This window comes from Juglans microcarpa x Juglans regia, chromosome 1S (assembly GCF_004785595.1).
Source record: "Juglans microcarpa x Juglans regia isolate MS1-56 chromosome 1S, Jm3101_v1.0, whole genome shotgun sequence".
In the NCBI taxonomy this organism is placed as follows: domain Eukaryota; kingdom Viridiplantae; phylum Streptophyta; class Magnoliopsida; order Fagales; family Juglandaceae; genus Juglans; species Juglans microcarpa x Juglans regia.
In genome coordinates this window covers 15,141,984-15,209,820 of record NC_054595.1, presented here as the reverse complement: position 1 = coordinate 15,209,820, position 67,837 = coordinate 15,141,984, and the positions used below count along the sequence as shown (strand labels likewise).

The window sequence follows — 67,837 nt, the reverse complement described above, 5'->3', positions numbered from 1 at the left end:
GAGTATTAATATTGGACTTAAAAAATTTTGATTAAGAAATTCACTTTTATAAATTTATCTAATCATTTTTTAACAACATCAAATAATAGGCTCAAGAAATCTTTTACTATTCTATTAAAATATTGATTTTGAACTGTTTATTTATTTTAATTTTAATTCTAATTGTAATTTATTCTTGTAAACTTTTTATTTTAATTCTAGTGGATATTTTTTATTTATTTTACTTATAAATTTTTGTTACTTAGAAAACTAATAGGAGTTTAACCTTTGGCGTATATTCTATTGTATTCGACAAGCTAGCAAATGTTGCAAAACTGGGAATCGTAGTTAAGATTTTAATATATAGATATATATATATATATATATATATAATATAGAGAAATTATCTTGAAAGTTCATATTCAAAAAGTCATCACGGTGGCCTGGGGGAGAAGCAAGCAGCGGAAAACAATGTATTTCTACTTGTGCAGGAAAGAAGCAAGTAGCGAAAACATAATATTTTAGTCTAAAAATAATATTTGGCCAGCTTATTTGGCTCAACAAATTTAGCTAGTGATATAATCTGAAGTTAAAGTTACTGTTCATTTGTTGAGCCCATTGTTGCACTTTAGCTAATCTTTGGCTAAAATATAACTTTGTTGAGCCTACTACTAGTGCTCTTATATATAATTTTAAATATAATAATATTTTTTTATTATATTTAAATATATCAAATAAAAAATTAAATTTAAAATAAAATTATTTTATTACATAATTGTATACAAATTGTTATTTAGTAGTAATTATCATTTTCCAATAGTAAATTGTACAAATTTCCCGTAAGAATAAAGCTACAGCCGCGAATAACATGGCGTGGATCCGACTGACATAGTTGCCATTGTCGACTCCATCCCAAGCTTTATTCACTAAGCCACTGTTGCCACCATCGCCACCGTCCTTCGGATTCATGCAACACCCATTTGTAAATTTGACTCGAGACAATTTGGCATCAAATTTTTACTGTCTATTCTAAAGTGTCATAATTTGCAGAAATGTCCAATGAAATTTCTGGGGTTTAGGAAGTCTGTGTTCTTCATAAGAGGTTAACAAAAGCTTAGATTTCCTGTTGGGTAAATAACAAAATTTGTGTGATTGAATGATACGTGCCGGTGCTGTGATCAGAAGGAAAATCTATCGTTTGAAAGATGGTGTAGGAAGAAGGATCTCCGCTGTCAATCGGAGTGGATGCCGGTGCGGGACGGAGGGAGAGCTTGGGACTAGAGGCGATGATATATGCTTAGGACTACTGCTAATGCAGTGGTGGTATATGCTCCTTTAGATCAAGTTCTATTTCCTTTTCTTTCGTTTCTAGTTTTTTTTTTAATAAAATGGCATGTCATGTAGATTAGCCTTGAGAGATTTACTTGGTGGTCGTAGAACTATTCTTTCGCATAATACTCATCTAAAATCTACTATTAAAAAATAAAATCTTTTTCATATAAATTTTAAATTTAATCATTTTTTTAAATGAGTATACCAAATTTTCATCCTGTAAGACTGTAAATATCATCTTTCAACTCCATGTACATGTCAAAAGTTTTTTCATATTATTCCTAAGGTCCTTCGGATGCCTACTTTTACCATCTTTTCGCTTACAATTTTTTTTAAAAAAATAATAGTAAAAAAATTATTTGTAAGTCGGTATATAAAACTATTTTCTATATTACTAACATGACAAAACTTAATTTATAATTCAAATATCTTATAAATTAAATAATATTTATGTCAACAATATAAATAATCTACCAGCCAACTTATAAGTAAAAGTACCTGTAATGGTATTATGGTCTCGTTTGGATAGTGAAAATGTTTCATTTTATTTCGTCTAATCATTACAATTTTTTTAAATTTTCACACAAAATATAATAAACAATTCAAATTTTTTAAGTCTTAAAACAATAATAATATTAAAAAAATAATATTCTAATAATATGTTATTTAACTTTTGACTTTTATATAAAACCAACTCATTTTATCTCACTATCCAAATCCCACCAAGCAAAAAAGTCTGGGACTTCTTCTCACCTGTAGATATATAAGTTGTGGACTTTTTTTTGGCAAATATACGTATTTTTATGAGACTAAAGAAGGTAAATTAAATATAAAAGTGGGAGAGACTCTCATATAAAAAAAACATGCAAGTTCAACGTGGAAGTGTTCAGAGTGAAGGGGAGGTCCAAGTTGAAGACATATTAGAGTCATGCAGAGTTGAGGAGGGAATGAGAAGGTAGATGGATGCTGAGAATATTAAGGCACAGGATGTGATGATTGGGAAGGAAACAGATGTTCTTTTTAATGTAGAAGTGGAGGTACAAGGTGCGATTCAGGAAATAATTGGCTTTGAACATGAAAAAAGTAGAGAGGGAATAGAAATGGAGTTGGACCAAGAAGTAGAGGTGCCAGTTGTGAAGTTGAAAAAGAAGAAAAGAGGTGTTAATGTTCTTTCGAGTATGATTACTCTGTCATCCAAACATGATTAAGATGTTAGAAAATATATTGGTGTGGAATGTTTGAGGGGTGGGTAGTTCGTTTCTTCAATTACAGAAGCATATCTATGAGACACATCCTGATGTGTTAGCTGTTTTGGAACCATTTATTGAGGAGTGACGTATACAGAAATGGGCAAGGAAGTTGAAATTCGCAAGTTTTATGACCAATCAAAAGCAGGAAGGAAAAATATGGGTGTTTTGGCAGAAGAATGTATCTATGCAATTGGTTTCTAGTACAAAGCAACATATTTCCGATATATATAAGAAAGGTGAGAAGGAGATGTTATTATCGTTTATATATGCGAGTTGTTTTCAAGCTGGGAGGGTTCATCTTTGGCGAGAAGTGGAGTCGATTCAAAGACAAGATATTCCTTGGGTGGTTGGAGGGGATTTTAATGTCATCCGTGATGATCATGAAAAAATTAAAGGACTCTTAAAATCACAGGGTGTTAAAGATGATTTCAATCACTATATATTAAATTGTGGGCTCATGGAACCGCAAGAAGAAGGTTCTAAATATTTGTGGTGTAATAGGCAAGAAGGGCGTGGACGTATATGGGCAAAGTTAGATCGGATTCTGGTAAATCAGGAGTTTTTACGGGTTTTTCTGTTTGCGAAAGTGTTTACGTTGGCAAGAAGCACTTCAGACCATTGTCCGCTGCATCTCAAGACTTCGATTCCTCGTCAGTTTTATGGTCCAAGGCCTTTCTTTTTCCAACGTATGTGGACTACACATATTCAGTTTCAAGAGGTAGTGGCCAAGAGCTGGGAGATGCCGACAAATTTTAATAGACTTCAGAAGTTGGCTACTAAGTTGAAACGTTTGAAGCAATCGTTGAAGGTGTGGAATCGCACTTCCTTTGGGAATATTTTTGCTAATATTTCACGATAGGAAGACCAGATTATTCGACTGGAAGGGAAGATTCTTGAGAATGGAAAAGCAGAGGATGAGATTCTTTTACAGGAAGCTTGGAAGGGGTTGCATGAGTGGCTTTATAGAGAAGAAATTTTCATGGCTCAAAAGGCTAAAGCGAAATGGATAAAAGAGGGTGATGCGAATACTAAATTTTTTCATGGTGTTTTCAGAGATCATAGACGGAAGGCATGGGTAGGACATATGGAGATGCAGGATGGCCAGGTGCTTCGGACTCCAATTGACGTGCATGACGGTGCAGTGGATTATTTTTCCAAGCTATTGCAGTCTAAGGAGCATTCCAGGGCGAAAGAAGACATACGGAGGTTGGTTGATCCGACTGTATCTGAGGAGGAGAACGTCAATCTTGTTAAGGTACCTTCTATGGAGGAAACTTTAGAAGCAATGAAATCAATTCCGGAGGATAGTAGCCCGGGGCTTGACGGTTTTGGGGCCAGTTTTTTCATTTCTTGTTGGGACATTGTGGGATCAGATGTGCTTGAAGCAGCCATGGAATTTTTTTCAAGAGCGATGTTGGGTCCATATTATACTTCTACTTTTTTGGTGCTTATCCCTAAAACAAAATGCCCAAACAGCTTTGCTAAATTCCGTGCAATAAGTTTGTGTTCGGTTATTTATAAGTGTTTCTCAAAAATTTTAGTTGGAAGAATTCGGCCTTTATTACCTAGTATTATTTCAGAAGAACAGGGTGCGTTTGTTAAAGGCCGTAGCATTTTTGAGAATGCTTTGTTGGCACAGGAATTATTGCGTAGTTTCAACAGAAAGACTAAAGGTGGGAATATTATGTTAAAACTGGATATGATGAAGGCATACGATAGGTTGGAATGGAGTTTTCTATGGGAGGCTTTATATGCTTATGGTTTTTCTGATAAGCTTATTGGCCTTCTAAAAAATTGTGTTCAGAATTCCAGTTTTTCAGTGATGCTTAATGGAACATATCGAGGGTATTTCCAGTCTTCTAGAGGAGCTCGGCAGGGGGATCCACTCTCACCATATTTGTTTATTCTAGCTGAGGAAGTTTTCACGAGGATGGTTAAACAGGCAGTGGATCTTCGGAGGATTAAGCCTCTTGTAATTCCTAGAGTGAGTACGCAGGTGTCTCATTTAATCTATGCTGATGATGTCGTTTTCTTTCTTAAAGCAGATCAAAAATCGGTGAAAGGGCTCATGGAAATAATTGAACTTTATTCCAAGTGGTCGGGACAAAAGGTAAATACATATAAGTCAGCAATGTATTTTTCAAAAAATATTGATCATTCAAGGAAAAAGACTACAAAGAATAATTGGTTATGGACTTGGAAAATTTCCTTGTACATATCTGGGTATCCCGATAGCTCCTTCAGTGATTGGAGTACGTTGTTTTGAAGGTTTGTTGAAGAAAGTACGGGTTAAGCTAGATGGATGGAAAGGTATGTTATTATCGGCTGGAGGACGTATTATTATGCTTCGGCATGTGTTATCTAGCTTACCTGTTCATCTTATGTCAGTGATGGATGTTCTGAAGATGGTTATTAGGAAGCTTAATTCCATTTTTGCTGGGTTCTTATGGGGAGGAATGGAAGAACATCGCAGAAAGCATTGGGTGTCTTGGCAAAGGGTTGCTAAACCAGTGTGTGAGGGGGGTTTAGGCATCCGTGAGTTAGGGGAGTTTCAGAAGGCAGTTAGAGTGAAGCTAGGTTCGAGTGCTCTTTATGGATGTTCTTTATGGGCGAAAGTTGTGAGAGAAAAATATTGTAAAAAGCATCATCCTTTTCAAGGAAGGGTTCAGAGGTATGCATCTCCTGTATGGAAGTCAATATCTTCTTGTTTTTCGGTCATTATTGAGCAATCAAGGTGGCAGATTAATAAAGAGCATATTCATTTCTGGTGGGAAAACTGGTCTGGTCTTGGTTTTCTAGGATTGCAGATAAGTAATTTTGATCAATCTAATTTGATGTTACGGGAGGTGATTAATGGTGTAGAGTGGAAGGAAGATGTAATTGCAGAATTGATAGGAAGGGATAAGGCTCGATATATTAACTTGAATGTGAAGCTGGGTGGGATGGAGATAGATGATAGGGTGTATTGGAAGCTGTTGAAGGGAGCTAAGGTAACTGTGAAATCTGCATGGGAGGTGTGTCGGTCAAAGAATGAGGAAGTAAAGTGGGCAAAGTTTGTTTGGGATCCTGTTCTTCCACTTAGATTGTCTTTTATATGCTGGAAAGGGTTACAAAGGGCATTGAGTGTGGACTCAAATGTCCAGCGGATGGGAATATTTCTCTGTTCTGCGTGTGTCTGTTGTGAGCAGCCTAAGGTTGAAACAATAGATCATTTGTTGGGAGAAGGGGATTTTGCGCAGAAGCTGTGGAGGAAGGCTTCAGAGATGTTGGGGTTTAGTATGATCAGCAGCAAAACTGGAGGGATAGATTGTGGAGCTGGGCCTCTAAAGGAAAACGCTCATCCCAATTGGAACACATATGGGGGATTACACCTGTTTTAATTGTATGGTCACTATGGATGCGTCGATGTAGACGAAGAATGGAGGATAAGGACATGTCGCTTCAAGCTTGTTGGGAGCAGATTAATTTTTGGTTCAGAAATATAGCTTTTAAAATGAAGAGGAGGAAAAGACTCACTTGCAGGCAGATTGATATTTTACAAAGATGCCAGATACCAGTAGTAGATGTATATAGTAAGAGGCTTGGATAGATTTTGTTAATTTTTTTTATAGCTCTATTCGTTTCTTTTGAGAAGAAATAAGTTTATATGGTATTCCTTCGCCATAATTAAGGTTTGTTTATGAATAAAATTGGGGAGGGGTCACTATTGTACATGTGGCCCTAACTTTTTCTTAAAAAAAGAAAAAAAAAAAAAGAAAGAAGGAAGAGACTCTCATATATAAAATATATATATATATATATAAGAAAAAAAATCTATTTATAATCTCCTTTTTGAAAATAAAAGTAACAAACCAAAAGTACAAAAGATCTTCCTACATCTATATATAAACGTTGTTCTTTCTAGTCGGGCCTCTCTGTCCGTTATTATACCCCGAGAAGTGGAAAGAACTGCTTGGGAGCCCTCAGGTACTGGTTTATTCAATGTTTGTTCAATTACTCTTTTACCCGCAAAGGCAATGTAGGCATTGGGTTCAGCAATAATGATATTCCCCAACATACCAAAACTAGCTGTCACCCCACCAGTAGTAGGAGATGTAAGGATTGATACATAGAGTTGCATCTTCTTCGGCGGTGGCTAGTACCAATCCTTCATCCTCGGCTTGGAGATAGACAGAGATGAAGTTAGCGAGAGGGGGGTGCCATGCGAGAGCCTCTATGTTGTGAGAGGAGACGAAGCCGTGTGAACTCCAGCTGTGCGAGAGGTGGGTGTCGTGGGGGGTGCGAGCTACAGCCATGTTAAAGGGAAGAGAAGGGGGTGCGAAAGGTGCGGAAGGTGTGAGAGCCTCTGTGTGGAAGGGCTTACATGTTTCTGAAATACACAATAATTAGATGTAGTGCAACCGCATAATAGCTGTGGTGGAAAGTCTAGGTGTCAGTTGTTTAGTGGTGGGCTGCTCTAAGGCTATTAGAAGTCCGACCGTTTCTAAGATTTTCTCTTTCTTTTATAGTAATATAAAACACTCATATACTGAACGATATATGTGTAAAGAGAGATTATATATACAAGTAAGGCCAAAGAATTTTCGATCCGGACTAGAAAAATTGATCGGACCGGATCGAAAATTCTTGTGGTCAGTTTTGGTCTATCATTTGTGGGATCGAAGGGGTACGGTCTGATCGTAGGGTTTGTGATTTTTGGACTGAACCGGACCGAATTAATATATGTATTTTAAAAATATTTTTTTATATAGTAGTTTTATAAGTTAATTATATAATTGTCATCTAATCAATTTTCATTGACCATATAAAATATTAAATAATATATGTTATCAATTAATAATGTATCATAAATCATATGATAATATATGTAGATACATAATACGCTCATACATACTCTATTATTAAAATAATCTATGTACAATGAAATTATTTGATATTCATTAACCATATATAAAATTTTAGAATTTTATTTTTTAATATAGGACATTATTAATAATTATGCATAATACTAAAGTCTAAGTTAGTAAGTAGTAACTATCAACATCATAAATATAATTATAATTAAATATTTTTTAACAAGTCAGTTACATAATCCACTTTAATAATTCACTTAATTTTAATTTTAATAATTTTAATACTTTATTTTATTAATTTATTTGCAAAAAAAAGAAGACGAAAAAAAATTGGGTCGAACCGATAGCTATTGGTCCAGTCCAGGGTGGGAAAATCTGGAACCGAAGGGGTTCAGTCCAGTTCCAAAAATCCCCTCTAGACCGAAATGAATTTATCCCTATAGGCTATATACAAGTCTCAAATGCATAAGTTTGGTGCAAATTCTTTATAAAATAGTATAATTCACTATAAAAAAATGTGAAAAATTCATTTTTTCTTAATGGGATCATATTTTTATAAAAAGCTTATACATTTAAAATATAGCATCACTCATGTTAAAAATGGGATGAAACGGCAGCACAAGCGATAGGGAGCATGAATTTGGGACATGTGGTGGCCAACAATGCTGGATCGTAAAAATAAAACCTTTAAAACTCTTGAACTATAAACATTAAGTTAAAAGTTATATTACCCGTGGCAATCTCAAACATACATATAGTCGGCACATCACGTACGTAGATACTACGGTATCTGTTCAAATTTAATATTTTCCTACAAATCCACACCAATAGAAATTGATTAATTTGTATGTCTGTACGCAGTAAAGTTTCGAAAAAAATACATGACCTTATGTGAATAACTTTTAAGCATTTAATTGGAACAGTTTGGCTTTTATATTTAATTTAAGATATATTGGTTCTAATAATAATAATAATAATATAACTTCCATTAAGATTTATAAGTTGCAAAATACGCATTATATATAGTACTTCAATAGTTTACGGATATATTATCTGGTGACTTCAATGGCATAGTCAGCCGGATTGAAGTGCATGGACATTTAATTTTACTATCATGATTCTTCATTCTGGATATTGTAACTCCTAATATGGGTGGCAATTCTTGTTTGTGGATTGTATTTGTGTCGTATCAAGTACTCATGAATACTAGATTATATAAGTCAATCCGAACACGACACATTTGATGAAACGGATTAAATGCTAGAACCTTAACATGGCCTATATAAATAACAGATGACTCAACACAACCCACATAACTCCTTTAACAATTAAATTTTATTTAGCTAACCTGAACACGATGCGTGTAACCCATTTAACCAGTTTCAAGTAAATGGATTGATCTAATCGATATATTTATTTTAATCCAATTAATATAATTTTATATATAATACAAGGATAACTATTTAAATTAGTCATAATTACAACTAGATTCATGATAAATATTTTATGATCAAAATTCAAACCAATAATAAATAAGAAAATTAATATTTTCATAAAATAAAATTACATATTAATAATAAAAGTTTGATAGTTTGAGATCTTAAGTAATCAAATACTAATTATATTAATATTACACCACAACAATAATAAAGACATATAAAACTAAACAATTATAGAATTTAATCTTATTATACAAGTTGATGCGGGTTGACTCACAATTGATTTAATCTCTTTATATATCAAATTCACTTATTTCGTATCGTGTTAATGTCGGGTTCACTGATTATGTCATATATTGTCACCTTTAATTTCTTAATCACACCATCTGATATAACATATTTTAAGCGACTTTATTTTTTAACAATTTAAATAAATATATATATATTTTTTAAGTTACTGAAAAAGGTATCACAACAATTTATGTTATTGGGGATGACAAATACATGAATTAAAAATAGCACTGCTTAAATATCTAGCAAGAATTAATTATAGTTTAGCTTTGGAGATATTATATATTTTATAGTGTTTATTCCATGATATTATTAAATTTTGGAATCGGTATATAACAAAATGTCCTGACAATCTCTTTAATTAGCTTAATGAGGTAAAGGAAGAGAAAACCCATGGACGGATTCCTTTGGCTTCAACCCCACATCCAATATTGTCCAACCAAAGAGTCGTCAAAAACAAAAATGTAAAGTGAAACGATAGATTTACACATAAATTTTATACAGAAAAGTTTGCATACTGATATGGCCTAATATGATAAATATGTCAGATATCTTTTATAATAATAAAAGATATTTTAAAATCTGATGGATTACATTACTAGCCCTCAGTACTTAAGGTGAATACTGTTAACAATATGACACGTTGCGATTACGTATTTAAAAAGTCCAAACTAAGGTATAAAAAGAAGTAAAATAAAGCTATCAAACTATGATATGTATACACCTTAGATATCCAGAACTTGTGTCATTCTGTCAACCCTCCCAAAACACTCCCTATTCTATGTTTTAAGGATAAGAGCTTCACTCTCTTTAATTTAGCTGCTAATTTATAGAGACCCCTGATTTGTACTTGCTAAGACCAACTATCATGCACTACCTTCTTGAAATCATGACGTTGGCATCGCATTCTCTGAAACCAGCTGAAAGATTGCAGGCCATGAATGACATGATCCTGCCCTGAGGAGATGAACATAGGGCTTTGGTACGAGCATACCCCCTAGCTATGTTTCAAGAAGCTTTGGAGAAACTAGAACTCTGTCTACTCTATAGTCTCCCCCAATATTCTAGACACGCCCTCTCATCCCTTGCACCATGTCAATTTAGATTGCTCAAAGGAAAGGCTCATTGACATTTTTTATTGCCGAACTAACATAGTTTGAAAGAAGAGATGATTTTGATATACTAACCTAATCACATCGATCTCGTTAGATTTTTTTCAACTCTCAAGATCAGCTTGAAAAAGATACAACCCAAGGAACTTGAACAAGGAAATTTTCCAAAGCTCACTCACTTTCTAATGCAAATGTGTGTATGTAAAGAAATGGGTTTTCTTGTTATCCATTTCCTTGCAAATTAAGATCTGGGCATTTGACGGAAGGAGACATGCAGTGTTTTTGGCTAAAGGGTTTGTCAATGTAATGGCCTAATGGGATTGTAATTTATATAGAATCTCAAGATACACACGGTTTCAATGGAAAAACCACCACACTTTTCATTAAATATTGAATGAAATATATACAAGGACATAACCTATTTTAGGTAACTACTACATATGTACGTTTGCTGTAATTTTGGAAGAGTATAATTTACAATGAATGAAAAGATTCATAAAAGCTAGAATGTTAAACTTGGATAGAAATCTGTTGACTGGGTAAAATTGATAGTAGGTAGATTTTGTGCAAGATTTTATGCAGTCTTCCGTAATACGCCCCCGCAAGATGGGACTTCCATCGGTAAGGCCAATCTTGGATCTAAGAATTTCAATACGCTGCCTAGACAAAGGCTTGGTCAGCAAGTCTGCAAGTTGGTCCTGGGTATGAACATGTTTGACATTAAGAGTGCCCTTTTGAACCAAGTCACGTACAAAATGAAGATCAATTTGAATGTGCTTCATTAGAGAGTGATAAACCGGATTGAAGTTAAGATGAGTGGCTCCAAGATTGTCACAGAGCAGTGAAGGTGGAGCTATGAGTGGGAATCCGAGTTCATTGAGAAGACTTAATAACCACATTGTTTCCAAGGCTGCATTAGCTAATGATCTGTATTCAGCCTCTGTAGATGAGAGTGCAACAACCCGTTGTTTCTCGAAACTCCAGGAAATGAGATTGTGGCCTAGGAAGCTGATATAAGCTGAAGTAGAAGTACAATCATCAACATTCCCAGCCCAATCAGCATCAGAATACATCGTGAGATGCCAAGTGGTATCCTTTTGAAGCTGAATACCGTGGAATATAGTCTGCTTCAGATAACGAAGTAGTCTTTTGACTGCTGTCCAGTGTGTATTGGTGGGCTTGTGCATAAATTGAGACAACTTGTTAACAGCAAAAGAAATATCAGGACGAGTAAGTGAAAGGTATTGAAGACTCCCAATGACACGACGAAATTCAGTACTATCAACAGAAGCAGTACCATCAACTAGTTTTAAGGATGTACTAGTAGATAAAGGAGTTGAGACATCCTTAGCACCAACCATGTTTGTTTTGGACAGCAAATCACGAACATATTTATGTTGTGACAAGAATAAACCTACACGAGTTGGGATAACTTCCACTCCAAAAAAATAGTGAAGATTGCCCATATCTTTCAATGAAAATTTAGCACCAAGTTGCTGAATAACAGATTGCACAAAGCTTGAATTGTTCCCAGTGAGCACAAGATCATCCACATATACCAAAAAATAGCATATAAGTGAACCACTTCGATAAATGAACAGTGAGGAGTCAGCCTTAGAGTTATGAAAGCCAAGATGAATAAGAGCATCCTTAAGAGTAGAATACCATGCCCGAGGAGCTTGTTCAAGCCCATAATGGCTTTACGTAACTTGCACACATGATTGGGTTTTGACTGATCCTAAACCCTGGTGGTTGGCTCATATAAACATCCACAGTAAGCTCACCATGCAAAAATGCATTGTTAACATCCATTTGCCTTAAAATCCAACCTTGCATGACAGCAACAGTAAGCACAGACCGAATGGTTGCTAGTTTTACAACAGGACTAAAGGTTTCTGTATAATCAATCCCAGGTCTTTGATGATACCCTTTGGCAACAAGTTAGGCTTTAAAGCGATCGATTGAGCCATTAGCTTTTCTCTTAACACGAAAAACCCACTTACAACTCACGGGATTACAACCGGCTGGGGGTGGAACTAAGTCACAAATTCCATGTCTCATAAGAGCAGTGAGCTCATCAGACATGGCTTCACGCCATTGTGGCATGGATAAGGCCTGGGTCACACACGTTGGTTCTAGACTTTGAGGAAGAGGATGTTTGGTGACAATATTGAGTTTTTTGGGTTTGAAAATATTATTCATGGATCGGTAGTCATAGAGTGTGGTCGGCGATTTGGGGATGGTGGTATGACTATCGGACCTAAGGGAGAATCAGAGAGAGATGAAGGAGACAATTGTGCATTTATCGGACCTAACTGTGAAGCAGGTTGAGGTGAATGAGCAGATTCACAATTATTTTCAATCACACATGGGGCCGACAGAGATGAAGTAGTGAAATGATTCGAAGGATTTGAAAAAATCGGAGTGAAGGAGGAAGAAGGATTACTTGGAGGAGATGGGTCCACAACATTAGCAGGTTCCGAAACCACTGGTGCAGTAGGAGATGGATCCACTGGAGCAGAAGCGGGCTGGGCAACGTTCGAAGAAGATGATGCAGATGGAGAGGATGAGCTATGGAGGCTAGGGTTTTTTCTTCATCAAAAAGCACATGCCGAGAGAGATAGACTCTATTTGTTATGGGCTTGAGACAACGGTAAGCATTTTGGGTTAAAGAATACCCAATGAAGACACACGGAATGGACTTGGGCTGGATTTTGTGTGTGTTGTAAGGCTTGGTTAAGGGATAACAAATACACCCAAAAGTTTTTAATTTGAGATAATTGGGCTTTTGTCCAAAAAGAGCCTCAAAGGGTGATTTGTTTTGAAGAAGAAGAGTGGGTTGACGGTTAATTAGATACGTGGCAGTATGAAAAGCATGTGGCCAATATGAGAGAGGGAGATTAGCATCGTGAAGAAGGGTGAGACCAGTCTCAACTAAGTGACGATGGCAACGTTCAGAGACACCATTTTGTTGAGGTGTGTGAAGGGCAGTTGTGTAATGACTAATCCCATGAAGAGAGAGAAACGGTTTGAGACTGATATATTTGCCACCATTGTCAGAGTAAAGACTTTTTATTTTTGCTTGAAACCATTTCTCAACAAGATTTTTGAATTGAGGAAAAATGCTCTTAACACATGATTTTGCATTAATGGGATAAAACCACATATATTTTGTGTAATGGTCAATGAAAATTAAATAATAGCGAGAACCATCTAGACCAACACAGTGAGCGGGTCCCCATACATCAGTATAAATAATATCAAGAGGAGCATGACTTTGAAAACTCGTGGGCCGAAAAGGAAGTTGATGGGCTTTATTAATAGAACAAGATGAACATAGAGAAGACATTTTATTGTTCATAATAGGAAGAGAAAAGTGATTAACAAGATTTTGAAGGACAGATGTCCAAGACGCTTGTGCCACCCATCAAACGAGATTCGTTCATGCACATTTGCAACAATTTTAGAGGAGGAGCCCACCAGTGAGTTCGGAAAATGATAAACGCCGCTTTCACATGCACCTCTTAGTAAGGTTGCCCCTGTAGTTCGATCATTCACAAGAAAATGAGAGGGGTGAAACTCAAGAAAAACATTATTTTGAGATGTGAAATGATGAACAGAAATTAAATTTTTGCAAATATTGGGAACACAAAGAGTATCACGAAGAATGTCCGTGTTGGTGATTTTAAAGTCAAAGAACCAATATGTGAGACTGCCAAACTTGACCCATCACCGATAACAACTTCATCAGTGCCATCATACTCATAATGAATAGATAAATTCGTCAAGTCACCAGTGATATTATGAGAAGTAGCAAAATCAAGAAGCCATTTTTTATCTTGTTGACTGGAAGTAGTTGCAAAGTTAGCCATGGCCTCTGATGAATGGAACTGTGGGCAAGACTTGGTTGTATATCCTATTTGAGCACAAAGTTGACATTTCGGTTGATAACACTTTTGGGTGGGCCGATTTGTAGAAAACTTGCGGTTGTCTTTGGATGGGCCTTGAGAAGGTTTATTTTGGCCTGGAGATCGAGAAGACCCATTAGTCTTATAGGAGCCCTTCGAATGAAACCCACCATAAGGACCAGCATCCTGCTTGTGATGATGAGAGTAATTTGTAGAGGCCACAAGCTGCTGGGTCGAAGACTTGAGATGCCGCAGGTAACTTTCATGCCCCACAAGGATGTCGTGAAGCTCTTCAAAGGCCAGAGATGTTTCCCATGCTCGAATTGGTGCAGCAATTTCCCTGAAATCAGAACCCAATCGGTTAAAAATATAAAGGGTAAGATCATCATCAGATATTGGATGATCGATGAGTGCGATCTCATCAGCAAGGGCTTTCACCGCATGTAAATAGTCAGGAATAGAGTGATTTCCTCGCTGAATCAAGGTAAGTTCTTCCTTGAGTTGCATGGCTCGGGTTCTAGATTTACTGGCATACGTGTGATAAAGTTTTTTCCAAGCCTCGTGAGAGGTTTTGGCAGTGGCGATGAAGGGAGTAATGGTGGTTGAGGTGGAAGCCAGTATGGCGCTCAGGATTAATTTATCCTGACAAATCCAATGAGTTTTATTCAACTCGGTTTGAGGTGTGCCAGCAGGGGAGGGGCACTAGGAAATTCCATGAACATAGTCAAGGAGGTTGTATCCTATAAGGAGAGCTTCAAATTGTGCTCTCCGTTGAGGAAAGATGGATGGCGTTAGTTTCTCATTGATTTGTGTAGTGATGTTGAGAGCAATGAGGGCATTGTCGGTGGAAGAGATGGGATGAGTGTTTGGGTGGGGTTCAGAGGTTTGATCTGCAGAAGACAACATTTTAGAGGGGAGGATCTGTTTACTCGTAGGAGAAAGGCTCTACTAATACCATATAGAATCTCAAGATACAAACGGTTTCAATGGAAAAACCACCACACTTTTCATTAACTATTGAATGAAATATATACAAGGACAGAACCTATTTTAGGTAACTACTACATTTGTACGTTTGCTATAATTTTGGAAGAATATAATTTAAATGAATGAAAAGATTCGTAACAGCTAGAATGCTAAACTTGGATAGAAATCTGTTGACTGGGCAGAATTGATGGTAGGCAGATTTTGTGCAGGATTTTATGCAGTCTTCCGTAATAATTTAATCTCTTTTATTTTTATTGTGGATTTAGGTGCTGCAAATTTGAGCTTTCACTACAACTTATTGTGGGTTTGGACCCCTGTAGATTCAGCTTCGAGGGGCTTCGATGGTCAAGACAACAGAAGAATGAGTCTTCAGAGAGAGGGTCACAACAATGGAAGAACAGGTCGTCAAAGAACAATGGGTTTGAGGGTTTTGAAGGAGATGAAATATGAAAATGAAAATGACCTTTGTTGAAGGAGACCAAGATGAGTTTGAGAGGGAGAGCTTCGGAGAGGAGGGAAGAGAGAAGAGAGAGTAGAATGGATGTGATTTTACCATAATTCCAATAAATCTATTACGTGTTACAACTTTACTGGTAGATGTAAAAGTTGAATCCACACTCGATCGGTTTGAAGTTTTTTCCAAAATTAAAACCACTTTTACATATACTAAAAAAAAATACTTTTAAATTAGATATTCAAACATCTTTTTAATTTCATTAATCCATTCACAAAACTCAATATAGAACTCATTTTCAAAATAAATAAATAAATAAAATTTGCTCTCCTTTTTCAAAACCCAATAAACAATAAATCTCAAAAAATATTTCAAACATTCTCAAAAGTTTTATAACCACTCATGGCCAAAATTTAAGTTAAAGATAGTAATTTAGTGGTACAAATTGTAATAGAACATTTTATTTACAGGAATTATATTTCCTACCTGAAAATTTGGGTCCCCTCAGATTAAGAATATTAGGAGACGGAAAATGAATCAATGCCACTACTTTCTTTTCCTCTATTTTACATTTCTTGTAAATAAGGGTTGTATGTTACAAATCAAAATTGTGGCCGGGTTGTAGAGACCACATCTAGTTTCCCTTACATTCTGATTAGACAACTTCTAAGCTCAGCTCTTACGTAAATATAATAAAATTGCACGAGCTTATACATCTCCTTTCTCAAATCCAAAGCAACCTTCCGCAGTTGCCTTGTATGAAATTTGCCATTTTGAATGAGTTAATGATCTGATGCCATGAGGAAAAAATCCCCCCTCCAATCTAGTCCCAATGCTGCACTCGAGCATGCAAACGTTCAATGAACCGAGTCGAAGAACCAAGGCATGCACTGACCCACATGACCCTGTGGAACAGCGTGCAATACAAAAGAATGCATCAAGAAAATCCGAAAATCCAACTCCAAGGGCCAGATGCTGCTGTACCTTCTCTTGTTGGGTTCCTGATGAAGGGTTTCTTTCCCAGCTCAACAGCAGGAGGGTGAAGCATGCCCATTTTCAATGATTAGTGCCCATTTGTATCATTAAAATCAGTAGGGAATAACATACGGCAGGGCACAAACATCAGCAGACTCTATTCTCAGAGCTTCATCCCATACCTGTGGTGTGTCCTCAACCCCTAAAGATTCCACCTTGGACTTCTCTGATTGAAAATCACGGCTGCTAAACAACCATTCTTGGTCATCATAATCCGACCATTCGCCCATTTTCGGTACCATATACACCTCGCTTAGATATTTAGAATCTGGGTGGAGTGGCTTGGCAGAGACTTGAGCAATCTGATCAGCTTGTGCAGAGACAAACGTAGACTTCTTTGAGTCAGAAGATGACTGATCTATAATGCCATTTATCTTGCGTTCCTTATCATCCGCCTTTGGATTACTGGCTGCACCATGCCTATTTGAAGCATTCAGGACAGAAGTTTGACAAGGTTTCAATATCCTTCCATTTTCCGAAATTTGATGGGAGGAAGACGTGGTTCTTGCCAACTTATAGGGCCTAAGATCACCGGCTGTAAGAAAATTCAGAAATGAAGTATCATTTGTCAGCAAAAGGAAATTATCAGAGTTCAAAACCGCTTGACAAAATTAATTTAATGTGATTTTAAGAATCACTGGCAATTAATTTGGAGCAAATTTTAACCCACAAAAACGAAAGGAGAAGAAAATCACGTGACCTACCAAAGTCTTAAAAAGGATAATAGTTACAACAATCCTAGAAAGGGTAAAAGGCTATGTAACTTGAAAGCAAAGGTTGGGCAGCAACAATTCATGATTCATTGTGAAAATAACTCACCATGTAAAACCCCGTTTGTCTCAACTTCCTTCCGTTTCTTGAGATTTTTCTCAGAAGCAGCACTATTGTTGCTGTCCTTGGGAAGTTGTAAGCTTTTAGCATTATGGCTACTGATAAGATCACTCTTGTTGACATCTTTTAATTTATCGTGTTCTGTACTCTTATGGTCAATTTTCCCCTTTGTTTTCTCCTTCTTTTTCTTCTCTTTGTCCCTGTCCTTATCCTTCCCATGGCTCTTTTTCTCTCGATCTTTATCCTTGCGTTTATCCCCCCATTTATCATCACCTTCCTTTTCTTTGGCCTTTTCCGTCTCTTCAACACTTCTCTCAACATTTTTCTCAAACGGTCTAGAAATCCCTCCAATTCTAGTTTGAAAAACCACAGCAGGACTCGGGACCATTGAATTTCCACTAAATCTTCCCTCACCTTTAATTCCTTGACCATCCACCTTTCTATCATCAACCCTCTTGTTCTTCTCCTTACCTTCAGCCCAAATGCCAGTACCTTTAGCCACCAATTTGGCTGTCCCCTCATCCTTTCTTTGATCCATTTTTGCAAACTTCTCAACCAACTTGCTCTCAGTTGCTCTGTCATCATCTTTAATCCTCCTGCCCAACTCCTCCACAAATTTAGAATCCTTCTTCTCCTCTGCCATATGGTGGCTCTCGCTGAGTTTCTTTGCATTGTAACCTGCAAACTGCCCAGAAAATCTTTTGTCATCAGAAATATTATTTTTAATTTTGTTTTTATCCTTTTGAACGAGTTTTTCTCCAGTTTGACCCGGAAGTCTCTTCTCATCTGGGGTACTGTTTTTCTCCTTATCTTTATCTCTGTCCTTCTCCTTATCCTTCTTTTTATCTCTATGCTTGTCCTTCTTGTCTTTCTTTTCTCTATGCTTACCATCACTTTTATCAGTCTCTCTTTTCTCTCTGTCCCTTTTCTCCTTTTTATGCTTCTTCTCTCTCTGTTTTTCCTGTGAAGCATGAGAAAGCAATAGTAAGAAAATGCTTTTCTAAAATACGAGTAGAATATATTACGGAATTACAAAGAATCCATCAAGGCTGCAGAAAGTAACAGATAGTTTTTCATTATATGATCTATTTTTCCCCAAGAAAGTAAATATATCATCAGCAACAATTTATACAAGGTTCTAGATAAAATGAACGCTGAGAAGATTCCAAACTGCAGTATAGCGACAAACAACAGCAAAGGAAGACATGGCAAACAATAACCACCACAACATATGAAGGCTGGAGAGAACTCTTCTGGCCAATACATAACATTGTCCTACAATGCCCTCTAGTTTATTTGAGACAAGGATATCCATACATTTAAACCAATTAATAATTATCTATACTATGGAAAGGCCCATAAAGCATTAAAGTGAAGAACAAATCTAATTGTAAGCCTATAGTTATTGACACACCAAACATAATTTTGATGCGGAATCCTTCCACTTTATCTAGCATAAAAAAGTATCGGTGTTTTGATCTTTTCTATAACTCTAATAGATCCCACAACAAGTGGTGTGTTTACACACCGGCTTGAAGATAGCACAACTCTAACCTGAGAGCTTCTATTGTTTGGCTTCCACATTGGAACCATGAACTGCTAGGCATTAATGACATCTATGTTGAAAATATACAAGTAAAGCCCCATAAAGGGGAACACTCAGGTTTTACAAAAGAAATGAAGAAAAGAAAGGAAAAGAAAAAGAAGCCTTAAAATAGGAAATGAAAGCCAATTGGAAGTAGACCAATACGATATGCAAATCCTCCTAAACAACAATCATCTTCAATTTGCTGGCAAGTTAGAACATTCCTGAATACCATATTTCAATAAACGAAACTGTAACCTATCATCTCGAACTAAGGAAGATGCTGTTGTCAAATGCCTCTGAAATGCTGATCCATCAATATATATAGCCAATGCCTTCCCTAAATCTTGAAATTATACCCTTTCTAGCTCCTAACTTTGTACCTAGGTGTATACTGGTTGTATACCTCCTGTGTACTTGGGCTATGCCTATTTACTACTTTCAATAAAATGTTATTTCTCTTATCAAAAAATAAAATCTTGAAATTATACCCAAAAGAAAAACATGGAGATCATAATGATATACCAATTCCAGTAGTCTTTGGAAGGACATTTCGCATGAGAGTTCTCTCATTCATACAAGCTAAATGTTTTAGATTTTGGTCAACTTCTGCATCATAAAAATTACCCACCATGCTTGATCGTGCTGATTAACTTTTCTCAGAGGCATTGTTATCCCTCCATATGGGCTATAAAAAGAAACAAGCAGCGACATTAAAAACCCCTCTTAAGTGGGGATGAAAAGATTTCCACATAATCTAGTGCTCCTTCCTACTGGAGGGTAAATTTCGTAATTCACTCGGCATGCCCAATTAAGACGAGTTGTGGAAGTAAAAACACTATCTTCTATCACAAAAAACTATCCAACAAGAACATAAATAGAACTCCACCTATACCGGAAGCTGTATTTCATTCTAACTAGGAAAAAACTAGAAAATGTCAACAATTAAAATGGTCCAGAAATCAAGTCTCTTGGCCGTCAAAAGACACAAAACAAAGAAAAGAATGAGGAATCCAAGAAAGTATAGCTTTTGAGATGGGAACGATTGAAAAAATTGCAAGATCGCGCCTAATATTTTCAATTTTAATGAAAATATTGTGGACCATCTAGCCGATAAAATTCTCTTCTGCCATCAAAAGATCTTCTCAAAAGTAGCAGTTCTGCACAACCGGTGGGCATCTTATACTTGTTCTTCGGCTACAAAGCAGTTAACAATCTAAAGGACCTTTGACTCCTTCAACCATCAAAACAGACTATCCCACTTGGCTAGTTGTATCCCAGCTTTTTTAGTTAATGATTGTCTCCTGGTCCTATATTTCTCAGAAACTCCTTGTACGGAACCCGACAAATTATATTTCCCCTGAAAGTTATTACAGACTTCCATAACATAAACAAGATATTATCTCAGAGGTTTTGTTTTACAATTATATCTCACAGATAAAAATGTTACGGTACAAAAGCTGAAAATGCTATCAGTCCTGTAGAATGAAGCCACTTCCCACGAACCTATATGTATCCTACTGCTCCACAGTAAATCACATCCTACAAAAACAAAAAAATAAGGGATATAAATCGGTTGCATAGAAAACAACCACTGAATCTTGGTTATAGCATCATTTCATGGTTATAGCATCAGTTCATTGCAACCTCACGGGATGGTAATAGAAGTTACATCTCTTAAAGATGTTCCAATGCTCAAGGTCGATGTATGGCGCTAGTGGAATATGGTGGTGGTGGCAGATGGAACTTTGTTTTCATACCTGAAGAAATGGAGGGGGGAAAGGATGGAAAAGATGGTGGTTGCACTGTAGGAAGCTTATGGCAGCTTGGAAAAGGGGAGAAAAGTTGGTTTGTCAAGGTTTCAAAACACAACCCAGAAAGTGCCGATCTTGATGAAAGCTGAGCCTAAGTCCTTAACGCAGAGGTGGTTCGGTCACCGGGTCTTGTTGCCAGCAGTGATGAACTAGAAATAAGTGGCCTGGGATTTGCAGCAGCACCAGTACTAAGGGTGAAGGGCAATTCTGGGTTTTCGAAGGCAGAGGAGGTAGTTGTGGAGAAAGCATGGAGACACGCGCCACCTGCTCAAGCCTGCAGAAGTAATATCAAAATGGTAAGAGGCTCCTTGACCAAGAGAGGAGACGCAGAGAAGGCTGAAGATCTTTCCTTTCATAAACAAGACTTGTTAAAGTTAAGACGGTCGGTTAATTCCATGATCCAGCAGGTGGATAAGGCAATGGGCTTGGGCTTGGGTCCGAAATCTTCAGGCTTGGGCAAAAGCGGGCCGAATAAAGATACAATATAAAACTGGGCCAGCAAAGGAGATATACTCGGGCCGAGAAAGGTAAATCAACAGCCCAGCCCATGAAAACTTGTTCGACCCAAAGCTAGCAGGTCAAACTGTTGGAAAGTTTCCAAATTTATCCAGTCAACTCTCCCTGGATTATAGGAGAAATTTCTGTAATTATGCAAAAATTCTTAGGAGAGATTCTAGGAGATTTGTTAGCAATTGTCATTCTTTCCTTTAATTATTCTTTCCTTTTAGCTTATCCTTGTAGTCTATAAGACATACAGATTGTACCTTATTTTAAAAAAATAAGAAATAAAAAATAAGAAATACTATTACAACTCTTCTCCACTTCTAGATGGTATCAAGAGCCTGGTTTTCTTGTCCTTTCGGCAGTCATAGCCTCTAAACCTAGGCCTTATTGCCTTAACCCTGTTCAGCCTCCACTATGGCCAGACCTGAACCAGTGGTCAACACCAAAACTGAAACCAAAGTAGCCCATACCAAACCCCATTCAGTCCAAATCACAAATATACGTCTCAATGAAGCCAACTTCTTGATATGGTCTCACTCAGTTCGAATGCATATCCGTGGGAGAGGTACGATTGGGTACCTTACTGGTGAAACTAAGGCCCCTGACAGAGCAGACCCGTCATATGCTATATGGGATGCTGAAAATTCCATGATTATGGCTTGGCTTATGAATGCAATGGATGAAGATATTAGCGCTAATTACATGTGCTATCCTACTGCAAAAGAACTCTGGTATAATGTTAGTCAGATGTATTCTGACCTTGGAAATTATTCTCAGATTTATGAATTGCAGCAAAAAATCGGCAAGACCCAACAAGGGGAAGACAGTGTGACTAAGTATTTTAATGTCCTTAAGGGACTGTGGCAGGACTTGGATCTATTAAATGATTATGAATGGAAGAGGCCTGATGATTGCAACTACAACAAGAAGATGGTGGAAAATGCAAGAATTTTTAAATTCTTGGTTGGACTCGATGATGAGTTTGATGAAGTCAGGGGGAGGATTCTGGTAGACAACCTCTGCCTCCAATCGGAGAGGTATTTTCTGAAGTGAGACATGAAGATTATCGTCGGAATGTTATGCTAAAGAAAAAAGGGGCTGAAGGAACAGTGGAGAACTCGGCTTTGGTTGCTGCTATTCTTACTGTATTGGCTGCTGCTAATGCCTCTGTACAGCGGTCATATCCCAATAAAAATCTTAAATATGGTGTGACTATTGTAATAAGCCACGCCATACCCGAGAAATCTGCTGGAAACTACATGGAAAACCAGCAAATTGGAAGAGCAGCAAACCTGGACCTGGAAACAACCAAGATATTCCTAGAGCAAATGAAGCCCAGACCAATGTTCTAAGTTCAGAGCAGATGGATCAACTTCCTCACCCAAGCCACCTGAAATGGGTCCTGTATATGCTAACGGCAAAGACATGCTGATGTCATCTAATCATCAGCTGGGGACCACATAGAACCCATCGCCAGGAGTAGGCAATCTGGTGGGTGGGGGACCCTAGTCAAATGGGCTGCCAGAGTTGAGGCCGTCAATGGAGTTTTTTTTTTTTTATAAGTAAAAAACAGCCGTCAATGGAGTTAGAAGCCGAGAATGGCTGTTCGGATGTAAGAGGGTTCTCGGGCAGTGGAAAAGGGCCAAAATGAGCTGGGGAGCATCTCTGCCACAATTGAAAGTCATACAGCTGCTGTGTCTGGACGAGATGAACTTGAAATGGATACTGAGATGCCGATGGTGGACAGTATTGAGACACTGGGTGCAAGGGACATCCAAATCAATGCTGGTACCTTGATAATTTTCATGCCCATAGCCTCTTAACACAATAAGGCTGTGGAGGTAGCCACATGGTATGGACATTGGTGTTGATGATCCCTGGGATGAGCCTACCCCTTTGAATTCATTGCTCCCGCTGAATGATCGGATACTAGCACCAGATTGGGTATTACTTAAAGCCAAGGAGATTCAACTGTGTAGGACACCCCTGTATTGGTTTTGAAGATCAATTCCTGGCCTTACTTGCAGCTATTGAAGCTGGACATTCCAATTCAAACATGGAAAGCCATTCAGCCAAGAAAAGGGAAAGGGAATTAAAGAGACTTACTTGTCTGGTGAATTGTGAAGGAAGTGCGACTCGTGGTAGGATGGCAGGGCAACATTGGTGGTAGGAGTGTAATTGGTCCAGTTCGATCGGTCTTGGGAGGAAAATTTTGGACGTGACCGATTTTTTTGGTCCACCAAAAATCCGGACAGGACCGATGAGGACTTTGGACTAGACCAGACCGCTTTGGTTCGGTTAGGTAGGTCTTATCTGGGTATTTCGGTCCGGGTCATTCTTTCTTTTCAAGTTTTTGAACAATAAACTATATATAATGATAAAAAAAATCAAGTGAATGATATAATCTTAGTTATCTAAACTAAGTATATACTTAACTAAATAAGTACTTTCATTAAGTATAATAAATTAATAACGCTAATAGTATGTGTACTATCAATAATTAATAATTAATACTTTGTCTTAAAATTCTTGACCTTTAATTTTTATATAATCTAAGCATAAATAATTAGGTTAGAAGAGAATTCAATAATTACTTAAAATTAGTAAGAAAAAAATTACATAATTACTTGATTTTAAATTATATAACTGCTTAAAAATTTATAAATATCATATAAAAAATTATTTAAAAATTTATATATTAAATTTGGTCCGGTTTGGGGTGAAAAAACCCTAACCCGAGACCGGACCGAAAATTCAAATTCTTTATTTTCTTGGACCGAGACCGACCAATCTCTTAATTGGTCCGATTGGTTTTCTCGGTCTGAAAGAAAATTTTTCACCCCTAATCTGTGGTTTTATGAAGCTCAAGATTGTCTCGTGTAATGTAAGGGGCCTGAACGAGTCAGAGAAGTGCACCAAGTAAGAAATCAGCTTTGTGGCTGGAAAATAGATGTTGTATGTTTACAAGAGACAATATTGGAGCTCATCTCCCCTACCATAATACGGAGTTTGTGGAATTGTTGTCAAGTGGGGGTGGTTGTATTTGCCGACTAAAGGAGCTTTGGGAGGCATCTTGGTTATGTGAGATAAAAGGGAGGTGGAAAAGACGGATGAGTGTGTTGGGGAATACGCAGGGGCCATTTCTTTCAAGAATGTGGAAGATAGTTATCAATGGCCCTTTGCCAGTGTTTATGGTCCTAGTTCTAATATTGCAAGAAAAGGCTTGTGGGATGAATTGGCTGGTCATTGTAACTTATGGAGCCTTGGTGTATTGAGGGTGATTTTAATGTCAACCGCTTCCCAAGCGAATGATTAGGAGGTCCTAGCTCTAGTTCAGCAATGGTGGATTTTTCTGAATTTATTTATGAGCAAGATCTTCAGGACATTCCTCAAGTTAGTAGCACTTTCATGTGATCTAGTAATAGATAGCATCCAACTTGGTCAAGACTTGATAGATTCCTCATCTTGCACGATTGGGAAGCACATTTTCCAGATCTAATCCAGAATCAACTTCCAAGGTTGTGCTCGAATCACTTCCCCATTCTCATTTATTGTGGAGGCATCCAGGGAGGTAAAAGATATTTTAAGTTTGAGAACGTGGCTGAAATTAGAAGGATTCGTTGAGGGAGTTAGACAATGGTAGTCATCCTATGTCATACAAGGCAATCCTAGTTACGTGCTGGCTTGTAAGCTGAAGGCTTTAAAGGAGGACCTGAAGAAGTGGAATGAGCAGATTTTTGGGAATGTGGAACACTGAGAAAAGTCCCTCCTTGACGGATTACAGCATTTGGAGGATGTGGAGGAGGAGATAGGTCTTTCAAAAGAAGAAAAGGCTCACAAAAAGCTTGTAACCTCGGATATTGAAAGGATGGCTTTAATGGAAGAGATTTCTCGAAGACAAAAATCGAGGGCTTTATGGTTAAAAGAAGGGGACAAATGCACCAAGTTCTTCCATCACTTGGCTAATTCACACAGAAGGCACAATGTAATTAAGTCATTGTTAGCAGACGGGAGGATTACATCGAACCCGTTTGAGATCATGGATCACATCACCAACTTCTATGCTCAACTACTTTCAAAACAGGTTTCTTGGAGACCGAGTCTGGATGGTCTTGTATTTGATTCGCTCAACCATCAAGAAGCAAGTTGGCTAGAGAAGCCATTCGAGGATGTGGAGATTTACAAGGAGGTGAAAAGTATAGGAAGCGACAAAGCTCCGGATCCGAATGGGTTCACAATGGCTTTCTTTCAGGCATGCTGAGAAGTAGTTAAAGATGACATCATAAGCTTCTTCCATGAGTTTCATGAAAGAGGTAATTTTGAAAAAAAACTTAATGCTCCTTTCATTGCTCTCATTCCAAAGAAGCCGGGGGTGGTAGAGATGAAGGATTTCCATCCTATCAGCTTGGTGAGCAGAATGTACAAAATCCTTTCAAAGGTGTTGACTAATAGATTGAGTATGGTATCAGAGAAGATTATTTCCAAGCCCCAAAATGCCTTTGCACAAGGTCGACAAATTCTTGACTCGGTTCTCGTTGCCAATGAATATTTAGATAATCAAATCAAGTAGGGTGAACTAGGGTTATTATGCAAACTCCATATGGAGAAGGTATATGATAGAGTTAACCGGAACTTTTTGTTACACATGCTCAAGAGGTGTGGCCTTGGAGTGAGATGGTGCTTTTGGATTAAATTTTGTATATCCACCGTACGTCTCTCCATATTGGTGAACGGTACTCCAATGGGCTTCTTCAAAAGCTCAAGGGGCTTGAGGCAAGATAATCCCCTATCTCCATTACTTTTTGTTTTCCTAATGGAAGCTTTTAGTAAAATGATCACAGGTCTTGTGGAGGGTGGATTTCTATTTGGATATGTAGTAGGGGAAGCAAGAACTAGCACTTAATTGTGAGATGACTTACCTTTTATTTGCGGATGATACTCATCTTTTGTGGTGCTAGCCATAATCAAATTCAAGTTTTGCGGGCTCTCTTACTTTGCTTTGAAGCGGCATTGGGTTTGAAAGTGAATCTCGCCAAGTCAGAATTAGTTCCAGTTGGAAATGTTCAGTGTCTTGAGCTTGGCCAGTATTGTGGGGTGCAAAGTCTCCACCTTTCCAATGAAGTATCTCGATTTTCCCTTGGGTGCTTCCTTTAAGTCGAAGTCTATCTGGGATGAGGTGTTGGAAAAAATGGAGCATAAACTGACTAGTTGGAAGATGATATATTTTTCCAAAAATAGTACAGTTACATTGACAAAAAGTACTCTATCCAACCTGCCCACTTACTTTTTATCATTATTTCCACTACCATGCAAGGTGGCTCACCAGTTAGAGAAATTGTAGCGAAACTTCCTATGCGGGGGGGGGGGGGGGGGGGGGGGGGGGGGGGGGGGGGGGGGGGGGGGGGGGGGGGGGGGGGGGGGGGGGGAATGGATGAAGAATTCAAGCTTCATTTGGTGAATTGGGCTATAGTTTGTACTCCAATACGTGAAGGTGGGTTGGGAATTCGGAACTTGTTGATTTTCAATAAGGCCTTATTGGGTAAGTGGTTGTGGAGATACCAAGAAGAGAGGGGAGCTTTGTGGAGGGTTATCATAGATCTAAAATATGGTGGATTGTAAGGAGGATGGTGCTCGAATGAGGTGAGCGGATGAAATGGGGAGGGGCATTGGAAATACATCAAAAGAGGCTGGAAAAACTTCCATCGATACATGCTTTGCAGTTGGGGATGGTTCCAGAATCAAATTCTGGAATGATTTATGTTGTGGAGATCAAATCCTAAAGGAAGCGTACTCAGCAATACACGACATTGCACGAAGACAGGAGGCTTTAGTAGCAGAGCTCATGGATCTATCTATCTAGTGGCTCTCCTTAATGGAATATCATTTTCCTTAGAGCTGCCCAATATTGGGAATTGACACATTTAGAAATTTCTTCAATCTTGTGTAGAATTGTAGAGTGAATGGAGGAGCTGATAAGATCTTGTTGTCATTGTCCAAGAAGGGGAGATTCATTGTACAATAATACTATAAGTCCCTTATGACACACTCTACAAGTCCATTCCCATGGAAGAACATATGGAAGACTAAGTCCCCCTTAAAAGCTTCTTTTTTTGTATGGACAGCTTCATTAGAGAAGATTCTCACCTGAGATAATCTAAGGAAACGCCGCATCATTTTGTTGGATTGGTGTTGTGTAAGAAAAGTGGGGGAATCCATGAATCACCTATTATTGCATTGTGATGTAGCCATGAGCTTGTGGAATTATATCTTTGCTAGAATGGTGCTCCATTGGTGATGCCACGAAGGGTAGTTAAATTTCTGTCCAGCTGGCAATGCATCCGAGGTAACTGTCAAATAGCAGCTATGTGGAAGATGATTCCAATCTGTTTATGGTGGTGCATATGGATGGAGAGGAATGGTCAGAGTTTTGAGGATCGTGAACGGGCAATGGATGAGCTTAGAACATTTTTTCTTAATACTTTATTCCATTGGTCGATTGTAATAGACTTTTTTTTTTTTATAAGTGATTGTAATAGACTTTAATGGCATGAACGTACATGATTTCCTTGTATCTTTAGACACTTATGCATAAGTGTTGCTTTTGTATATGTCCTGTATACTTAGCTATGCCTATTTTAATAAAATTCTTATTTATTGACCAAAAAAATAATTTGCAATTGCTAGAACTTGAAATCTTTATCACTGCCAGCTCATTCCTAGAACCAGAAATCTGAGATTTTCTCTTTCAGAAACACAACAATATATACAAAGGCTAGGCAATTGCTAAATAGTATACACCTGAATTACTAAACTAAGACTCCCTTATCTATATACCAACTAAGAATTCTGTTAAAATAGATATTGTATCTCCTCTCCAAATACAAAAATCGAAATCATGGCTAAACCCAATAAGTATTCCTCTTTGGAAATGTATTCTTTACGGGCACATCTCCCTATATATTATGGCATGATTATCATATAACATAAATTTGACTCATACGTACGCAATTAAATATATCTATCAGACTTTCGAGGCTTAATCCAATCATCAGATATGTCACGAGCTATTTCTTGGCACCTGGCAAGATCAACTCCTTTTTCTCTTACAAAGTACTCACAACAATGGAGATAACATCATCTTTCCTGGTATTGACTGGAAAAAGTGAAGAACACTTCTCAATGCATGCTTGTGGTTCTAACAATCAACATGATCCTCGTACAAAAACTCACAGGAGTATGTACTCTTATTTAATTTATGGGGAAAAAAGGCAAAAGATTTCTTTTGGGTAAAGGATTTGTTAATAAATAATTAGTCTCCCAGTTTAGTTTACCCTATGGTCTTGACACATGCATGAACACAAACTTGCATACAAAGACGTGCTTTCTTAAGGTTTCAGAATAAGCAAATACGAAGCAATTCCCTCCTATCTGAATTTAGGGTGCCCATCTATAATAATCTATAATAACATAATATAGGACATTTGAAGAGGGGACAAATATTATTTGTGTTCTATTGGTAATGGGTCGAAAACTATTGCTTAAAGCCATCGCTTGGAAGTAAGGTGACTAAATTTTCAATCACCCATATGATCTTTGTGCTTTGAAAACAAATTGGAATGGTAAAAAAGGATATAATTTGTAGCACGAAACTTGTAAGAGATGCAACAAAGGCGCAAATAATCAAGAAAATGCAGTTACAAATAAGCTTCTTTCTTTCTTTTTTTGGTAAGTAGTTACAATAAGCATATTAACAAGTTGAGTCCAAAAACACAGTGAATACCATGATCATTATTGTTGTACACAATTTGACCTAAATTTTTCCAACAAATAAAGTACCATCAGGATTGAATCCCATAATGCATCCTTACAATTGCCCAAAAATCCAAGGAATGTAACTTGTAAGACTGGTTGACCCCCAGTTTCTATCATAAACAATGGGCAACTATTGACAGAGGTTTAAATTGAAACTTTATAAGGATTCATGTAAAAACTATGACCAAAACTCCATATATGCTATAGCCTTAACCACTTACCACTTCCAAATGCCATCAAACTTGAGTTACAACCTCACAGAAATGTAAGATCATCTTTCTTTCTTTCCTTTTAACAAACAGAAGTCCTAAGTGCAGTTCTCCGGGAATTGCTTCATGGAGCACAAAACAAGTGCAAACACGTAATTTTCAGAAATAATCACGGCGTAATAGCAACAGCCTCCCTCTCAAATCAAGGCATAAGCACTCATTCACAAACTCAATGACGCCACTTGTACAGCAGTATTAGATATGAAGTTTCTTCTCTCCTTTTTTTTTCGATAAGTGATGAAGCATCTTCTTTAAAAGCCTACTCACATCCTTATCTAATTCTAAGCCCTTAAACCACTAATTTTGCTGACCTGAATCCCACCCAAGCACATGAAGACAGGTTCTCCAACTTTATCCTACGTCAGGCAGTAAGATTTAGCTATCTGAGTACTAGGAAACCATCTTTCTAGTTTACTCATACATTTTACCATCAGCAGCAGTTTTTTGCAATGCAAATAATAAATACTAAGAATGAATATACAAAACTGAAATATGTTAAAAAAAAGGATATCCAACACTTTCATACATTTGAAACAAGAAGTTTAGCACACAGGAAAACTTCTGAAAAAAGATGGCCGCCAGTTTTGAATGAAGAAAACTGAAGTCTCATATATGCATATATTTCCAGATTAGAGATAAGAATTTCAATTAGTTAAGCTCCATGACTAAAATGACTGATCCATAATGAAAAAGGGTAAAGAAAAATTGGAAAATTATAGTAACGCTCCCCGTAACATCTATAAAACAACACTCCATATGGAAACAGGAAGTCAGCCACGAATATCATGAAAAGCGTGACACTGAAGATTGCCTCCTCTAAAGTGGATAACACCATTTGCGTAGTAGCAAGAAAATAGATCTGGTGTTCAAGTATGCACATAAATATGACCATACTAATCATATTATTCAACATAGTGACGACATAATTTACAATTCTTCATGGGTTTTTCTAATTAGTACATTTGCGATTCTTCATGGATTACAATACAAATTATGAATTAGTGGCAGGAAAAATAAAGACTGGTACTTTTAATTATCCTAAGAAGTATCTTATTGGCACAAGCATTTCTCAAATTAAAAGCACCTCATCAATCCAAACCGAATAAATTATCTGAAACCCAAAATGGATTGTAATGCCATCATATGATATAGCGTGAACTTCCATGAATGGCATGAACTTGGTCAATTGTAATTGATTTTAATGGCATAAACTTTCATGAATTTCTTGTATGACTAGACTAGCACACATAAGCTATGCTCTTATATATGTCCCGTGTACTTAGGTTATTGCCTATTAATATGATCAAGAAAATTTTGTTTACCTATCAAAAGGAATATGATATAACATAAGCTTGAGGAAACATGACGCATAGAAACCTCATTGTCATAACTTCAATTCCAAAATACAGTCTTAATACCTCAAAAACCCAAACAATCATAGAAAATGTTGAAAAATGATTAACAGAGTTGGTCCATCATACTTACAAAAAAAAAAAAGAGTTAGTCCATCATTCTATCAATCAACCAAAAGTCCCAATCTCAACCATCAAAAGTAGGCAGTAGGAATACCCCCACCATTTCACCCTTTGAATATCTTCAATAGCACCCAAACTTCCACAAGTTCCACAAGTAATCTAGTCTTTAATAATTTGAAATTTTATTTGCTCTTAAAATACATCCTAATACATCAATCTATTACTTACCCCCCAAAAGTAGAATTAAATCTATTAAATACTAAAGCTCTTCGGTCAGATGTGGATAACTCACTCATACTTATTTAAGGAATTACAGAAAGCTATGTAGTGAATCCAGTCTAGCTATAGCACAGAAACAAAAATCTTCTGAAAATATGAATGTATCGGCAAAATTAAGTGCTGTGCAACTCAAAATAATACTGATTTCCACGCCCCTAATGAATGTCACACCATCTATGGACTATCATTGGACAAAAGAAAGAAAATTAACCTGTTTTAGCAAGTCCACATCCTCCGTCCTAGCCTTCTTTTCATATCCTGGTGGTGGGAATGGAAAGCAGCGCGACATTGCAGGAAATCCAGGAACACAATATTCTAGTACCTTCTACAAACAAAAATGCTCTGATTACTTTCCAGAAGTGATGTTCCAGAAAGGGAACGAACCAGCAACTATGCTCCTGTCCATGCACCATGTCCCCGCATTCATTTCCAGCTTCAATATCCCTCCATAAGCTTACCACTCACTCCAACAAACACCAATTTCAAAACCCACCAACACTTCTTCCCCACTGGCACAAATGCACACAACAGTCAAGCAGATATCAACGAAAGAACCTTCAAAACCTAACCATCAACACGGCACCCACTCCTTACACTAAACTAGCTCAATAAACACAAATGACAAAACTTAAAAACCACTTTGGTCAATAATTTAGCTCAATCTATGTTAACCCGAACGGTTCCTTGAGAAACAAAAACAGTGAACTGCAATCAGACCCTCTGTGTAGTCTTCCCGACCAAAAAAAAATCATCACCTCCTTCTTATAAGCAAATCTCAACAACAAAATCATTCCCTAGTGAAAGATCAAATGAGCAAAAACCAAGAACGGCCCAGAAACCCTCCCAAGTTCTCGGATCACTGTCTACACAAAATTAATACGTGCAATCCTCTTCCATGCTCGGAGCACCAATGGGTAACCATTGTTCCTAAGCAATCTCCGAACTTGATAACTGAACCCTAGTGTTGTCAAATCCACAATTTCGATTCCGTGGAAGATCGGAGCTCGTGCCCATCGCCAAGCACGCTCCGTCAATCTTCAATCTGTGCTCTGATCAAACCTAATTAAGTCTGGAATCGAGGTATTCAACAAGTGCCCGATTATGATCCACAAAACCCTAGAAATCCAACAGCAAAAGAAACACGTTTCTCAGCAAAAACTGCCAGAACAAAAAATAACCCTAATTTCAATACTCAAATAAATTGAGAGAGAGAGAGAGAGAATCAAGGACTTTATTGGGTACCTAGGCAATTGTAGGGTACCGATCAAAAGCAGAAGAAAGGAAGCACGATTCGAATCGTAAACGACAAATTAAGGAATTTTTGAGGAGGAGAAAAAGGTATGGAATTGAGGGATTGAGATTAGTTTGTCTGCTACAAAGTTGGAAATGTAGGAGGACGAGATCTCCGTCTCATGTCTTTTTTTTCGTTCTTACTGATAAAGAAGAAGAAGATAACAGCAATATTTGGGGGAAAGGACCTTTATCAGGGTTTTGGTTTCTTTGTCCAGTGGGTTCTCTTCTGTCTCTGTGCTTTTTGGAGTATTTGTGTGTTACAGAGTCTCCCGTCTCTCTGAGAAACTCTTTTCTTCCTTCCAGTAGGTAATGTATTGTTCGGAAGTAACACGCAAGAGTCAGTGGTGAAGGGCTAATATATTTGCTTTTGATTTGTGAGAGAGAAAAAGAGACGCCAATCTAGACAGAGAAACTCTAGAGAGAGAGAGAGAGAGAGCAGCTCCAGGCTCCACCGATCAAGTCCCATGCATGTTTTTCGTACTCCCCCACACTTTGTTGTCTTCTTTTCTGATTTTTTTTTTTTTTTTTTTTACAAGTTTTCGTTTAAGAAAGAAGCCCTCGAGCCGTCCAACACATAACCTCCATATTTTACACATTATTTAAAAAATAATTTTATATTTTTACTTTCGTATTTATAAAATATAAAAATAAAAAATTAAAATCACATATTTTTAAATAATGTATAAAAATGTATAACTTATTATATCTAAAAATTTTCACAACAAATAACACTATTTATGAAAATTGCATTTTTTCAATAAATACAATACTCAGAAAAATAATTTGGTTTAGGCTGGTTCAAATTGAATTGATAAGAAATCAAATCAATTTTAGTGAACTTTTTGAATCATTTATTAAATCGCTTCAATCCATATATTCAAACCGAATTTATTTTTATGTTGTCTAACAACTTAATTTTATTTTTCTTGTATAAAAATATGATAGAATTAAATATAAATTAATTTTTTTTTATCATTGTATTCAATAAGAATGGCAAAAAAATTAAAAGATTAGACATATTTTTTTTATTTATTTAGTTGAACAAAAATATTAAGAGATGAATAGATATTTTATACATATTAGACTGACATATATACTATATTAGAAATAGGACGTGAAACATAATTATTAAAATATTTTATACATGGACATTTATTGACGATATTAATTTTATTTCAGGAAATTAATGTACACATCGATCTTGACATCAACTCAAATACAAAAGAAGATAATCATAAATCTGAGGCTTCATCCAAGAGGAGAAAAAGCAAGAAAAAAAATGTGTAGATTGATGTAATATTTTCAAATATAATTTTTATATATGTAAATTAAAAATATACAATCGTGTCTCATACTAATTGTCTCTATTTTAGATTGGTTTAAGTTGAACAATTGATGTTAAATATATAAATTATATATTTATTGAAATTATTTAGATTCATATCATATTTTTATTGAAATTAGTTAATGAATTTATATTTTGTACTTTTTGACACATAATATAAAATGCATGAATTGTATTATATTTAATTTTTAATACCTTTTATCAATATTGAAATTACCAATTCAAAATTATCATAAATCCTCCGATTCATTGAATTGGTCTTTGTCCAATTTTGAGCCCGATTATGATTTTTCGAACCTTAATCAAATATACTTTTGGGAAGTCTCCAAACTTTAACAAGGTTTAGAATAGCTTGGGTAGCTTAAGGCTTCGTTTGGTAATTAAAATTATCTCAACTCATCATTATAATTTTTTTAAATTTTAACATAAAATATAATAAATAATTCAACTTTTTCAAATCTTAAAATAATAATAATATTAAAAAATAATATTCTAACGATATTTTATCATCTAAACTCAACTCAACTCAACTCAATTCAACATCTAAACGTAGCGTAAATATCTCACAATCAAGGTAGTCGCACGAGCTATCTTCTATAGGTTGAGAATGCCCCAAGGACTAGAATAACACATCTAGGAGTTGTGTTCCAACATGCAACGAACAGAAGCAATAAGTGTAAGGCACATGATGGTACCAAGAAGATATTTACCTTTGGCCGATGAGCCAACCAAGAAATCAAATCACTCCAAGCTTAGTATTATTAATAGCCTTAACTCCATTGTTGCAAAGAGGAGTACTACTGTTATAAAAAAATTTTATAAAAGTAAATTTATAAATTGACATGATTTTATAGGATATATAAGATTTATTTTATAATAAATTTAATTTTACAATTTAACATATTATATCAATTCATGTTAAATTTATGAATTTATTTTTATAAAAAAATTATAATAAAAATATTTTTTTATTACAAAAGAGATCGAAAATGCAATTGAAAAAACCTTGTACTAGGCCTAGGATTGTGTTTCAAAACTTTGTAAAATCCTAGGCCTAGGCCTCCTTCCTTAAAATTGAGAAACAGGTAAAATTGAGGGCCCTCACACTAAAATCGAAGGCCCTTCCATAGAGACCATAGAGACAAGGATTAGCCCACCTACTCACAACGAGTGGAACGCCTAGAAATGGGAGCCGAGTTGTCCAACTCTTGGCCCTGGCAAAACATCTATCCACCAAGTCACAACGAGTGGAACGCCTAGATAACAAACTCGAAGCCCAAATCTTGATAAGCCACGAATATGTTGCTTCATTCCAAGCCACACGTGAAAATGCTGCTTTTGAGCGTAATAAAAGAAGATCATTAACAAAATAAAAAATGAGATATCTCTTTTCTTTTTCTTTTTTTTGAAATAGTCTAATTCATTAATAACATGATCAATTACAAGGACCGAAGACAGTTTGGAGTTTCCTCCAAGTCAACTATATAATCAGTTACATGTAATGCAATCTTTCTTAATTCATGAGCAATTGAATTATACCCTCATGATTTATGTGACAGATTTTCTATTCCTCAAATTGAGCCAATGTTTCTTTGAAATTTGAAATTATCATTCCAAAGTAGCTCTCTTGTTGTTTCATCTGTTGAACTTCTTTAACAATTGTTTGAGAATCTCCTTCCTAAATTTCTCTGTACATATCCAGTTCCAATCCAAATTTTGTTGCTCTACATGCAGCTATGGCCTCTGCTAGCAAAGGTTCTAGAATTGAGTCTTGTTTCTCTCTCAAGGTAGCCAAAAAATTGTCATGTTCATCTTTGACAGTAGCACCAATTCCCATTTTACAAACATTCTTATCAACTGCCACATCCCAATTGATTTTGCAAAAGCCTTAAGGTGGACACTTCCACATTATTCTTCTTGAGTTAACAGGTGAAGTTTGAGTAGCTTCTCTTGTCTATACTGATGAGATCTCATCTTGCAAGTGTCTAACTTTTTTTATTACAGAGTTTGGGTCAATGAAATATTCTTGAACACTAGTTGATTTCTTCTCCATCTTAAGGTCCGGAATATTAAAGTTAGCTCCTGCATTTCATCCTTATTCAATTTCTTGAACATATGCTGCATCAATTCTTTGAGACTCTTGACTAAGCTCTGACTTTTCTATATTTTCCCGATACATAAACTGAGAACATCATTTGTTGAGACACATTCCCACAGTATATGTTCTATGCTTTCTGGTTCCATTAAACACATAGGGTAGGTAGGATCATCCAGTACTTTCCTTTTGCATAGGTTAAGCTTGGTGGGTAGTATGTTCTTACAAGCTCTCCACAAGAAATTTTTTTGCTGCAGGAGGTACGTCAATCTTCCAAATTTTGGTCCATTCTTCTTTAATTTTAGGATTGTGAGATTGTTGGCCCTTTGTTCTCTCCATGCACTCCCTTGTAAATGGTAGGCACTTCTAACTGTAAAGTTAATATCTGCATTGCCTCTTCAAATTATCTTGTCTGGTTGGCTGCACTGACTAATTGGGATTTGAGCAATGAGATCAGCTTCCTTCTTATTGAATATAGTTTGGATTAAAGGAAGATTCCACCTCTTTGTGTCAGCCATTAATAGTCTTTCCACTTTAGCATTATTCCCTAATAATCTATCTCCACTTTGTGGTTTGTATAGCACAGGTTGAGGTAGCCATGGATCTGACCATATTTTCACTGTTTTTCCATTGCCTATAAGCCATATAAGTCCTTTTTTGAGAAGTGGTCTTGCTGATAAAATGCTTCTCCAGATATATGAGAGGTTGCTTCCCAACTTGGCACTTAAGAATTTGGACTTTGGGAAGTACTTTAGCTTCAAAATTGTAGCTGCTAGAGAGTTAGGATTTGTTACTTGCCTCCATCCTTGCTTTGCAAGTAAAGCATTATTAAAATTCTTAAATTTTCTGAATCCTAACCCTCCTCTGCTTTTGGACTGCCCCATTTGAGACCAACTCAACCAATTAATCTTTCTTTCTTAATTTTCTTGCCCCCACCAGTAGCCTTTCATCATTTTGTTTCATTACATCAACAAACCTTTTGGCATTTTAAAAACACCCATCGAGTAGGTGGAAATGGCCTGAATAACAGATTTTAGTAAAACTTCTCTTCCTGCCTGTGATAGAAATTTTACCTTCCAATTGTTCATCTTGCAACTGACCTTGTCAAGTACGCCTTTGAATTCGTCTGCTCTTGATCTACCTATTAAAGAAGGAAGTCTGAGATACTTTTCATATGAGGTAGTAACTCTGATGCATGCATTTCTAGTTATTCTTTCTCTTGTAGCAATCTATGTATTCTTACTAAAAAATAAGGCAGACTTTTCTTTATTCACCCTTTATCCTGATGCCATTTCATATTGACTGATTAATTGCATCATTATGGTCCATTATAAGTCAATAGCTTGGCAAAACAACATACAGTCATTTGTAAAATGACTGATATGCAATTTACCTCCGGCCAGTGGAAGACTTATTATCATCTTTGTCTTCTCAGCTTTGTTGAGCATTTGACTAAGAGCCTTTGAACATAGAATAAATAGATATGGTGATAAAGGATCATCCTATCTAATTCCTCTTGATGGTGATAAGACAGGTTGTGGATTTCCATTGATCAACAAAGAGTAGGAAACTGTTTTCACATAGATCAGAATGGTGTCAATCCATTTCCTATTAAAACACATCCTTTCCATGACCTTTTCAAAATATTTTCACTCTAATCTATCATATGCTTTGCTCATGTCCATATTTAGTGTCATATATCCCTTGGACCCTTTCAGTTTGTTGTGCATTGCCTATGAGGAGTTTGGGTCCAATCGAGAGCTTAAGAGGAACTAAAAAGGCGCTAAAAATAATTCACCACCTCTTCCTTAACATCCTTAGGTTCCATAATCCCGCAAGATCGAAACGCTAGTTTTGCTTTGATATCAGATATTCTTACATCTTCGAAGAAGAATCCTTAGTGTTACGATCCCCAAGTTGTAGCCATTGAATTTGGGACTTTTGTCTCAAGGAACTTTCCTTAACTCTACAAAGCATGACAACCTCTTGAGCTTTATCACCCTCTTGCTCTTGCTTATACAAGATAGTGTTCTTAATTCCTTAAAAATGAGAAAAAAAAATAGGGGCATCTAGATTGGAGATGAGCATATTCGTGACAACCTAAAGAAAAATCAAGCCACATAAACCTATACTCCAAAGGGTTAGTCAAAGTAATAATCGAAATCGTTTGGAATCATTATAAATGGAAAAAAACTTCTCTCTTTTAAGTAATGTAGGGATCTTATTCATTACATTCCTGTTGATGATGTGTTTCATAACTAGGGCAACTCAGCAATTCCTCCATTCGACTTGCAAGACCCAAGGAGATGAGGGCTCGGGGTGGTGAATAACACCTCCGATGCCTAAGTTAAAATTATCTCTTTGTGTGGGGATGTAAAGAGAAAAGTGTTTAGACAGCCCACTGTTAGCAGATCGTGCAAGGGTGTATGGGATACTGTACTGGAGGCAGGTTTCCCCCTATCATGTCAGTCATTGCCCTGCCGCATTATGCGTGGGTCTCTAGTCTGTCCCCTGTAGCAGGTAAGGGGTGGGAGGCGAGAGCACTACCTTGGCCACAGAGGTGAGTGGACGTCTAGCTCTGTTGTTGTCATTGCTTGCTGGCTTTCTAGATCATTTAATGCGGCATGCTTGTTGTCCAGCGGTGTGGGTTGTGGTTTGAGCAAATGACGTGACCAGTCACCATATCCGACGCACCTTTTCGGGCCTAGCCTAGTCCTCTTTCCTTCGTTGTTTGTGTACTGGACTATCGACTAGCCAGCTTGGGCCCTAAGGGTAACCAAAGCCCACACGACCCAAGCCAGAAAGTAAATCCCCTTCTCAATAACCCACGAATTCCCATAGCGAACGTGAGATGAGAATTCAAAAATTGTTCTTCATGACTTGCTCGACCGTTGCACTGGGTTGTGCCCACGTCGCCACGCGTGAAGAGGTGGTTTGGCCTCTACGCGATCTCGGTTTGGTCCGTGTCTTCCACGTGTGCAATCCTATCTTTTCCTTGCTCAGGGGGGTGTGCAACGGCCTATCTTTGCCATCATTACACATAGTGTGGGTTTCGGGATTTGCTCCTGACGCTTTGTTTCTAGTGGCGCCTGTCACTTCATGCATTGGGTAGTTCAACCGGTGTAGGCTTCTATTTAAGCCTCGTTTCCCCCCAAATTTTCTATTTCCTTTTGCTTCCTACTCGAGCCCCCATCACCTTCTTGTTTCTCTTACCATCTTCTTTGAGTTTTTTTCTTCTTCTTCATCGTCTATTTCTAGTTTTCACCCTACGCTTGTTTCAGTGGCCCCTAAGAACACTCCTCACCCTAGTTCCAAGAAGGATCACTCTATGCACCCTAAGGGGACCTCTAGTGGTTTTGAAGGATTCACTGGAGAGAAGTCGTCGTTCTTCGAAGGCCAGAACTGGGAGTCGATAGCCACTCCTGCTGACCTTTGTGCACTATAGGGAACATTTGGCCTTCCCGACTCGGTTGTTTGGGAGGTTTCAAACCGTTGTGCTGCGGTTGTTGATGACGCTGGCCTGGCAATAGGGCTGTAATCGAGCCGAGCCGGTCTTTGTCTTGCTGAGCTCGACTCGACTAAAAAAACTCAAGCTTGAGTTCGATATTTTTATTTAATCTTTGTTCAAGCTTGACACGATAAACTAAATTTCTAACTCGAACTCGTCCAAAAAATGAGCTCGAATTGAGCCGAACTCGAGCTCGACTCGAGTTGTTTATTTATTTTTTGAATTAGATTTAATAATTAATAAATTAGATAAATAAAAAATAAAAAACCTAATGTTAAATTTGTAAAACTAACAACTAGAACCTCTATTGAATTATAAGATTTTAAAAACTTATAAATAATTAATATCTAACTAATTGATATTTATCCATAATAACAACATATTATATACCTATATAAATTATTAATACATACACATAATATGATAACATATATCTATTTCATATATGATTCTCACATACTAGTATATGAAATTATTAAATCTTATCGACTAATTATTGTACAAATTATAAAATATAGCTATGTAGCATATTTAATATATAGGCATAAATAATTAGGTTGCATATTATATATTTAATATAAAAGTTTTATGCTTATATTATTAACTATTATTAACTAATACATATATATGTGTATATACACTTAGGTGTATGTTTATATTTATCAATATATGAATAATTTTTAATCCAGTTGAGCTAACGAGTCGGCTCGGGTATAAACGAATATGCGTTAACGAGTCTTAGCCGAGTCAAGTCGAGTTTTATTGGGTATGTTTCATTTGCTAATCGAGCGGGTATCTGCTTTTACGAACGAGGTTTTTTTTTTTTTTTTTTTCTTTCATGATTCGAGTTCAATTTGTGTTTAACTAGGCAAGTACTGAGCAGGCTATCGGTTAGCTGCCCTGATTCTGGAGGAAAGAGGAGAGCTTGAGGAAGAGATTTGGGCACTTAGATCCCTCGTTCTTCTTGCTTGCCTGGAGGTTCACAAGGTGAAGTAGGAGGTGGATGAGGTAGTCCGAGAGAAAGATGTGGTGGAGATCGTGGTTGAGTTGTAGGCCACCTGCAAGCGCTGAAAATGCAAGCTGGCCAAGGCCAATCAGGAGGTGGCCTTCCTTACAGATATTTGGCCAAGTCGCAGGATGAGGCGGGACATTCTCGCCTAGAGGCAAAGCTTCGGGAAGAGGAGAGGCACTAGTTCCGGAATGAGTTGGACAAACGTGAATGAGAGTTGGATGAGACCAGGGGTTCTCTTGATGCCCTCCATAAAGACAAGGCAAGAATGGTCTAGCAACACAATGTTGATGTTCGACATAACAAATGGATGACGGGCAGGTACACCGAGCTGAGCAAGACAGAGCAGAGTAAGAGGGAAGCCATCAGGGGGCACGATGCCAATATCAAAGACCTAGAGTCCAAGCTATCTTCAACATGCGACATGGTCCAGTCTCGCAACCTTCAGATCTAGGCCAGAGAGATTCGTTAGGGGGACATCTCTTCCCAATTGAAGAAGGTCCGTGATGTCCAGGACTTAGCCTGGGGTTACGACTATAAGAAGGGCCTTGAGGGGCTGAAAGGCCATCTTTTGTAGAACCCAGGAGCCTACCTGAGGGCTCTTGACTTGGCTTCTCTCGAGCCTGACCCACATGCATTCCACTTTGCCAGGACTCTGGGTAAAGACTTGGTACCCATCGCCTTTCTTGATCCCTCTCTGCGTTCTCAACCTTAGGAACCTCTTGTAATTGTTCCTCATTTCAATTTGTAAATACTTGTAATTCTTTTTATAAATAACACTTGTATTGAATAATACGAACATTGTCTGGTTTCTAGCTTTCCTCAATTTTTGCTCTGGATTTGGTTTTTGGTTTGGTTTATGGACTTTTGTCCGACGGGTCGTGTGGGCAATTCCTGGGACTTATGCTCAGCCTTACTTCACGGCGAGTCAAATGACTCAACTTGGTTGCGCGAAGGTCTGCAAGTCAAGAGACTTGTGTCTGATCGACTGTGTGGGCCAATCCTGAGACTTGTGCCCAACCTAACTTCATGGCAAGTCAAGGGACTCGGCTTGGTTGCACGAAAGTCGTCAAATCAAGAGAGTTTTGTCTGACGGGCTGTGTGGGCAAGTCCCGAGACTTGTGCTTGGCCTCACTTAGCGGCGAGTTACAGAACTCGGCTTGGTTGTATGTAGGTCGGCAAGTCAAGGGACTTGTGCCCGACGAGCCATGTGGGAAAGTCTTAGGACTTGTACCCAGCCTAACTTTGAGACGAGTCAAGGAACTCAACTTGGTTGCACGAAGGTCAGTAAGTTAAGGGACTTGTGTCCAGCGGGCCTTGTGAGAATGTCCTGAGACTTGTGCCCGTCCTAACTTCATGGTGAATTCAAGGACTCAGCTTGGTTGCACAAAGGTCAACAAGTCAAGAGACTTGTGTCCGACGTGTAGTGTGGGCAAGTCTTAGGGCTTGAGCCCAGCCTGACTTCATGGCAAGTCAAGGGACTCGGCTTCATTGCTTGAAGGTTGGCAAGTCAAGGGACTTGTGTTTGATAGCGCATGCTCTTCCTGCATGGCAAGGCTGGTGTGCATGCATTTCCCGCCATGCGCTCAGGCCGACTTACTGCCTTCTCGCTTAGCGTCCTATGAGTCTTTCCTAACTCTTTCATTGGCCTTTCCTTTTGCCAACCCTCTAGCCTTCTTGTTGGCTTACTCCAGCTCAGTTTTCCTAGTAGACGTCAAGGCACGCAAGGTGTCCTAGGGGTCTTTTGTGCCAACTCTTGCATGAATGGATTTCTCGATCAAATGCCTCCTAATAGGGCAGGCAGAGAGATTTTCTCATCCTGGTCATCAGTTGTCATTCGCTCCTTGTTCAACCAGGATAGGTATGCCTTCAGATTCTCGTTGTCGCTCTGCTTGATAGTCAAGAGGTACGCCACCGGTCTTTGTCTCTTCCTGCTTGTATTTAAATGTGTCAGGAATAGGTAGACTAACTCTCTGAATCGGTCGATGGACCCTAGGGCAGCAACCCGAACCATCTCCTCGTCGTGCCATTCAATGTCAGGGGAAAAGCCTGGCATGTGATCTCGCCTAGGAACCCATGAAGGGTCTTGTGGGCTTTAAAAGTCTCCAGATGTTGTAGGGTATCCTTAGATCCATCATACATCGCCATTTGAAGGACCTTGAACTTGGGTGGGAGAAGTGCTGCCATGACTCTCGCATTATATGGTAAGTCGGTGCTAGTGAGCAGTTGATCCACTTAGAATGATGCGCCCATCTTCTTAGCCATTTCCGCATACTTGTCCCCGCAACTCGTAGTGCATCTGTCATCTTTCCTCTTCTGCCGTATCAAACTTCACAGCGTTTTGAGACTCAGCGTGTTCATTCTGGCTTAGCCTTACATCTTCTATGAACTCGCCTTTTGCCATATGCAAAACTTCATTTTCCTGCCAGAGGCTTCTTACTTTCGTGGTTAGCTTCTTTATCATGTCCTCCATCTCGGCTAGCCTTGCCTCCGTGTTCCTTGACGATTCTTCCTATTCACAAGTGGTTTGTGAATGCATCGTTGCCGACATACGAATGACACACGAATCTGCAGATCCCATAGACGGTGCCACTGTTGATGTCGTGTTTTGTACACTTGGAAACTCAACAATTCCTCCCTTCAACTTGCAAGACCCAAGGAGATGAGGGTTTGGAGTGGTGAGGGATACCTCTGATACCTAAGTTAGAATTATCTCTTTCTGTGGATGTAAGGAGAAAAGTGTTCACAGAGCTCTACCTGAACCATGGTGCATTTGTGGTGGTTGTTCTCACCCATTGCTAGCAGATCGTGCAAGAGTGTACGAGACACTATACTGGTGGCAGGTTTCACCCCTATTATGTCAGTCGTTGCCCTGCCACATTATGTGTGGGTCTCCAGTTTGTCCCATATGCCAAGTAAGAGGTGAGAGGCGCGTGCACTACCTTGGCCATAGAGTTGAGTGGATGCATGACTTTGTCATTGCGTGCTAGCTTCCTAGATCATTTAATGCGGTGTGCTTGTTGTTCGGTGGTGTGGGCTATAGTCTGAGCAGGTGAGGTGACCAGTCACCGGATCTGATGGGCCTTTTCGGACCCAGCCCAATCCTCTTTCCTTCATTGGTTATGTATTGGACTATTTATTGGCCGACTTGGGTCCTGAGGGGAACCAAACCCCATGCCGCCCAAGCGGGAAAGTAAATCGCCTTCTCAGTTCCCTTACTGAAGCTAGGGAATTACAATCTCTATCTTTTAAATCTGTGGCATCCTTGATGAGTCATTCCATCGTAGATGACACAACTCAAGCACAAATTTTCTATTTGAGATTGTCACTCATATTATTTGCAAAAATTTAAGGAAAGCCTAAGCCAACTATATGTCTATACTTCAAAAGGGCTGATCAAAATTGCAATTGGAATCATTTAAAATCATTTGTTAAGAAAAAAAATCGTCCTAAATAATGTGGAACCCCATTCACAATCTTTCTATATTGTGATACTCAATCTAGGATATTATAAATTTGACACTCATTGGGAGAATCTAGGTCAAGATGTTAGAGAAGTAGGAATGATTTAAGTTTCTCTCAACTTGGCTTTAGTTCTTTCTAGCTTAACACAAAGATGGTACATATCAGGAGCAATAGGTTCCCACCATGCTATTGGCTACAACTTCAAAAAAAGTTGGGTGATCCGCTCAAAAATTAAAAGAAAAACTTAAAAGAAATGTTGGTTATGAAAATCTTAGTTATTTTTTTTTTAAATAAAATCATGACTTCTATATTCATCAAGAATTAATCAATACATAGCTTGTCCTGTATAACAAAACTAAAAAATCCCTCCGAACCATCTTCTATCCAAACCTGTCCATCATTTACATCATAAGCACATTTTGCTAAAAAATGAGCTACATTATTTCCTTCCCTAATGTTGACGAGAATTGCCTTGATGTCTTGTACTAACTACCCATGCCATTCCTAGTTGTCTTTGCACTATTTACTGCCTTGATGATCCCTAAAGCATCCCCTTCTACCACAACCTTATCAACATTTAACTCTACATATAGCTTTAGGCTCCTCCATAAAGTAGTGATCTTTGCTATAAGTGGTGAAGTAACCTGAACTCTTGACATGCATATGGAAGCTAAAACTTCTCCTTCTTCATCTCTGATAACCACTCCCGCCCCCATCTTCTTATTTTTTGAGTCAAAGGCAACATCAGAATTAGCCTCCGTTTGGATAGTGAGATGAGATGATTTTAGATAAAAGTCAAAAGTTGAAAAAAATATTGTTAGAATATTATTTTTTTAATATTATTATTGTTTTGAGATTTAAAAAAGTTAAATTGTTTATTGTATTTTGTGTGAAAATTTAAGAAAATTGTAATGATGAGATGAGATGGTTTCTCAACTAGGCCCATAAAATAAATGTAAAAGTCCTTAACTCATCTCCTTATTTATGCTTGGTTTATAGGATCATTCAAACCCCTATTATTCCAACAACCAAAACATGTGGATAATGGTCAAGAGCCTGATGGCTTGATAACATATGATTCGATTTTTCAAATGAAAAATCTAGGTTTGAAATCCACCATCCCCTTATCAAGAAAAAAAAAAAAAAAAAACACGTGGATAACAATGAGAAGAGTCAATACATCGATTATCGTTACTTCCCATTGTAAAGGGATTTTTTCCCTTCTTTGGTGCTTGTTTAGGCCTTTCTTCTCCATTTAGTCCCTATCAAGATTTCCTAAAACGTTCAAGTTCGGAGGGCCGGTTGAAGGATCCAAAGTTGATGAAACAACTTGTATCATAGTGTTAAAAATAGTAGCTAGATCAGAGAACACTCCTCCAAAATGAAGGCTAGAGGATTGACCCCTGGGGGAGAGAGATTACAAAACTACAATAATAACTTCTACTGATGGATAAGAGACAACTTGTACAAGGATGTAAAGAATCGTAGCAAAAACCAGAAAACACTACTCCAAAATGGGGCTAGAAACATTGGTCACACGCACGACGTGTCGTATTAGCACTTTAGACATACTTTGTACATTTCATGTATATATTGAGTATTAGCATTGGAATAGGCAAAGGTAAAGGTAAAATTTGGCTAAAATAACATGTTTTGCCCTTTTGTTTATACATTGGATTATCCATATGTTAGTCAAAATAATAATAAAATATTATTAATTTAATAATAATAATTCTTTTTCTAATTTTGTTTTTCATATTTTGTAATTATACTAAACATATGTTAATTAATAATTTAATTATATAAATTAAATTTTTGTTTGTCAACTATATTTTTTAATTAAATTATAATTTAATTTATAATTTTTGTTTGCCAATTATAATTAATTTATAGTTTTTGTCAAGAGAGAGTGAGAGCTTCTAGAGAGAGAGAGAGAGAGAGTTTGAGTGGGAGGAGAGAGAAATTATTCATAAATTATTCAATAGATGGGGAACAATATCCATACAAATATGTAGAGTTATTGTAACTTATAAGCAAAAAATTTACATTTACCTATTCCAATGTAGACAATTTATAGGATTGTTAGCTAAATTTTAGTTTGCATTAACATTGATGGAATGCGTATAATTTCGTGAGATGTCATTTATTAAGGTTAGCAAGAGATTTTTAATTAGGCTTATAGGCCCAAAAGTTTATTTTAAAGACCATTAATATTTAGTGGATAATTATGGATGATATTAATGAGTCAATATTTTTTAAAAATCTAATTAAGATTTATTAGATAATTTTAAATAGGCCATCCACCCAAAATTTATTACGATGGATTAATAGTTTTTATTAAACCCAACAATTAGATTAAGACCAATTTAATATTTATAGACCAAACGGCCCCTATTTAATTAGAATTAAGTTCAAGAATATATTTATAAGTCCACAGATATTTATTAAATGAGTTAGATTTATTTTGACATTTAAGATATACTTATAAGAGTTGTTTAGTAATTTAGCCCATGAAAAAAGTATAGGCAAGTCTTGCAATTTAGTTAGACCCTTGAAATGGCCCAACCTATTTGTTAGAGTCCAAAATAGGACCCAAGATATAGACCCAAACCATGACCCGAGTAAAGATCCAAGGACCCGAAATACACTTGTATTTAAACCCATAGACCAATCAATTATCCCATACACGTATACATAGAAACCGAAACCATGGATACTCATTACTCACTCCCCTAGGTTGCACGGCCAGAGGAAGTATCGCGCGAACTAGTTTCTCAACCCTGCACTGCTATCAATTCGTAGCTACACTACCGCACCACCATACGAAGCCCCTCGCAAACCACAACAGCCATCCGCGTTGTGTACCACGTCGTCGCACGTCGACCGTCCATGTGCGTTCGCAACACCTGCCTCCTCTGCACGCACAACCTACAGACCACTGTGAGTCTTACCTTCATTGCACACTGATCAGACCTGTTGTAAAATTTTAATTATACTTGCAAGCAGGGGCGAAACTAGGATTTGATGCGTGGGGTGGCGATTAGCAAAGTATGTCGTATGTAGGGATAAACAACAACCGATATTTAAGGTAGCAAAGTGTGTCACAGATATTTAATATTAATCATATAACTATATAAGGTTGTTATCTCTAAACCTCTCACTTGAGTTTCATCGGACTCAAGTGAAAGATAAAAATTAAGATAGAAATTGCCATGTAAGATTTTTTGAAGCAAATGATAAAAATTAAGTAAATAAAGATAAATTTTTTGTTAAATCTAAGATTGAATATTGTAAAGTCTCTATAATATAGATAGAAATAGTTATGCGAGATTTGTTGCATTCACTCCTAATTGTTAACTTGATGATAGTATATATGTACTTACTAATAAAACTAATCCAAACAAGCTAGCTAGTGGAAGACTTAAAATGAAAAGTGTAAATAAATAGAAAAAATGAGATTGTAAATTTACCAAATAGCTTATAAAAAAAGACCAAGATATTTTATTGCCTCTTATGAGATGTACAAAAAAAAAAAAAAAAAATTGAGAATGTGAGATTTTATTAATGACAAAAAATAGGTGTAATTATAAAAAAATTATTAAAAAACTAAAAGAAACCTAGACAACTAAGTACTAAGTGAGATTTTTGAAAATGTTTTGGGGGAGAAATTATCTTTATATTAGGATATCTTTGATAAAACCATGTACTCAAACATATTTTTGAAAAATTTTGGGAGGGCTGTCTACTAACGTAGGTCCGCCCTTGCTTGCAAGTGTGTGAGCCGAAATATAGTTTAACAAGAACGAGGTTGAGCCCACAGAGATTTATAAAAACATAGAAAACCAATCAAATATAAACTAAATAAATTTTAATCTAGTTCAAAAAGATGAATTCTAAAATAAAGTAAGAAATTAAGAACTAAACAATCAATAAACCAAAGTAAGAAATAATTAATTTAATGAACTAATAATAATAAAAAGAACTAAAATAAATTCTAAAGATGTAAATTAATCTAAACATGCATGAATGAATAAACTATAAATAGATAATGAACTAAGGTTTTGGAATCTACCTCATTAATTTATAGTAAAATATTTTTGATAATTGATTCTTCCCGAACATCTATATAATGATAATCTAGAAATCACTCTCATTATCATGAAAAATATCATCATTGAAACCTCTTTTTATGAGAAAATATCTAAAATATGTTCATAAAAATAAACTCTAAAAACTAAACGCAGAAAAATATTAACACAGTATTTAAAAGAAACTAAAGGAAAATATATAAAAATTTTTACACTATCAAAACATAAATAAATTTAGTTGTAAAACTGGAGGTAGAAGTCCAGTTTTTGAATCCGAGACGCTCCCTGCTTCGGCACAAGAGTATTCTGTTCCCTGTCTATTGCATCTAGTCTATTTATATATATTTGAAATCCTTCACTTTGCTTTCCTTTCCAGTTCGTACGCTGCTGCTTCTCCACTTCTTTTTTCTTTATCTATTCCTTTTACGTTTACGTTCAAAATTTATTTTTTTATTACTCCAGTAAAAATATATATATATATATATATATATTTCAAGACTAAGAAAAATATAAAAAAAATAATACTACATAGTTGTGATAATACTTTATTTAAAGTAGTAAAATTACGCACAATTTAACTATTATTGCTAGAACTTCAGGCTTTTATATATTGATATCTCACATGTACTTTACAATGAGGCAAGGTGGAATCAGAAAATCTAGTTTGGGGGCTAAGTTAAGAAAAAATAATTTTGGAAGGCTAAATATTAATTTTTATATAGTTTGCTTTATAAAAATACATTCTAAAATCTAATTTTCATCAAATTTTAAAAATTTTGGGAGGACAATCTTAAGGTAGTTCTGCCCCTGCAATGACCCAGTGCCTTTTTTTTTTTTTTTTTAAAGAAGATGATGGTATACAAGTTTATTGATAACCCTTACTTCTGACGGAGGAAAATTGTGGTTACAAATGGAGGTTACATATAATCATAAAGAACCAAAACTCTGGCATTCAAAAGAACTAAAATAACGCAACAGACAACTTGTTATACACGAAAATAAAAGAATATTCCTAATGCTAGGACAATGTACAGCTAGCAAGATAGTTACAATGGATGGTTTGTTGAAATAATCTTGGAATGCTGTGAGTGCTACTGTGAGTGCTACTGTGAGTGCTGCTGTCAGCCTTTAAGTGTTGTGTGGTGCTGCTGTGTACGCTGCATGAAGTCTGCATGAGGTACTATTGCAATATTCTGCTGCACGTATTCGTTGGACTCCTCTGCATATGCTGCAGGCTTCGTAGTTTGCATGGGGTGCATGGGATGCATGCATGGCTTGAACAATTATCAAGACCCTATTTTTGCTCAAAATAGAGGAAGCTGCAAATCACCTTCAGCCATGCACAACTCATTCACCTGGCTACAACTGAACGTCGGAGGCCAGACCTTGGAAACTACACCACGTGAGACCATATATTGCATGTACTGGTACAGCCCTATCGCCCATTGTACGAGTTGCACATCACCGACGATGCCGCACGCTTCCAAAATCGGCCTTCCACACATACAAGTGTCCTGAACCTCAGAGAACGCCACGGGCCGCACCAACCAGTAGGAGGCCAACATAAATACGGACACTGCACTAGTGCACACTATAGTTTTTCACACGAGTTGTATCCTACAAAGAGGAGCAAGGTCCACAAGACGGCCTGCAACACCGCCTCAGCCACTCTCAGCCAGTCAGCCGTGGAAGCCCAGCCACAATCGGTATAACTCTCGGCTACACACTCCCTCTCCACGTGAGTCTCTCTCTCTCTCTCTCCATAACACACTTTCTCTCTCACGCGACGTAAGCTCTCTCTCTCCACGTTAGGCTCTCTCCCTCTATATTTGTCTACGTTATTCTCCTTCTCTCCCTCTCCAAGATAGCATGGACTTAAGGGTGAAACACGTTGCTATATATGAAAGGTTCCCACGTGCGGTCTAAGTGCCTTATAGCTAAATTACAAAAAGGTCCCGGCCCAATTTATTTTGATCTTAGGGTTTATTATTTGGAAAAATCTAATTGTAACCGATTTTGTATACTAATACGCGGATCTATTCAATATGATTGGTCAGAAAGTAGATTTTATTGAAAACAGTGCTAATTTGAATTTAGAATATGAAGGCAACAATATTAGTACGCAGATTGGCATACAAACTTATTTGTACAACTCTTATTATTTATGATTATTTTCTATAATAGAATTAAGAAAAAATAGATGTTTAAATGCAGAGATACTTTTAAGGTTACAAGGATTTTAGGCTTTAGGGAAACCTAGGTTATTTAATCAATTCTAAATTATGCCTATAATTAGGAATTTGCGCAAAAGTAGAAATTGATGCAAGTTAGGTGCTTATTTTATAGGTAATGTAATGCCCTGACCCCGGAGGTTTAGGGAGTTAACTCTTGTCACCTGATAATCAATTTCGCATGAATACTAATAAATTTTTCAAAAAAATTCAATATATACACTTCCAACGGTTCTAAACCAAACATCAATACTTCCAATTCATTTAACTACACATAACCACATATCTGATCCCCAATACCATAAATTTTTTAATACCATAAATTAGCATCTCCACATATCTCAATGAACATAATAAAATATAATAGGGTTTACATAAGTCTCCACAATCATCCAAAACATATTGAACTGCATCTACTAAATAACTAAATTCACCAATAGCACTAGTACCAGCCTGTGGTACTCGTCTACTGTTCTTAGCTAATCTTGCCCATGTACTCTATTACTGATACTCAGCTAAAACATGAAAGTCATATGAAAATATTGTGAAGATAAAGTGATGAGTTATCAACAACTCAGTAAGCAATGAACATATACTAGTATGTAAACATGAGCATTTACCAAGTTCAGAAAATGGAACAAAACATTTACTTTCATATGCAGAATCAGAGTATTTGTTTTCAGAATGCATAACCAAACATGTTATCAAAATATCAGAGTGAAACTTTCTTATTCAAAACACTTTGACATATCACAAACTGAGACCTCATCTTCATATTATATCAGAACATCACATTGGGACATATGCCATGTTAAACCCATGTGGTAGGGTTATAAACCATCATTATACCCGTGGTGGGGCCATATACCATGTTTAACCTCCATGGTAGTGTTATAAACCACCATTATTCTCGTGATAGGGTTGTATGCCATTATTATACCATGTTATGGTCATATGCCACTATTATACCCATGGCGGGGTTGTATGCCATGTTTAACTCCCGTGGTAGGGTTATAAATCACCATTATACCCGTGGTGGGGCCGTATACCATTATTATACCCATAACTTGGCCTTAACAGAGATTGACCGAACTGAGGCAATATCGAAAACATATCATATTCAGATACAAAATCAGAAATTCATGCCAAAGTTTCTAGATGACACATCGTATCAAAACAAAGTACTGAATAGCTTTCGATCATTTCATATATTCAAAAATAGCATAGTCAAAACATTTTCATTTAATCAAAGCAAACATTTAGATCTCATATTCGCTCCTTTTGCACAATTTAGAAATAAAATGCAATAAAATAAGCTCATGTCTATATCAGTCATGACAAAAAATACTTTATTCATATACAAATTCCATGAATATGCAGAACACATATATGATGTTGTTTTTAGGTTTTTTTTTTTCTAAGTAATCATGCATATTTTCAAAATCAATCTCGTTTCATTTATTTTATGCAAAGTCTAGTATAAGAACTCTGCTTACCTAACTCTTGCCGTATATAAGATATGTCTTGGGTCCAACCTCTAAAAGTATCACAACCTAAAACAATAAACATTTACTACATAATTAATTACCCAAACAGGTATACCACTAAGCTTATTTAATAAAACTCCAAACCATCCCTTTTTTAATCCAGAATCCACCATAAGGTAAACCTGAACAACCCATCTTCAAACCAACAATATTTACATTCCAGCACCACCAAGTAATCTCTACCTAACTGCCGCTTAACAACCCCTATAGCTTAATAATAATCCACTCCACAAGTATATCACGACAAACTAGTCACGTAATGCCCCAAATAGCCAACCATTTCTCCCTGCCAGCCACTTAACAGAACACAAAACCATTTACAAATCCTACCATTCAAACATAACCCAGTTAAAAATTTCCAGCAACTTCCATCATTTCTTATCACACACATAACAACTCCTGATAATCTCCTTAAACTCAAACAAATGAGCACACAACACCAATACATCCAAACTATCATGATCAATCCAAATAACAGTTATAAAATAACTTGGCCAGCCCCACGTCTCACCCTAAAACACCATGCTCATTAGCCCAACCAACACAAGCAAATACCACTCAAACCCAGAACAATCCACAGAGTACCTAAGTACCCCAAACACTCACATAACTTCATTCATTAACAAAAACCATCCAGCAACCATAATTCATAAAAAATATCCCACGTAACAATGTCGACAAGAAGCTTAAAATTTTCAATATCTTACCTAAGTTCGTGCACGTGACTTGTGAAATTAAAGAGTGAAAACAACACTGTTTGGGGGGGTGTTAGTGCTATCCTATGATATAAAATAGTGACGTTAGAATAATTCAAGCACTAGGTCATGTAAAACAACGACTAATATTGAACAAGTCATTATCTTGCCACACTTTGAAACAAGATTGGCAATACCACTTTCTACCGGTCACGAGGGCAATACTAAACAAGCTGATGAACCTGAAGTTTAGAACTAGTGAGAATAAATGAGACGTAATGATGAGAAAAAATAGAATGCGTGAGGGAGATGAAGTTATCGTTGTTCGGTACAGGATCAGTGCAAAAACTCAACGACAGTGAGGGTTTGAAGGCAATCAAACACGCTCAGGCAAAAGGGTGTCATATGGCTATTCGATTGGCAAGGGAAAAAAATTAAAATTACACATAAAATCAGATACCATAATTTAGGTGGAATAATGAACCTATGGTGATAGAGAAACGTGGGCTTATCGATGCGTGGAGGATCCACTTGCGAAGACGGAAGCCACTGTGATGGCATGACACGGTTTGGAGAAGTGATTTGTGAAGGAGTTCGTGAGTGAGAAATCAGAGAGTAAGAGTTTGAGCGTGTGCGTGTGCGTGAGTGAAATCAGTGAGTGAGTGAGGGGATTGGTGTGTGTGTGAGTGAAAACAGAGAAGGATGGAAGATAAACCTAGAAATTAGGGGAAAGGGGAAAACACCACAGAGGGGTGAGAAAGAACGAGGAAGAGCCCTTATCGACGTTGCTAAGGTGCTGGAGTTTATCGGCGACGGCTTCACCAACACACGACACCAAGGTGTTTAAAAATTTGAAGAAGGAAATTCTACGGTCAGTTACGGGTGAAATGAAAAATGGAAGAAGCTTAACACATACAATCCAAGAATATGAGGTAACTGCTGAAAACGTGGAGGTAGGAAATTTCGTTGAAGAGAGATGGGGAAGAACTGAAGGGGAAAAAGGAGAAAGAATCTTCGAAGAAGAAATCAAAAGCAAAGGAAGGAGACTTACCAAAATGATGCAATTTCTGGGTCTTCAGAAGCTGAATTTATTTTTTTGTGGGCCCAGGCCTTGGGCCCGAGTATTACATTCATTATATCCAATTTAGAGGAGAATTATGTCTATCTTTCTAATGATTTTGGTCGTTGGCTATATTTCTTTAAGATAGATAGCCGATATTTCATTAAGACCTTTTTTTTTAAAATAAAAATTGTATTCATTGATCACTTTGTATTAGTCATTACAACATCTCTCACTCTCTACAATTCTTTAAATGCAATCAGGTGCATCTTCTATCCAAACCAATTCAGACTGTAAAAATAAGCTTTCCTTTGCTAGAATATTAGCTACCTCATTATAAGTTCTATGAGGAAACTGTACTTTTCAATCTGTTCTATACTTCAGTAACTGCTTCATACCTTTTATGAGACTTTCATAGTACGATAAATCTTCATTTTTATTACGAATAACATTAACTAAAACTTGAGCATCTCCGTTGTAAAGTACTTTATCAAATCTGAGTTCTCTGTACACTTCCATTGCCTTCCACAAAGCATGACTTTCAGCAACAACAGGTTGATCAACATTATGCTTTTGTCCCTCCACAACTTCTAACATTTTCCCTTCTTTATCCCTGATTACAACCCCTATATCTACCTTCCTTTCCTTTTTGTCAACTGCTGCATCTCAATTAACTTTTACAAAACCTGGACTTGGTTTCTCCCACCTCAGATTTCTGCTACGACTCCCCTCATTCCTGCTACTATTTGCCTATGCTGTCTGCTGAGCCAATTGGTATTTTGTCAGATCATGCTTAGTAAGTCTTATTACTGGACTTGGAGATTTGAACTTGTCTTCAAAGATACACTCATTTCTTCTCAACCATAAGCCCTTCATCATAACAAGTACCTGCTCTAGTTCTGAACCATTCAACTTTTTCACTAATTTTTCCCATAGAGATAGTAGATCAGATTCTTCTATCTTCATCTTCTGCAATATACTCATTGACTCTGACCACACATCACAAGCTGCAGGACATTGCCAAACCACATGCATAATTGTTTCCTCATCTCTTCTACAAATGCGCAATAGGGGTTGTCTGTTACTTTCTTCGAAAAATAGGTTTTCATGGTAGCTAGAAACTCATTAACAGATTTCCAAAGAAATAATTTAACTTTCACTGAAACATTCATTTTCCAAATGCTTTCCCAACTTCGATCCCTCTTTTGATGCCTTTAGTTTTCACATCTGCTAGCCTTCTTTCTTTCAAGCTCCAAGTGGTATGCACTCATTACAGAAAATAATCATTTTTTTGATGGACCCCAAATCATTTTATCTTCCACATTGATGCTACTCAATGGCATGCTGCATATCTAATCAGCTTCATTTTTACTAAAAATTCTTCTAATCAGTGTCTCATTCCACTCCCCTCTGCATTGCATCAATTCACACACTCTTGTTTTATTATTTAGACCCGAGACTGGAGATTGTACAAAGAAAGTTGAAGGTGTTGCTAGCCCTCTCTGACCCCATATTTTAATATTGTTACCATTACCTACCTTCTATTTGAGTCCCTCCCTCAAAAGACTCACTTCATTCCACACACTTCCCCATATATAAGATGGCTTGTGGCCTAATTTTGCTTCCAACAGAGGCTTGTCTTTAAAATACTTTTCTTTAAGAATCTTAGCAACCATACTAGTCTTGTTCTGCAATAACTTTCATCCCTGTTTAGCCAAAAGAGCTATATTGAAGCTCTCTATGTACCTGTAGCCCAGACCACCTTTCCCTTTCTGTTTCCCCATCCTCTCCCAAGAGCACTAATGAACACCATTCACTTTTTGTCGATTACCCCACCAAAACTTGGCAAGTATAACATTAAACTCCCTGCATAACTTCTTTGGAAGTTAAAACACACTCATTATGTAAGTGGACACTACTTGAAGGACTACTTTTATTAAAACTTCTTTCCCTGTAGCTGACAAAAACGAGTTTCTCCAGTTATTAATTTTCTTCCATACTCTCTCCTTTATGCTCCTAAAAGCATTGTATTTTGATTTCCCTACTATTGCAGGTAGCCTCAGATACCTCTCATAGCTTCCTTTCATCACTGCTCCACCTCACTCCATTATCCTTTTTTTATCTTCTTCTTTCGAATTGGAGCTGAAAAAGGCTGTTGTTTTATCCTTGTTTAAGAATTGATTTGATGCTTTTTCATATTTCAATAATAAACCTTGAATTTTTGCCCATTCCTCTATCTTGGCTTTGCCAAAGAGTATGCAGTCATTAGCAAAGAGTAAGTGATTAACTCGAGTCCCATCCTTTGAAATAGTCACTCCCATTGCCTCTCCCCTTAGGTTTGAGTTGTTTAGCAAGAAGTTAAGTCCCTCAGCACATAGTATAAACAAATAGGGAGACAATGGGTCTCCTTGCCTCAAACCTCTTGAGGGCTTGATTCTCCCATCTGATTCACCATTTACAAGAACATCATAGGAAGCAATTGACACACACTTCATAGTCAATTCTATCTACTCATTATAGAAACCCATCTTTCTCATAACAACTTGCAAGTATGGCCATTCAATCCTATCATAAGCTTTGGACATGTCAAGTTTGATAGCCATGTTCCCCAATTTTCCTTTTTTCCTCACTTTCATTGTGTGCAAAACCTCATATGCTACCATAATATTATCAATGATTAACCTCCCAGGTATGAAGGCACTTTAGTTAGGGGAAATAATTTCATTTAACACACTTTTCAACCTATTAGCCATCACTTTTGCCATTATCTTGTAAGCTACATTACACAAACTGATGGGTCTGAAATCACTAGCCATCTTTGGTTCTTTAATCTTAGGGATAAGTGCTACATAAGTTAAGTTTGCATGAGAAATTAAAGAATTGCCATTCAACCAAGCCAACACCGAGTTACTGACTTCCTCACCAATTAGATGCAATTGCTTATTGTAGAAACAAGCTCTAAAACCATTAGGTCCAAGGAAGTTTAAAGGATCCATTTGTCTTATAGCTTCTTCTACTTCCTCTCTAATAAAAGTTTTTGAAAAGGTGGTCATTCATCCTTTTTGTAACACATGGTGTCAATTCCTTCAGACAGTCTTCAATATCTCTACAATCAGGATCAGAGGAAGTGAATACGTTCTCAAGAAAACATTTGAATGCCCTTGCCAGACCTTATGGACTCATGTACCTCATGTTCTACTCATCAACTATCAATTGAATTCTGTTATGCCTTCTCCTCTGATTAGCACAACTATGAAAGAACTTAGTATTTTTATCCCCCATTTGGTACCAGTTCACTTTGGCTCTCTGCTTCCATCTTAAGTCCTCCTTCTCCAATATGACCCCAATCTCTCTTTGTAAAGCTTTAATAGTTGTAGTGTTGTGGCATCCTTCATTTTCTTGTAGTTCTCTTAGCAGTTGTGTTTTGTCTTTTAAGGCTCTCTTCTGATCATAGGCCATTTGCTTGCTCCGTCCAAGTGGAGCTCCTTTAGTGTCATTTAGCTTATTTAGTAGCCCTTCTGATGGTTCCCCACGCATTGACTCCTTTTGCCATACTTCTTTTAAGACTTCTTCACATTTCTCTTCTAGAGACCAACAAGCTTCAAACCTTAATAACCTCTTTTGTCTCCAAACTCTCTCTATTTTCTGGTTCATGCACAATAAGATAGGTCTATGGTATGAGCTCGTTGCAACCAAAACTTCCACCCACCCTTCTGCATATAACTCCTTCCATTTTAGAATGGCTACAGCCCTGTCAAGTCTTTCTTTTGTAAAAGACTCATCCTCATGCTTGTTATTTCATGTATATTTATCTCCTCTTCACTCCAAATCAAATAGACCCCCCATCTCTAACACCTCTCTAAAACGAGCCATCTGTTTTTTTGATTTCTACCTCCCCCCTCTCTTCTCATCATGTACTAATATCTCATTGAAATAACCTACCATACACCACCCATGATCATCTTGTGGTTTTAAAGAACTTAATAAACTCCATGTCTCTTCCCTTAGATAGGTTTCAGGCTGTCCATAGAAGCCTGTTAATAGCCATTTAGCATTGCCTTCCACATCTTTAATCCAAGCACTAACATGCCATTGAGAGTAGTTCACCACCTCAACTTCCATAGATTGGATCCATAACAACATCAACCCACCCTTCAATCCTATTGGTTCAATCACCAAACAACCATCATACTTCAGCCTTCTTCTAATCTTTTCACCTTTGGCTTTCCTCATCTTAGTCTCCATAAAAAACACTACATTGGGCAACTTTTACTTTACCAATTGGCAAAAATCTTAAATTGTCCGAGGGTTCCCAAGCACTCTGCAGTTCCAACTTAATATTTTCATAATAATTGGTGGAGCTCCTTTACAGCCTCCACCAAATCAGTCATGCTTCCCTCCACCATCTCAATCATGCTTCCTTCCACCCCTTTTACTTTTTTACTAACTCTCTCCTCCTCTTCTCTATCAATCCCTGATCTTAACAATCTCTTGGTAGGAGATAAGTCAATAATTATATCACCCTTCTTGCCTTGCTCCCTAGCTCTCCTCTTCCATTCCCCTTTCACCTTCCCTATTTTACTGCTTTCATTCGACCAACTACTCCCTTCCACCCCCTTTTCCCTCTCTAGATTTACCTTAGCTAGCATCTCCCCTTCCCTTTCTTCCCTCTCTACTTCAGCAACTTCTTTCCCTTTTTTTTTTTTCCTTATGAAATTCTTTTCTCCTCATTCACTACCTCCTCCCATTTATCCTCTCTACTCTCCCCTTTGCTTAACTCACATTCCTGAGTAACAGGAACCTCTTTTGTCTCTTCCCTCAATACTCCTTCCCTCACTTTCTCTAACCTTTCATTTTCTTTTTTTCCTCTTCCATCGCCGCTACTCTTCCCCTCTAAATATTTTTTACCCCCTCACTGAGCTCCAAAATAATTCTTTATTACTCTACCCCCTGCTCTCAACCATGCACCAAACTGATGCTCACCCTCCACCTTCCCTTTACATCCCGATTCTTCATGCACAATACATCCACAACTAAAGCATAAATGAGGTAGTTTCTCATACCTTACAGGAATCCAGTAAGCCTTCCCCTTCATATTAATGGTCCTTCCTCTTGCCAAGGGTTTGTTTAGATCTACTTCAATTAGTACTCTCAGAAACAGACCCCATCCACTCCCATCTTCCTCCGTATCTATCTCCAATACTTTACCAATCGTTCCACCTACGATCCTCCCCTTCTCCTTATTCATGCATTTTAATGGCAGATCATGTAGTTGAGCCCAAAATCTTTCGATAATGAAGTTCAATTTTTGTGGGGGTGTGAAGCCATCAAAGGTCAAGAGCACAAACAATTGATTGTCGAATAACCATGGTCTCCCCTCCATTATTCTCTGCTTGTCAGCTTGGTTAGCAAACTCCACCATAAAAACATTCGATCCCACTTCATGGAATTTTGCTCTTCTACTGATCCTCCAAATTTTTGCCATTGTTGCTTCGATCACACCTTTACTGATTTGCCTCTCTATCTAGACTTTCCCAACCAGACTAACATCTTCTTTATATTTCAGTTCTTCAGACTCATCATCATCAAAATCAATATTCTGGGCTTCCTTCTCTGTCAACTTCAGCTTCTCCCATCTATCCTCGATTTCATTCATCGTTCACCACTGAAATCCCACTCTCGCCACCGAAAACCACTCAGAAAGCACCTCTTCCAATCCCTATACAGACGACAGAAGTGTTCGTTATTTTGCCCTTCCACTCCCACCCACCTCTGATTCTGTTAGAATCTCGGTGGATCCCACTTCACCTCAGTTTTCTTCTAGAGAGAAAAGAACGAGAGAAGACTTTCCAAGTCTGATCTCAAGAGAAGGTTATTTATATTTCATTAAGACCTTAAGTATGCATAATATGTAACTTTGTTAAAGAAGTTGCAGAGTAAAGGGGGTCACAAGTCTATCTTTCTTGACTCCCATACGATCATTTCAATGTTTTCTGTTGAGAAATTGACGAAAATTGAAGTAGGGTTTTCAAATTTATTTTTGATGTGAAACTCGAGTATTAAATTTTCAAAATTAAAAAAAGCAAAAGCAGGTTTTCAAAACCAAAAAGTTAGAAAAAAAAAACACAAAAGAAGGTAGGTGTTATCTAGATTCCATATTTTTTTTAAATGATATATTAGCAACAATAATAAATTGGTTAATGGAATGTGAGCTAGAGAGTAAGGATTGAGATCTCTTAAAATTCAGGCTAATAGTAGGCAAGTATTTTGCACTAAAAATGAACATAGTAAGTAGACTTCACAATATTATTCCTCTAAAAAAAAATAATAAATGATATAGGATCTACGGCATGCACCTTCTGCCTATCTTCCTTTAGAATCCTTCAAGAATTTGAAAACGAAATTAGGGGATCTTAATCTATTAAAGAATCAATATTTTATAGAAATTTAACTCCATCATTGAAAATGGGAGAGAATCATCTTAGCCTATAATAGATGGAGTTATTAAACTTAAATGCAGAAACAATTATAAACTCCATAATTTATATAAATCACATCTATACAACTCCCATGAATCGAGTCTGCATCGAGAACTATAAATTATTATTTATAATTCATAAAATTTATATACAATAACTCAAAATTAAACGGGATGGGCAAATAATATCTAGACTCAACCACCTATTAGGGGAGGGTGGCGGGCAGGTGGACGTCTGCATGCATCTGGGTGCTAGGGGATTGTGCTCGAGCTAGACCCAAGCCCACCTTGGAGTTCCCCCATCCGCTCGGCCCAAATTATATATATATATATATATATATTAAAAAAAATTAATAAAACGATGTCGTTTGGTGTAGGTTTTTGTTTTACAACCCTCCTTTGCCTCTCCCCTCCCCGTCGTGTCTCTCTCTTTTTCCTCTCTGAGTCTCTCTCCCTCTCACCGTCTTTTTGGGGCCCCCAGGGATCTCTCTCTCTAGAAGCTTTCTCTCATTGTGAGTGATTGGTGGATGGCCCTAGGGGCCAATCAACCCCACTCCACAGGGGGTGGGGCCTGGGGGCCCAACTCTCTCTCTCCCCCCTCCCCCTGGCTATGCACATGCGGGGCGGGTCCGACAGCCACCCAACTGGCTGGTGCAAGTATCACCCCTACCACTTATGACTCGTCACCCTAAAAGAAGTTTGATAGGCTAATGGCCTCTCCGTTTCCTAAGCCTACTTAAGAATACTTGGCTCATTTAAACACTTGGAGTATATCAGAATTTTATGATTTTCGTGCATGGAAAGCCACGATTGTGAGTCTCCAAGCGCAGATCTATTCAATGGTGGACTCCCAATGCATATATGGTTGTGATATGGTGATTGTGATTTGATTTTTTATTGTGATACGGTGATGTTAGGGGCAGGGATTCGAACGGTGGACCGAGCCACCCGTCTGCCTGTCAAATGACCATATGAATGGTGCAGGAGGGGTGGCTAATCATCCGTGTAGGGTGGGCAGTACCCCTAGTACGTAATTTGAGATGAGTTTGTGAGTTTTCCCCTGAAATTCTTCTGTTGCGAAAAATGTACTACAGCAAATTGCAGTGATAAAACCGACCTGTAGAAGTAAAGTAGCATGGGAAGGGAGGCACAAAGGAGAAAACAGAAAAGAAAAGACATTTGAAATTGGTCCAATATAGCTTTTAAATTCGAGTACTAGTCTGGTAGGTATCTGGCCGGCGATGAGGACGAGTCGTATATATAAATAGGGAGGGATGGATGGTTGCTTGTGGTTGATGAATCTTTATCGGCATCAGCGCTGCATGACTATCAATTAGTTCTTTTGTTTTGATATAATTTTGGTAAAAATAAAACTTATACGATCCTTCATTGGAGCCATTTTTGGCAACATCCGGTACTTGTTTGTGGCGACGATGATGATGGTTGGGAACTCGTGATGATCACCTTTACATTTTTTTTTTTTTTTTTCAGTTTTAGGATATCCTGCGTATTTTTTGAATAAAATTGATAAATCTATGATTCACATTAAAAAATTATTTTTTTAATAATGAATTTCACTTGTTTCAAAAGAAATACGTGTGGCTTGCACACTCTAATATTTTAAAAATATTTTATTTAACTTTTAACTTTTAATTTCTATCTAAATTCATCTCATCTCAACTCACTATCTAAATAACACATAAGATTGTATCTAATATTATTATCATAACATGAGTCTCTTAAAAGGGCAAGTCAAATAATAATAATAATAATTAAGACACTTAATTGTAGCTAATAATTATATATATATATATATATATGTGTGTATATAATACTGCATATGGTGCATACGTAAAAAGCAAAGTGAGGTGCATTAATGCGTTGTTGCTGGTGGTAGTTCTTTATCAACAAACCCACATTTTCAGAGTCCTGTCGATCTCTTCGATTCTACGCATGCACCTCACCTTGGATTCTGATCTCTCTCTCTCTAGTATGACAGACGAAAGCAATCCATGCATGAGATCTGTAACACATCTCCAGTTGCTTAAAGAAAAATAGATTGAAATTGCTCACTTCAAGAGGAATACCTTCATAAAAAAAAATGAAAAACAAGATAAGAGAAAAGAAATAGAAATTTTCATTAACTTTTTGGAATACATAATCTTAGAACTTTTGGCTCGTACATAAAGAAGATGATCCTTACATGGGCCAGGCTAACACAACTAAAGGCATACAAGAAGATAAAACTAAGGGCCCAAGCCCACTAGCTACCTTGTAAATAATCTGCTAAATCACAATAAAAACAATTGTAAATAGAATTAAACTGACCCAAGGTCTATGGCCCAAACATTTCATTCATGGACTGTGACAAACCATCTCCTATAAAAGCACATTGCCCACAAGGTGCGGTATTCTTGCCCACAATTATCCCACCACTTGGGTCAAAAACAAGAATTTTTTTTGTCTCAAGAGTGACACTATTTTTCACAACAACACCACCATTAAGGACTACTCTCATACCATCATAGGCCCTATCTTCCATTGTACAGCCATGGATAATAGCAACAAGTGGGACCAACAATAATTTTGTGTCTCCATGGAAAGCATTTATGTACTCCAACTGTTCAACTACCTCAAGTGCCTTCGTAGCTGAAATATACACGAGAGAGCCCCTTGGGGCAATCAATTGGAAGTACAACAAGAAGTATTAGAAACTCCTTTAGAGTAAATTCACGATCTTCCAAAAACAGAGAGTAATTATTTAAGTCGTTTATCGCAATTTACTTCCACTCTGCATCCGGCATTCTTAACTTCTCCATCAGGTCCTTTAATTCTATTTGTCGCCTTTTTAGCTTACTGGGTGATAGTTGTTTGGCATCTTCAGAAACATTAGCCACTTCTGCTATGGTGGGTGTGGGGTATTCAATCATAGATTCAAGTAGTTGGGAGGCAACAATGACAGGCCTATATATTTAAATGCGCTTGTACAGTTGAAGAATCTTTTGGGTTTATGGGATCTGTTCAAGTGTTATTTGAGCACCCAGGTCTCCTATTGCTACCACAACTCCCTCTGATGCGTGAAGGATCTCTTCCAAGTTTTTTAGTGAGTCAATACTCTCTATCTTTGTAATAACAGCAATGCAACCATTGCGATCCTATGCTGCAATATCGCTTTTAAGATGCTCCATCATTTCGACAGACTTAACAAATGATATGGCAATAAATTCAACTCCTCCTGCATTCCCAAAATCCATCTCCAAAAACGGAAGCAATAAAAGCAGCTCTTAATCTGTGCGATCATCAAACCAGCTTTCAATTGGTATTCCATTGTCGACTTGGAACCCAAATGCCTGTGGAGAGTTGTCGATTATGATAACACGAGCCAAATCACGACCAAGAACCGTCAAATCTTTGAGGTAATTTCCATACACATAGACACAGGACTCACGGTAAACATGATGACAAAACACCTTTCTCCTCGGATCAAGTACATTAAGTAGCTACTCTGCATAAATGCTTTGACTAGCTGTAAATATAATAATCTCAAAAAGGCTAGAAACTCTCTCCATGAAATCTCTGAGATGAGGATGGCGTCAAACATAGATTGTATGCTCTTGGAGATTAAAACTAACAGGAAATATGAAGTCTGCACCTTCAGTGCGGAGTGCACCAAAGTTTCATCCAAGTCCAAAACAAGAGTAGGAGGAGGGCAACTCCGTGTTTGTTTTGGTAATAGCATGGTGCGAAAAGTCGGGACAACTGATGATAATTCTGGTAAGTTCCTTATGAAAACATAAGGATCGAAGTCATCAAATTCCTCGTATTGATCATCCTCCACTTAAACATCAGTTGACATAGAATCGTGATCGTGCTCATCAAGACATTCAAGCTTAGAAATTTGCATGGCAAGATATATAGATGGAACTTCAGATGGAAGACTTGCTCCATCCAAATCCGCATCACAACAAGAATCTACATTTCTACCAATTGAATTCATCTGATATCCCTGTTTCTCTGAATTCAAAATTCCGGATGACCCTCTTGCATCTACTTCCATATCAGTAGGGAATATTATTGAAGTAATAGTGTTCTTGGTGTAATTCTTCTCTTCCCCAACAATGGATTCGGAAGTTTCTTGATCAATATGAACATTCAACACATCAACCTGGTCTCCAGTCCTGAAGTATTGGACAAAATCAATCTCCAACCAATCCTTAGAAGAAATTTTGGGAAGCATGACCTTGCTTTTTCGCTCCAGGCCCCCCATCTCTCCAGGAAGTTAAATTAACTCTAAGTAGCAACAATCTTGGATTAGTACATAGGCACTTATCATCTGATCCCATTTTTTCTATCACCTCAACTCTTACCCAGGTTTCCTGCCCTAACCTTATCTCCTTCACACATGTTATCACCTCTTTTTTCTCTAACTCACCATCAACACCACCATTAGAATTCTCAAAATAGCTTCTACTAATTGTTCTAGTGTACAAACTGATTTTCAGGGGTACTTGAACATACCTTCTGTAGGTAGTGGAAATGAGAGAGGGAAATCCCACATGATTTTGGTTGTTGGGTCTTCATCTTTGTAAGTCACGATCACAGAAGAACAAAAGTAGAGCACAATGAGTGGCATAAGAGGAGGGAATCTCAGGGCTACTTTTTTTCTTCTCCTATCAGAGGGCCAAAAATGTGGTAATTCATCGAGCAACTTAAGAGCAAAATTCTCATCGATCAAAACTTGCAAATCCATGAAAATTTTACATTGTTTTTTATGAGAGATTGCATGAACCTTTTGAAGAGTGGCTTCAGCAGCAAACTGAGTTGTCATGGAAGCTTTCTTCTCATTGTTGATTTCGCTTGTTTCTCGATTTTCGCTTTCAAGAAGAGATTCAGTTGACTTCAACTTCTTCTCAACCTTTTATAGCTCTACCATGAGCCCTTCTTCAACTACCTTTTTTCTACATCTTTCGGAGTACCTCAAGACCATTATTGTCGTCTGGGCCTGTTCCAACTCATAGTCAACAGACTCCATGTTTCTGGTAGTTTCAACTATAGAGATCTCCACCGTAGGGATTTCAACGGTAAGCGCATGTTCTTCTTTTTCCTTTTCCTATATTTCGCAGTTTTAGTGCTCTGTATAGTTCGAGTTTTCATTCAAACTGCTCCTAAATTCTCTTATTTTCTGCAGGATTCGATCTTGAGTTTGTAGGGATTGTTCTACCATCACCCTGATTTTGAGCAAAGATGCAATAATTTCTTCCATTTCCAAAGATTGATGAAGCAACTGCAAAGGAAAGCCTGCCTCTAAATATCACTTGTAACACACTTCCAGTTACTTAAAGAAAAATAGATTGAAATCGCTCACTTCGAGGGGAGCACCTCCATAGAAGAAATGAAGAAGAATATAAGAGAAAGGAAATAGGGATTTTTATTAACTTTTTGGATACATGAACCGAGCATTAGCATTGGTTTCATCAAATTCATCTTCAAAATTTGATGAAAAATACATGTTTTACATAAATTCAAAACCTTCTTATTCATAACTCCACATTGGATTAGCCATTAGATTCATTAAAATAATAATATAATATTATTTTTTAATAATAATATTTTTAATTTTTTTTTCATATTTTACAATTACACTAACCATATATACATTAATAATTTAATTTGATACTTAAATTATTGATACTAATTAGAGGGTCGTTGCATGAATTATAAGAAATATAAGAAAAACATTTTATAATAAAATAATAGGAATAGAGAATGAATAGTGGGTCTTCAAATATAGAGATGAAAGTGAAGATACTGTAGCTCAAATCTTGAGCTTTGATGGTATACAAAATCCAATGCCAGCATTTTAACCCCCAAATCATCAGATTTTGATGAAACCTCCCTTTTGATGAGACCGATGCTGGTGCTCTTAGAGCCGTTGGCTCGTACATAAAGAAGAAGACCCCTACATGGGCCCAACCTAACACAACTAAAGACATACAAGAAAATAAAACTAAGGGACCAAGCCCACTGGCTTATCTTGTAGTCTAAATAACCTACTAAATCACAATAAAAGCAATTGTAAATGGAATTAAACTGGCCCAAGGTCTATGGCCCAAGCACTTCATTTGTGGACTGTGACAAGATCTAATATTGAAACCCTGTAAATTTATGAGAAATGTTATACATTAGCCACTATTCATTCCACTATTCTCTCTCTCTCTTCGAGCTCTCTCTCTCTCTCATCAATCTCTCTTCTCAAGTTCTCTCTCACCGAACGCCCACCCCTCTCTCTCATCGAGTTCTCTCTCTCACATCAAGAGCTCTCTCTCTCTTATAACTCTCTCTCTCTCCTCTCAAGCTCTCTTCTCAAGTTCTCTCTCACCGAACCCCCACCTCTCCCTCTCATCAAGTTCTCTCTCTCTCATCAAGAGCTCACTCTCTGATCGAGCTCACTCTCTCACTCTCTCACATCAAGTTCTCTCTCTCCTCAAGCTCTCTCTCTCTCTCTCTCTCTCTCTCTCAACTTTGGGTTGGTTTGATTTTCACTTTGATTTTCACCAATGCCAATGTTGTTTTAGTGGATGACTTTGTGCACGGGGAGATGAAGCACGACCACTAGGAGATGAAAATTCACAGAGAATAGGGGAGGAGAGGAGTCTTCGGGTGAGAGGGATGATTTGGGGGCATAATTAGTTTTATTTTTTATTTGTTAGTGAACCGGAATGCCACATAGGGTGTATGGTGTAAAACATTTAAACTGGCTGATGAGAAGATTTTCTCTAAGTTTATATATATCAGTTGAATTTCACCCATTCACTTAGTGTTATAGTCACGAAAGAATTACACAAAAATAATTCATAAACTGATATAATTTGATGTGTTTTGTTAGATCCATTTTACAATAACAAGTAACTTTACAATCTGACGAACTACATCAAGTATATCAATTTGTGAATTTACTTTTATGCTATATCTTTATGGATAAAGCATTTCTACTCTTCTATATATCTTCCCCTTACGATTGACAATTCCATATCTTGCTCATTCTTTGTAATAAAATGTGCATTAATATTACGTGGCAAATTTAGAATTTCTTTAGATTTGTTATTTTCCTTTCCATTTAGAAAAGATTTGATTTATAATAAACCCATTATAACCTATATAGTGATATCATCTTTACATTTTTATTATTCTCATCTATATATCTCAATTCTTTTATAAAAATGAGTAATGTTAATAAATATAGTCTTAAGATTGACCCGCTTTTTTTCAAAGGGATGACGGTGCTTGCACACGTTAAGACTGTAAATACCATTTTTCTATAAAAAATAAAAAAAAATACTAGTTATTTCTACTGAAATAATTATAAAAAAAAATATGAGCAAATCAAGCCATTGGGCTCTTACCCAGTGGTGAATACTAGTATATATAATATATATTATAAGAGTAATGCTATATGTACTTATAATTTTTACTTACATTTTTATGTATAATACTCATTTTGTCATTATTTTTTTTTAAAAGATCAATTATGAATTTCAAATTTCATAATTTCTAATATATCAATAATTAACACATGAAGAAGTAAATTTTTTTAAAGTACAATTAACATTTTTCATATTGTAATGTTGAACAGGCCACCAAAGAATTCTTTGTTTTATTTTTTCTATCTTCCCTTTTTCTTTCAGTTACAATTGTATTGCAAAATATTATTGGAACCGGCTTAGTTACCACCAGGCTCGATTCTGACATTTTTCTCTATATATTCAAATCTTTCTTCGCGTCATCTTGCTCACACCATCATTTCAACCATATTT

The 67,837-nt window shown here is 37.1% G+C and overlaps 1 protein-coding gene and 1 pseudogene across 1 annotated transcript; both read right to left on the bottom strand.

The window, feature by feature from the left end:
- Nucleotides 1-16,138: 16,138 nt before the first annotated feature.
- LOC121246140 (cylicin-2-like) lies at nucleotides 16,139-32,962 on the bottom strand. The gene is made up of 4 exons (XM_041144156.1): nucleotides 32,452-32,962; nucleotides 31,421-32,325; nucleotides 17,460-18,432; nucleotides 16,139-17,175 (listed from the first exon to the last, which is right to left on the bottom strand). Exons 2-4 carry the CDS (start codon nucleotides 31,496-31,498, stop codon nucleotides 16,694-16,696), a joined length of 1,533 nt encoding a protein of 510 aa, XP_041000090.1. The 5' UTR covers nucleotides 31,499-32,325; nucleotides 32,452-32,962; the 3' UTR covers nucleotides 16,139-16,693.
- A 30,079-nt stretch (nucleotides 32,963-63,041) lies between these two features.
- On the bottom strand, nucleotides 63,042-64,290 carry LOC121247345 (annotated as a pseudogene).
- Nucleotides 64,291-67,837: the final 3,547 nt, after the last annotated feature.

Excerpts from the sequence above, each read along its gene's own strand:
- LOC121246140 (XM_041144156.1), bottom strand. The coding sequence starts at position 31,498 with ATGTCGCGCTGCTTTCCATTCCCACCACCAGGATATGAAAAGAAGGCT. Across the intron at positions 18,433-31,420 it reads ATGTGGACTTGCTAAAACAG|GAAAAACAGAGAGAGAAGAA; the intron begins GTTAATTTTCTT and ends CATGCTTCACAG. Across the intron at positions 17,176-17,459 it reads GACAAACGGGGTTTTACATG|CCGGTGATCTTAGGCCCTAT; the intron begins GTGAGTTATTTT and ends ATTTTCTTACAG.